The sequence below is a fragment of the Lactuca serriola genome, chromosome 5 (genome assembly GCF_051521515.1).
Source record: "Lactuca serriola cultivar US96UC23 chromosome 5, Lser_US96UC23_V15, whole genome shotgun sequence".
NCBI lineage: Eukaryota > Viridiplantae > Streptophyta > Magnoliopsida > Asterales > Asteraceae > Lactuca > Lactuca serriola.
Genome location: NC_136412.1, coordinates 284,574,814 through 284,646,620, shown reverse-complemented (window position 1 = coordinate 284,646,620; position 71,807 = coordinate 284,574,814). Strand labels below are relative to the sequence as shown.

General features: G+C 35.6%; 1 protein-coding gene and 1 long non-coding RNA gene across 2 annotated transcripts; both read right to left on the bottom strand.

Moving 5' to 3' along the window:
- Nucleotides 1–17,150: 17,150 nt before the first annotated feature.
- Nucleotides 17,151–17,534, bottom strand: LOC145050576 (uncharacterized). The gene has a single exon (XM_078998803.1). The coding sequence runs from the start codon at nucleotides 17,532–17,534 to the stop codon at nucleotides 17,151–17,153; it is 384 nt and encodes a 127-aa protein (XP_078854929.1).
- A 21,512-nt stretch (nucleotides 17,535–39,046) lies between these two features.
- LOC145051682 (uncharacterized) lies at nucleotides 39,047–42,617 on the bottom strand. The gene is made up of 2 exons (XR_013683769.1): nucleotides 41,998–42,617; nucleotides 39,047–39,805 (listed from the first exon to the last, which is right to left on the bottom strand). It is a non-coding gene; the product is annotated as an uncharacterized LOC145051682 (long non-coding RNA).
- Nucleotides 42,618–71,807: the final 29,190 nt, after the last annotated feature.

Here is a 71,807-nt window from a genome sequence, read left to right as displayed (position 1 = left end):
AATGTTGAATGCTTAACTGAGAAATTGAAACTAAAACGATATAATTAACATTAAAATAAAAGTCTAACCCTATAATTTTAAAACATAAACGACAATAGCAGTGAAAAATGTATTTTCTATTTCTTGCAAATACCATTAAGTTCTAGACACCCCACATTCCTTTAATAATGGCAAGACCCTTCAAGTCATAGCATACATGATTGAGCCAACAACGGAAGCATATGGTAATCGACTCATCTCATCTACCTCAGCCTTTGTACTCGGACTCTGAGTCTTACTCAGTTTGGCATTGCTTTGGATCGGTAAGTCACCTTTCTTGGAATTTTGCATGTTGAACCTCTTCAACACCTTGTCCAAGTAGATACATTGACTAAGTCCAATTAGTCTCTTACTCCTGTCTCTCAATATCCTTATCCCTAGGATATAAGCAGCTTCTCCAAGGTCCTTCATAGCGAAACACTTCCGAAGCCAGGACTTAACCTCCTGCAAGGTTGGGATGCCATTTCCTATGAGTAGTATGCCATCCACATACAGTACCAAAAAGCTAACTATACTCCCATTAGCTTTGACATATACACAAGACTCATCCTCGCTTCTCAAAAATCCAAACTCTTTGACTTTCTCCTCGAAACAAAGATTCCATCTACGAGATGCTTGTTTCAATCCATATATGGATTTCTCAAGCTTACACACTCTATTAGAGTACTCTGCATTGACAAAACCCTCTAGATGATTCATGTTAACATCCTCAGCCAACTTTCCATTAAGGAAAGCGGTTTTGACATCCATTTGCCATATTTCATAATCATGAAATGCAGCTATGGCTAGCATAAACCTAATAGACTTAATTTTAGCTACTAGTGAGAAGGTCTCATCATAGTTAACTCCTGGAGTTTGAGTAAAGCCCTTCGCAACCAGTCGCGCTTTATAAGTGTGTACTTTCCCATCCATGTCGGTCTTCTTCTTGAAGATCCATTTGCACCCGACTGTCTTATAACCCGGTACATTGTCAACCTAGTTCCAAACTTGATTTTCTTACATGGATTGAATCTTGCTGTCCATAGCCTCTTTCCACTTTGTAGAATCATGGCCTACCATGGCTTCCTTGTAGCTGTTAGGCTCATATAAATTTACCAGTGTGCTATCACTGATAAATGTATCACCTTCTGTAGTAATATGGAAACCATAAAACTCAAGTGTATTCCTAACTCTTGTGGAACGCCTCAGAGGTACATATTCGTCAATTGGCTCAACAGGAGTTTCCTCCTCAGGTTGATCGCTAGTGTTTGAGGTTCCTTCACCGCTTAACTTTTGAATCTCTTCAAGGTCAATTTGCCTCCCACTGTTTCCTTGGCTTATGAGTTCTCTCTCACGAAAGACTCCTTTCCTTGCAATGAAGACAACATTGTCACTCGGTCTGTAGAAGAGATAACCAAAGGATTTTTGTGGGTAGCCGACGAAAATTTACTGCTCACTCCGAGGTTCAATCTTGTCATGAGTCTCGCGTCTCAAGAAATCCTCGCAACCCCAAACCTTGATGTGTGCCAACAAGGGAACCTTCCTTGTCCACATCTCGTGAGGTGTATTGGCAACCTTCTTGGTAGGGACTAGATTAAGGATATGGGAAGCAGTCTCTAAGGCATACCCCCCAAAATGAGATAGGTAATGAAGCTCGACTCATCATGGAATGAACCATGTCCAACAAGGTTCGATTGCGCCTCTCAACCACACCATTAAGTTGTGTTGTGCTAGGAGGTGTCAATTGTGAAACAATTCCACATTCCTTAAGATAGTCTAGGAACTCGATACTAAGATACTCGCCACCTCGATCAGATCAGAGCATATTTATCTTCCTACCCAGCTGATTCTCCACTTCTTGCTTAAATTCTTTGAATATTTCAAAGGTTTCTGACTTAAGCTTGACTAAGTTGACATAGCCATATCTACTATAATCATCAGTAAAAGTCACATAAAAGCGGTTAACATCCCTTGTGTCGGTTCTGAAGGGTCCACACACATCTGTGTGTATGAGGTCCAACAAACCTTCACCCCTCTCACAAGAACCAGTGAATGGTGATTTAGTCATCTTACCAAGCAAACAAGATTCGCAACTTTCATCTGACTTTAAGTCAAATGATTCCAAGACTCCAACCTTTTGGAGTTGGCCTATGCGCTTCTTGTTGACATGTCCAAGATGACAATGCCACAAGGATGCTTTATCCAAACCAGTGGAAGAATCAATATGCAATACATTATTCCCTAAGTTGTCTACAACCATGACAATTTCATATACACCATTGCAAGGTAACGCTTTAAAATAAAAAACAACATTATAATAAGCATTTATTGCACCAATTTCATTATCAAACAAAAATGTGAAACCTTGTTTGTACAAACCATGAAAATAAATAATATTTCTCGTCATTTCAGATGAGTAACAACAATTATTCAAATCTAACTATAACCCTCTACAAAGCAATAAAGAATAAACTCAAATCTTGGTGACAGGTGAAACTTTCCTATTCCTCATGATTAAGTTTATCTTCCCGTGCTCCACATCCTCACTTCTTTTTAGTCCTAGCAAATCAGAACAAATGTGAATACCACAACCTGTATCAAGGACCCAAGAATTAGTATGCGGTGAATTATTAGACAATATAGTGTAAATACCTACATGAGTGGGTTTTACTTTCCTATCCTTAACATCTTGCAAGTACTTTGGGCAGCTTCGCTTCCAGTGCCCCTTATCATGACAATAGAAGCACTCTGCTTCTTTTGGGTTAGAGGAGGGGGTAGCAGGACCGACTTTAGTCCTGCTAGAAGAGGACCCATCAAGAGACATTCCCTTGTGACCCTTGGAAGGGGTCTTCCTCTTCTTTCCCTTGCCTTGCCCGATTGCCAGGATTGGGGCAATAGTAGTAGAAGTGGTTACAACATTTTTACCTTTGAGACCACTTTCAGCAATCCTCAAAAGGCCCTGAAGCTTGCTCAAAGTGACTTCCTCCTTGTTCATATGATAAGTCATGCAAAACTGATCATAACATAGAGGTAAGGAGTGTAGAATTATATGTATATCCAACTCCTCATCAAAGTTCACATTTAATTTGAGCAGACGGTCCACAAACCTTTGCATTTTCTGCAATTGGCCCGTGATGGGTTCACCATCCTTCATCTTTGTTATAATCATGGAGCAGATGATTTCATACCGCTCTTGACGAGCACTTTGATGGTATCTTTCCATCAGGTTGTGGTGCATCTCAAAAGGGTAGAAGTCCTCATAGGACTTTTGGAGTTCAGGAGACATGGTGGCAAGCATGATACAAGCTACCTTGGTGGCATCTTTCTCATGTGCCCTAAAATCCACAAACTCCTATGGAGTGGCAGCAGACTCATCTATTTCCTTCAGCTCCTTGTCGAGGACATATTCCTTTTCCTCATAACGAGTGACCATCCTTATGTTCCTAATCCAATCATTGAAATTATTTCCATCAAATATGACTCTCCTACAAAGGTTTATGAGAGAGAAGGAGCTGGTATGGTTTGAGCCATAAGCAGCATTGTTGGAAGACATCTAAAAAAGAAGAAAAACAAATTTTAGATTAGATATAGAGTCCTTAATATAATACCCAAAATGAAAATATTAACTCTATGACCCAACACAATATTTTACAATTTGGAAGACGGATGTCGTAATCCAAGTTGCAAAGTATTTGATGGTAGGTAATTGACGATTTACCAATTTCCACCATGAAAAACGAAATTGATTATTAAGTTTTTGATGAATTGAAATTCCTAGATTCTTTTGAGATTCATTGAACTTTTCAATGACAGGTTTAAATCTCGATTATGCCCTTCAAGTTTATGACTGGGATACCGTGGATCTCAAACAAGGGGTGAATAACCATGTAAATATATTTGGTACTCTTAATGTCATTTATCACCTAATCGATGTGACAGTTAACCACACACGCTCCATCGATCTATGACAAACATTAAGCTACCCTTTTCCACCCTTACTAGTCCATGTTAATGTGTTGGTTAACCAAACACACTCCACTAACGACTTGGTAAGGTGCAAAGTGTAATTTCATAGGTTAGCATCAATTTCACATTTTCCTAAAGTAACTAAGATTGGGAATTTATAAAGGTTTAGTTACTTCATATTTATCATTATACTTTTAATGAGAATTATAGTCTTTGTCCTACCCGTTCGGCTAACAGCCCGCCACCAGTCCAGGAAGCGGTGGGTGAGAGTGGACACCCATTAAACCATCATTTTATAGGCAGTAACCTTATACCCCCTTATAGACCAGCTTCGTGAATGAGTCCTAGTAACGGTAAGACTGACTTGTTCTTATATATATATATATATATATATATATATATATATATATATATATATATATATATATATATATATATATATATATATATATATAGAGAGAGAGAGAGAGAGAGAGAGAGATAGGTTCAAATGTTTTTAGCAAGTATTGTGTGCCTAAATGCACCAATGAGAATTCAAGAAATAGTAAATCATTAAATAAATCATTAAAGGGTATTTTGGACATTTTGTACTTTTAATTAAGGAAATCATTTAATTTAAATCTTGCAATTAAGGAAATAAAATAATATATTTGACCTAGTCATTTGTGTTCTCGTTTATAGGCGTGCATATTGTTCCGTTCCAACCCTAGCACATTTATTTCTTTTTTGAGGCCTTCTTTAGCAACCAACGAGAAGAGAGGGCAAGATCGGGAAACTCGCAGGAGCTACCTGTCGGAGTTGTAGAAGACAACCGGAGAGAAGAAAGGCTGGAAGGTCTAAGGCAGATTACTCGTTTGGTAAGTCTAGTATGTCCTTGTTTCTTATTCTGTCTTCTACCTGTCGGAGTTCTAGAAGACAACCAGCGAGAAGAGAGGTCCACTCCTTTTTTGCAACAACTCTTCTGCTTCATTTTCCCTCCACGAATCGTAAATGGCATCTCAGGTATCATGTTATCTTCTTTATTCAGGTATCATGTTTATTGTGGGTATTTAGAAGAAAGTAGAGTGACAAGGATAGCCCCATAAATTGTCAATTCTCGATTCCAATCAGCTGAGATTTTTATATGGTTCGATTTTTCTCTAAATTCTCAGTTCTTGATTTTAGGTTCGAAGATATAGAAGAATATCATAAACAATGGCATCTCTGTTGGTGGAATTGAAAATATTCCGATTTGCACACCAATTGTTTGTTAATATGTCTTAGTGAATTTCAGTTACTTATTCCAAAATTGGTTCTTTCTTGCTTAATGAGTCACTTTCAGTTAGAAGGAAGCATAGAAAAAGATGTAAGTTCGTATGGTTCCAGCTCTTGTATCAGAGCCTTATAATGTAAGTAACATTCTTTATTCATGTGTTCAAGTTGATGAGTTTCAATTTCTCTTATGTGGATGCTCTTCTTTCTTACAAAATAATGTTTTCAAATCTTATATGAAAACCACGTTTCTATGCTTTATTGGGTCTGACATATATTTTTTTTCTTTCAGTTATGGAATACAATTCTATGTTGTTTGTGCCTTTTTATTTTTCATCAACACAAATTAATTTACTCTTTAAACTTTTTGGTATGCATTCTAAATCAAATATGTTGCTGGAAATTATGTATTCTACCAGAATAAAATGTATTCTGCCAGAATGTATTATATGTATTCTGTCATATTCTATTTATTCTACCAGAATATATTAAGTGATAGTTAATTGCAAGTAACATGTTTTTAACAATTATTAGTTTTTGTTGTATTTGTGATAGGAATGGCTGGAAGAAGGCATTGAAGACCTTGATATTCTTTTAGAATATGTATAATTATATTAAAATGTATAAGAATTTTAGTCTGTAGGAATATATATGAATTTGTATTTAAGTTCAGATGTATAAAAATTTTTTAGAATGTTTGTTATTTTTCAACATCTGATTCAAGAATTTTGTTTTTCTTCAATGATATTCTATTAGAATAAAATTATGAAAGAGCATCATTCTAAAAAAATAATATTCTATTAAAATAAAATTCTGAAAGAGCATCATTCTAACAAAAAATATTCTTACAAAATATAATCGGTAAAAATTGAAATTGAATTAATTAAAAAATTCATATTTTTTTAAATTAGGAGAATTAATCATCCCTAAAAATCTGAAAATTTCCTTTTATAGATGTAGTTAATTGTCCAAAATACCCTTTTGCTAAAAATTGTGTGATTATATGGTACATGTTACCCCATTGTAATATCATACACTCTCAAATCATGTCCATTGATTTATTTCATCCGTTGGTTTAGATTTGTGCATTCTGGCACACAATACTTAGTAAAAACAAAATAACCTAAGCCTATATATATATATATATATATATATATATATATATATATTAAACCTATAATATTATAATAGTATAAGGGTTGAATTTTAAACTTTTAAAATTATAGGGTTTGGAATTAAAGTTTTAATGTGAGACTTTAAAAATTCCAAAACTCGAGGACAAGTTTTGAAACTCTTCAAAACTTTTCAACTTCATAACATATGAGTTTAATGGTCTTTTAAAATAAGACTCTTCATTTTTCTATAACCTATGACTTTTGATGATTCATTTAAATGAAAAACTTTTGAAATTCCATAACTTGAGGACAAGTTATGGAGTCCATTAAAATCATCAAGATCATCAATTAAACTAACAAGCATGTTCAAGTTCTTGATTAAACTAATATGAACAAGGTAATTCAAATCAAACAAATTCCATGTAATTAAACTAATCATATAAACTAATACAAAACATGAAATTTTGACAATCACCTTTCAAATGGATGAGCATGATCATTACCATATCTTAAAAAAACATATTTTTATGATTCAAAACAGTTTGGGGGTAATGATCCTATCCATTTGTGGCCAAAAAATTGATTTTATGCACTCTGTCCAGCCAACTCGACGAGTCCATGAACTGGACTCGTCGAGTAGCTCATTTTGAACATGTACTCGTCGAGTCCATCAGTGGAATCGGTGAGTTCATCAGTCAGAATGCATAAAACTTGATTTTTTTCAACTTCAAACAACAAGTAGCATCAAGTATAATTGAAACCAAGCCTAGGTTCTGATACCACTGATGGGTTTTGAGAATTCAACACTCTTAAGGTATACATGCCACCCTAAATACCTTGGATCTATGTTTTCTATATTATACATGCAAACTTTCATTTTCCAAGGTATTACCCTAACTAGCATACAAAGCTTTGATACTTGAGTAATAAAACAAGTTAGATAACATACCTTTTGTTGTAGCATGTTGCTTGGAGCTTTAAGAGCCTAGCACCAATAATGTGAATGCCTCACAGGGAATCACAAATCACCACTAACACTTGAAAACTTGGAAGAGGACTCTCTAGCTCTCAAAATCGGCCACACTCTTGTATAGACACTAGGTGCCAATTTCTTGAACCAAAGGGCTTCTTATATAGTGTGGTTACATTAGGGTTACACCATGTAAACCCTAATGTGCATGACTTTCCACATTCCTCATGATCCATGGGTTTTAACCTCCATGGAGTATCCATGGGTCACTACATGGGTTAAGCCCAACATAAGGAATCATGGATCATTAGCCCACATTATAAGAATGAATGATTTACAAAATCAATCCCTATATATTTAATTAGTCTCTTTTAACCACAAAATTAATTCCAAATTATATCTTGATCAATACTAATTAAATAATATGATTTCATATTAATATATTATAACTTATAATATATTAATAAATCATAAATATCCACTTCACAAAAGTCCAAATTATTCTCGTGAAATGCAACCTAAATGGACCATGCCAACCGGTTCAAGTACATACAAAATATAGTTATGGACTTAGACACCTTATCCAACAATACCCAGGTTTCCGACCTACCCCTTGTCCATATCGACCGGATATGGGGACTATTCCCCCTTACTACCACTATCATAAAACATCATAGCATGAACATACTGCTAGGCATGCATGTGTACAGACTACCCTTTCAGTATCTTTCAACCGGTATCTGGGGGCTATTTCACCCCTACTACTACTAGAACATATATCAGAGCATCTTAGCACATAAAGTATATCAGATAGACACAAACCAAACAATTATCACAAAGACAATCATCTCATACATAATGACTTATTGGTCGGCCGACATTGGTGCCTTAGACCTACCTCTACTGGAAGGTAACTCACCTGACACTGCTGAAGTCCCATAGACAAAACTCTAGCTGTTGGATGACAGGTTCTCGAACTGTCAATCATCAAAATAACACCCAATCAGAAATTGGGTCCCAACATATACACATAAGTCCATGCTTGGGGTAAAAGACTGCTTTACCCCTACCTTAGCTTGATTCAAGCCCAAGGCCCAACACAAAGCCAAAGTGAAATTAGGGTTTCACATAAATTGACAATTAGGGTTAAGTGTTTCTCACTTAACCCATTAAGGACTTAATCCATTAAGTCCACCACTCTACAAGATAAATCATATGGTGTGATTGGGCTTAATACATGGTCCAATTCCAATGGCCCAAAATGCGGGTCAAGATAAGTCTAAGCCCATGATTCCAAAATTAGGGTTTTCTAAACCCTAAGTAGGGTTTCCGACCCAAGCACAACCCAATAGGCCCAAAAGCTAAATCCTTAGATCCATTAGGGTTTCATTAGGCACATTAGGGTTTCGCTAGTTATGCACCACCCACTACCATCTCGGGTAGTGGTGGTTAGAATTCCGGTGTCAACTATGTGGATCAGTGGATCTGAGATCGAATCCACTAAGCATCTCCTTGTGGATAGTACGTTCTCTAATACAATTTGGGTTGTTAACAGCGACATGTCAAGCGTCTTGGGCTGAGGTGTCACCCTCTCCCACACGTGAACACCGCCCCAAAGCCGGTGGGGTGCGCGTGACGTGGCTCCGAAGACGTGAGAAGACGACCAATGGAATTGCTTCATGACTATAACGTTCAGCTTTTTTTATAAACAGCTATATGACCGTTTAAAAATAATTTTTTTTTTTACTTTTTACAATTTAACCACAACAATCTACACCTATAAATTATCCACTATTATACTTTACAATTTACACATCAAAAAACACTCTCTATATATTATTACCTTCTACAAAAAAAACATCATCTCTCATATTTTTTTTTCTCTCTACATGGATTCAAGTCCAAACACCCCAAACACTCCAAATGCAAATGTTACCTACATGCAATTGTTAACCTCCCCAATCCAACAACAACCTCTATTCACCACTTCATACCCCCAAAACTTCTACCAACAACAACCACAACAATTCAATCAACCCCAATTCCAAGCCTTTCAACAACAACCTTCTCAACAATTTCAATAAACTTCTTTTACACCTCAACAATTTCAACCATCTCAATCTCAACCTATAAATCTCGACAATGACAACGACGACGAACGGGTCCAAGAAACACAACACACCAACTCGTCGAAGGCAAAAAAAAAAAAACAAAGATCCAAGAAAAAAAAACTACCCTATGGAACGAAGAAAAGGAGGAAGCTTTAGCGAAAGCTTGGATTTTCATATCCCAAGACAGGGATGTCGCCAACGCACAATCGGTTCAAAGTTTTTGGTGTCGTATTTTAGATCATTTTCACGCGTTATTAGGAAAGAAAACGGAGCGGACGTACGACTCGATCAACGCAAAATGGCGTGACTTACGAGCGGCTTGCACCAAATTCAATGACATATTTGACAAACTTAAATATATGCATAGAAGTGATAGAAACGACTTCAACATTTTAGCGGCCGCGTCCTACGAATACAAAGTTACCACCAACGGTAAACCGTTCAACCACCAAAAAGCGTGGGAAGTTTGTCGTAATGGTCCAAAATGGGTTCTATATCCGGAAATGGCGCATTCGGGATCTACAACCGGTTCCAACAAAAGGGCAAGAACGTCCGATTCGGACGTGGGTTTTGGACTCGGACTCAACGATGACTTCGATTCCACCGAGGGGGAGGGCCCACCGGACGCCCAACTTCGTCGACCACCGGGACGGGACAAAACGAGAAAATGAGCGTCTTCAAGCGGAAAAGCACCGACAACTAGCGACAGCGAGCTTGCGACATCCATAGATAAAGCTCTAGTTTCTCTAGAAAAAAAGTACGAATCGTCAGAGGCCGCTAACCACCAAAAAATAACTCTTACTGATCTTCAAATCATAAACACAAAGCCCTAACCGGATCTCGACTCGGAAAATCTTGCGACATTTCTTAAAATTCAACGACAAGTCCGGGAGAAATATGGAATTTAGGTTCTAATCTTAATAGTTTTAAGAAATTTAGGATTTTATTTATGGTTTCAAGTAATTTAGGATTTTAATTTTTTTATGTTTTTTTAAGAATTTAAGAATTTTAATTTGTGTTTTTTATATTAATGTAATGTGTTTTTAATTTTAATGTAATGTGTGTTTTTGTTTTTTAATTTGTGTTTTTTATATTAATTATGGTTTTATTTTAAATTATGGTTTGTATTTTGTTTTGTATTTAATATAATGTTAAAAAAATAAAAAAAATAAAAAAAGGAATTTGTGGAGTGGTAACTATTTCCAATGTTTAGTGGGTTGGTGGTGGGTTGGGTGTGAATCTGACGTGGCGCATATGTGGCAACACTTTTCCGGTGGGGTGGGTGGGACCACTCCCCATAGCCTAAGGTTGGAGGGAGTGGTGTCATCGAAACCGCACAACCTTTATTGCCACAATTGCGACACATCACTTTTTACCATACAAGTGTGGTTTTTGCCACACCTAAAGAGTGATGCCATACATTTCTTTATTGTTTTTGTTTTCTTTAATAAAACTTCTTTTTTAATAAAAAAACATAATTTTTCATTACTTCAAAATAAAAAAACATTACATTGCATTACTAAAAAAAACACAGGACATTAAAAAAATTCTACAAACTTAAGAAAACACACATCAAATGATTAAAATAAGTTAAAAAAACACTAATAAAATAACTAAATCATACTTACATAAAGTCGTTCTCTGAGAACTCGTCTTCCGAGTCATCTGGTGGATCCAAAGTAAGGTTAATGTGTTGAATCTTGTAAATGTGTTCCACTAAGTCCGTGCAAAAATTGTGAAATGTTTCAGTGCAACGTATCTCTGCTCTCCAGTTCATATACCCGTCGCCACCAATTTCTATTGGTTGTGTCTTGGGTGTGGTTTCTTCCTCGTCATACGCATATATCGTTCTTCCTTCGTCTTCAATAATCATATTATGCAATATGAGACATGTATACATGATTTCTTAAAGTTTTTCCTTGCCGAAATAAATTGTTGGTTTTTTCAATATGAACCAACGTTTCTTAAGAGCTCCAAAAAACACGCTCAACATCCTTCCTAGCTCTTTCTTGAGCTCTCTTGATTTTTTTCGTTTAGAACCATGTGGACACGTAAACGATTTAACAAACACAACATACTCATGATAGATCCCATCAACAAGATAATAATGTAACATCCCAAAATTCAAGGCTGAAAATTTCATTTTTAAATAAGTTATTATAAAACCAAAAGTATAAAAACATCAATAATAACATCCCATGTCAAAACCAAAGTAGAAATAATCAAAACATGTTATCATAAAACAATATCAGAGTGTAATCCCCAAGATCTCATGTGCGGAAATATAGTGTGACGCATTGCGATCGAGCCGGGTCATTTCCTTTGAAAACGAAGTACCTGAAACTAAAACTGAAAATCGTAAGCACAAAGCTTAGTGAGTTCCCCCATCATACCAAATACCATACATAACACATACTGCCAGGCATATCTGGGTGTCGGCCTCCCCTTCGGTCTATTTCAACCGGATATCTGCCTAGCATATTTGGGTGCTAGCCCCCCCCCCCCTTCAGTCTATTTCAACCTGATAAGTGTCTAGCATATCTGGGTGTTGGCCTCCCCTTCGGTCTATTTCAACCGGATAACTGCCTAGCATATCTGGGTGTTGGCCTCCCCTTCGGTCTGTTTCAACCGGATAACGGGGACTATTTCACCCCTACCACTACTACATAATAACATTACATAAACATACTACTAGGAATGCATGGGTTCAGACGACCCCTTCATTATCTTTCAACCGATATCTAGGGACTATTTCACCCCTACTGCTACTAACATGTATCACATAGCATCCTAGCACACAAACATAACATATAAGAGCATACCGGATAATTATCACAAAGACAATTATCTAACAAACAACTCTTACTAGTGGGCCGACATTGTGGCCTTAGACCCACTTCTACTGGAAGGTAACTGACCTCACACTGTTGTAGTCCCGAAGACACAATCCCAGCTGCTGGTTGACAGATTCTCGAACTGTCAATACCAAACATCACCCAATTAATAATTGGGTTCCAACTCATAATCATAAGTCCATGCTTAGGCGTAAAAGACTACTCTACCCCTAACTTGCCTTGATTCAATCCCAAGGCCCAATCCAAAGGCCCAAAAGTCCAACTATGGCTCAAAACCCAACACATGGCCTGATTTTCCAAATTGGGCCCAAACTTTTACATGGACTTATTCTAAAGCCCAACCAAAAATAGAGTCCAACATTTGGTATTTCTAATTGCCCAATATCTCATAATCATAAAGGCCCAACTATGGACCATCTATGGCCCAATTTTCCAAATTGGGCCCAAACCCCTTACATGGGCCTTACCCTAGGCCCATTAAATTATTTTAGCCCATTTTCTTGTTCTTGGATGGCCCATTATTATCCCAATCACCAAAGCCCAAAAGAAAGGCCCAACATAAAGCCCGAGTGAAATTAGGGTTTCACATGAAATGACAATTAGGGTTAAGTGTTTCTCACTTAACCCATTAAGGACTTAATCCATTAAGTCCCTCACTCTGCTAAATAAGTCATATGGTGTGATTGGGCTTAATACACAATTCCATTCTAATGGCCCAATTGTGGGTCCCGATAAATCCAAGCCCAAAATTCCAAAATTAGGGTTTTCTAAACCCTAATTAGGGTTTTCAACCCATCATAGCCCAATAGGCCCAAAATCAAGTCCTTAAGCACCTTAGGGTTTCCCTAGGTCAATTAGGGTTTCAATCCCTTGTCCAAACATCCCAAACGAATCACAATACAAACGAGGCACACCGCCACCCGACACGGAGGCCAATGACGGCAGCCACCATCTCACGGTGGTGGTTAGGGTTTCTTACCATTATTCATATTTCTAATTACATTTTACAATGCTAATCTCTAAAATAACACACACAATTAAGCTAAACACACACACACACAACCACCTTGTGGTGGCCGACAGGGGCGAGTGGCGGCAGCCACCACCTCACGGTGGTGATGGTGGCCTCCAAGGTTTTCCAACCACATAAAACTCACACGCACTCACTTCATAATACACTCCAGCAAAAAATAACATGTACACACACATTCTTTTTTCTCGGAAATAAACCCAACACCCATCTATGGTGGGTGGCGACGACAGTAGCGGCAACCACCATGACAGGAGACCATGGTGGTTATTTTCCTTGATTTCCGACAGCAACACTCACATAGAACTCCTCGTGATCAAACAACATCATATATCCATAACCGACGCAAGACCACCGCTCCAATCCGTCGACTAAGCAACGGCGGCGCTGGAACGAGTTGAGGTGGCGACCAAAAGCTGTTGCTGGCAGCACCAAAGATTGTGACGTCGAACCCGAAAGGAAGAACGAAAAAATGAGGTGCTTTTGGCAAACCGAGAGCTTCCTAATCAATCCTGGCCCGCGCGACGATGTCCTCCGCTTCACTCTTCGGTTTTCGTCGGCTCCTCCGGTTGCACATAGCGTCATCTGCAGCAGGGGCTGTTGGGTGGCGTCCGACGGTGAGGTTGCAGGTGGAGGGATGGTAGTCAAACTCGACACCGACAATGGCGGCTAGAAAGGGTTCACATGGTCTGGCGACTGTTGCATCTTAGGTTTAGGGTTTGAATGACAAGGGTGGCAGGTTATAAATCCCGACCACTCAAAATCTTTTGCAAAATTACACTTCTGGTCCCTACCCCAAAGGATCTTTTCAAATGTAATCCATTAGTTACCCTTTCTACCCTGGCTTTGGAAATCTTCTTCAAATTAAATCCGATAATTACCATTTAAACCCTCAGCATTAAAATCCTTTACATCTTAGGTACAAAATTTACCAAACATGCCCCTAATATCTTAATTATGACATATTCAGCCCTTCCACCTCATTTCCTTTTAAATTAAATCCAAATAATTACCACGGGGCCCATGTCTTCATAAATATTTATAAACTAAGTCCGGAACTTACACTTTTAACCCCTCTGACTTCTAAAATTGTGGCAATTAGCTCTTCGAGACCATCATTTTATATATAATTATTTATTTTAGGGCTACTATTCGTTCATTAATTTATTTATTTATCTAATAAATATACGAGGTGTTACCAATAACCATACTTATATGACGGTTCATTCACTTCAAAAGAAGAATCTGGTGCAGATCTGTCATTTATGTTGTTAAATACAGCTGAACGATAAGAACGTTGATGTCGTTAATCGAACCAGAATAACAAAAAAAAAACAATGTCAAATCCACAGATCATGTGATGCAACTGCTTCAAGTATGACCGTTGGGTGACAATGATCACCTGGGGTAAATTGCCCATGGTGTGAGGTAGGGCAATTTTCCCCTGCCCAATGGAGACAATCTAAACTTCCAAACATTCCAGGAAACCCATGCAAACTAGCATGATGAGCATGTAATTGTAAGATGTCATTACGTGTAGGCTTACGTAAATATTTTGGACCATAAAATCGAATCACAGTTTTGCAAAAGTAGTGGAGACTATCTCGTGCAATCTTAGCAGACATCCTAAAACTCTAGTCCAACGCACCAGGCGTAATGCCATATGCTAATTCATGAAGTGTGGCCCTGCATTTTTGTAAGGGATTGAAACCAGGTGTACCTCTAGCATCAGAACGTTTTGGAAAAAACTGCACTCCCTCGTTACATCTTCAACTATACGTTCGTATAAACGTTTGAACATTCTGAAGCGCCTACAAAAAAGTACCTTTGATAAGTGACATTCTCTTGAAAGTAATATTGTATCAAGCTTTGGTTGGCTTCTTCACGATTTCTGCAAATATATCTTCATGTTCTCCATTGAGTACTTTCGACTGCGTTATTGCATAAAACGTCATACGTTTGTTCCGCCATTTGAACACAAACAATAGCAGCATCAAAAATAACTTGAAATTCTTCAGAAGATGAAAAAGATGACATTTTCTATTAATTTTGAGAGAGAAAGCAATAGAGAAATAAAAAAAATTCTGTTTTGGTTTGAACAAAATAAATAGATGGTTTAATTTATAAGAAAGAAAAAAAAAATTAAATCTATACATTTTTGACCATTCAACGGTCACTTTTTCCATTAGCTAATCAAAACACACGACCACAAAGGGGTGAGGTGCGGCTTAACCGCAATCAAGACCGCATAGGGGGTGGTGTTCCCCCGCCTATGTGGCAAAAAGTAAGGTAGAAACCGCACCACTCCCTTGAGTCTATGGTGGTGCGGGATACAACAAAATCATTTTGTAAATGTGAGAGAATTGGTTGACTTTGCTACATATTGGGGAACTGTTCCAGAAAGAAGAAAAAAAAACCCCTTAAATGTTATCTTCTTCTCTAGAATCTCGAATCTATGGTTGGCTAGAAATGATAAAATGATCAACGGGATCAAAGTCCCTTCAACAGAAACGCCAGATCTCATCATATCTCAATCATTGGAATGGTGCAAATATAAGGGTAATTTAAGTAGAAACGGTGGAATGGATCTGCTCCCCTTTTTAATTATTTTCATGTTTTATCTCTTTTCTTGTTGCATCTAAAAACTATTTTTACTTTCTGGATATCCCTGTTTTTCCCTCCTTAGCCACTTGCTAATGGTTGGGCTCTTTTTCTTTATATTATACTAATTTATAACCTATGGGAACCATGATTATAAAATTAATTACATTTTTTAATAAAAATTTATAATTATTAATCAATTATTTTAAAAAAGTTATTTTAAATAAATCATTAATTAAGAGATATATCAAAATTTTAAAGTTATTATAACTTCAAATTTAACATATAATTAGAAAATATAAATTTGAATTTTGAAATAAGTTGTTTAATATATCTACATGATATATGGTATAATATTAATAAGAAGTTGTATTAGAATGACATTTGATAAAAATCGATTAAAACTATTTATTTATTAAAACAGAGATATATCAGATGTTTCATGTTTCCAAAAAAAAAAAAAAAAAGTAAAAAGTCTTTCTCATAATTGGTTTTTGTTAAATAAGAACTATGAAAAAAATAATAAGTTATAATATTCTAAAAATAATATAAAATTATGACAATAATATAAAATTATGACAGTGGGAAATGTGCCATCTCTTAAATATGTACGTCAATTTTTCGTGCAGGTATCTCATATACTAGTTAATTACGCAGAAGTATTCTCTTGCAGCATATGAAATAATTAAATAACGCATGACACAAACAGATTTGATATCTTATAAAAAAATGCCTTCTTAATTAGAGTTTAGGTATAGAGACAAAGAGATTATTTGTAGATTGTGGACCTTATCTAATTAGTATTACCTGAGCTAGTATTTTAAATTTGTAATTACAGAGCATGAGTACTGATAACTGTTAATAAGATCAACATATATACATAGACAATGCATGGACACTCAAACCTACATCGAGAAACCATCAATTAAGTCCCGATTTGAACGTTTTTTTTTATGATATTCTTTGATAAAAAGAATGAATTGTTTGCAACAAAACACGTTAACGTTATGAAGTTAATGAAAACAAAATAATCAATAAACCATTTCGTATTGTATTCTTGAAAGCCTTGATACAAAATTTATGTAATCATCATCAATATTTGCTTTATTAAAATGCTAATTACATGTGCGGTTTTCATTCGAGGAATATTAAACCAAATTTAAATATCCCCTCGAATTCTATCAGGATCAAATCATCAATATCGCAGATCTCCATGAAAACCAGATGAAGATGTTAATTATATGCGTTGAAGGTAATGCCCATAACAGGGATTCCAAACGAAGACTCCATAAGAAGCAGCTGCTGACGTTTCTCGAAACTTCCATTATCGTTTTCGGTCAGTTCCTTGAGAACACATAAATAATATTCTTTCAACTTCTTCAGAGCGCACGCCTTCTTCAGCTTCATCCATCTAACGCGTATTCTCCGAATCATTCCCGCCATGAGAGATCCAGATCCTCCTCCCTGCAACGGACTCCGCGACTGTCCTCCTCCCAGTCTCACCGTCGGCAGCTTCTTCTTCCTTCGTAACCGCCAGATTCTGGGCCGGCTGGTTGCGCATCGGAGTATGGTGGGAGGTTGCTTCTCTAATGGGTTGGTCATGTTGATTGAAGCCATGATTCCGATGGAGAGTGGAGGTCTGGAGGAGAAGGGTTGACTAGTTAACGTATGAGAGAGGAACGTATTATAACTCCACCATTGTTAATTTATTATCACTCCCACCTATTTGAGATCTCAATATTGTTTGCTTATATTTATAACGCTTGCACATGCGTCTACTTCGTTTGCTTCCTGATTTGTCTTACCTCTTACGTCCTCGAATTCAAGGGTCCCACTTTCCATCAGTTTCGTAAATTAAAAGAACCCAAATTTTGTTTCATTACCACGCCCGGCCCTAACATGTCGAGGCCTGGTACGAAAATCAAAAGTGAGACCCATAATTTTTTTTATAAAATATTAAGTAAATTTGATGCCACTACTTCAAAATTCAAAATTGGTAACAAACATGTCATAAATTTATTATCACAATATCTTTTCTTCACTTTTTAGATGTTATATTTTCTAGAATCATAGATATTTTCAATTCTTTGTCATGATCATTACCATTAAAAATGATTATGTCTTCATCTACACAAGGCATATGTCTACATTTTACTTTCATCTTCTCTATGTTTTTCTATAACATCATCAATTTTTTCTATAAGTTTCTACACAACTTCATCCATGTTTTTTGGCACAAACAATTCAACTTCTTCTATTTTATGTACTTCCACAACTGATTCTTCATTACGATGGTATTTCAACATTTGTTTTACCATAAATCGATTGATATATCCTTTTTTACAATGAATAAATTTTTATTCTTTTGGTTTTCTTTTACGTTTAGAATAACCCAGTTCATATTTTATAATCAATGGTAATAACTTAACAAAATTATATATATATATATATATATATATATATATATATATATATCAAAAAGTTAATGTTTAAAACACTTAGAACATCAAACAAAAATATTGTTTTCTAATCTTTATAAGTATTAGACTATATTATATTAATATTAGAATTCAAAAACTCACCCTAAAATTTGTCAATGCACTACTTTGACCCCTATATATCAAACATTCAAAAGCTAAAGCATTAAAGTATAGTGATAAAGTGATAAAAAGACATTATGCTATATGGCATCTCTATACCAAAATATTGAAAAGTTAAAGCTATAAAACATACTGATAGAATGATAAATATAATTCACAAGACACTATATTATACAAAATGACAAACCAATAACAATGTTTTTATTTTATTTTTTACTCTCTATTTCATTATGAATGCATAAATAAATCATTCAAATAAAAATGAACATTTAGCATGAGAGAGAAAGAAGTTGATCACGATTGGGATTTGGGAAATTTAAAGATATAAGAGATAGTAACATGTAGTTAGGGAGTCAGTTAGAGGACTTAAAGGATGAAAATGTGACTGCCAACAACTTAACAAGATATCAAGATTCAAGACAGGAAACGACAATTTTCGACATGAGACGAACAACACCAATGATCTATAGACACCGTTGTCAGGTTCGCTAGGGTTTAATCTTTTGGTGAATTTATTAAAATTATAATGTTTTCTTGAACTTATATCAGAAAAATATATGTATTTTTTATATAGATATTTTCCTTAAATTGTTGATAAATTTTAGAATTTATGATAACATTTTGATTTTTTTTTTTTCATAATTAAAATTACTCAACATTGCAACCAAATGTTACATTAGGTATATAGCTAACTACGGATTTTCTTTGATAATAATACATAAAAATATATTTTATGAAAATACCAACACCGTTACTATATATTATCCCTAAATTCAGATGCTCCTTAAAATCGGAGGCCGCGTGCCACCACACCACTCGCATACCCCAGGGCCGCCACTGTTCATTACTTATTTATTTACAACAAAATTTGATTTAATTATGGAAAAATATATTTATATTTTGTTTGTATATGTAAACAAAATGTTATGTACTTGAGGTGTAACTATGAAACCACACATGGGGGCATCTGGGGGGAGGGGGGGCAAAGTGGGCAGCTTCACAGGGTCCAATTTTATTCATTATATATTTTTATTTAAAAATAAAAATTTTAATAATGATAAGGGTTATTTTTTTCTTGTTCGTTCTGGGCCTTTGAGAATATTTAATTTTTCAGGACCGGCAAACCACATAATGAAATACATAGTGCAAAAGAGAAATGACGAACTTTGATGGTAAACAAAAACACCCAAAATAGTTGTGGCACTATGATTGATGGTTTACGCACGATATACAATATATATTGAGTGTACGTGAATGGTTATTGATTATATGTTGCCATGTTGGTAATTGTTGATGATAGATAATGGCTCATATGTACATGAAATTTACACTTTGAGTTTAAGTTTTAAAAATTTGGCATAGTCAAATCTTATGGTTTAATTTTCTTGTAGTTTTGTTGGCTATTAAATCCATGTAAAATGGCCAATTTAACCCAATTTTAGTTTATACTTATTTTATCATTGTGTTCTTAGTAGTTATTTACGAGAATAAGCGTATTGAACTAGTGTCCACCATAACCTTTACTTTCTTCATAGAAGTTCCAACCACCACCCCTACCACCAAAAAAAACTATAGTGCACCGCTATGTTCAAACATCTATCTAAAACTTAAAACCAAATTGAATTCAAACATCTAACTAAAAATTAAAACTAGAACTAAATCATTAACATAAAAATGGAAACATAAATTAAGATTTGATAATTAAAACCCATACATGAATAATGGTGGATGAAGTTCTCAAAACCAAATCAAAAACCCATATCATCACCCACACTATTGTTGTTGCAATTTCAAAGCAACAAAGGCCACCCAAAACAACAGATTTCAATCATGTTATTTTCACTTGCTCATGCGTACTTCCCTTCCTCGCCACTTCCCCCACCCACCCTGAATCTTCTTATAATTAGGCCATAGGATACCATACAACACTATTGAAGTGTCACGTCAGTGTTGGAATAACTAAATGTAATCAAGGTAAAAACAAGGGAAGAAAAGAGCAAAAACGGATATCTGGAACTTTTCTTGATTTCAAGATTTATTAATAATTGAAGGGAAAATTCCTAATAAAAACGTCTAACATATGTGTCTATTTATACTAGTTCAAAGGACTCCTTATACTAATAATTTAAAACCTAATTATATTCTAAAACATGAATGAATAAAATTAAAAAGAATAATAAAAAAGGAAACTTTCTTACTGCCAAAAACCGATTAACCCAACAATCACTTCCTTAATCGGTTTGGTTATATCGTAGTGTTTAATCACCTTCTTTTCGAACTGTCTCGATTCTCGACCTTTCCCGGACACCCGACATCCACATTGGTCATACTCTTTTGATTGTTCACAACACACGTAACATGTAACATGTAACATGACATCGCGTTAGACACGTTCATTACCATCTAGTCTTTTTTCTGGATTCACAACCTCTCCCTGGCCAGATCCAAAGCCATTTGATTTGAACTTCCACCGCCATAATGTTGACATTGTGTTGTTTTTCAATTCATGTTTTGTATTGACAACCATATCTTTGTCAGTTGCTCCTAATCTGAGAGATTCTTCCACCGAACACCCTCGGTTCAACCATCTCTCATATGTCGTGTGCACCCATAATCGCCTTAACTTTGATTACTCACACCGGATAATTCAGAATGATGAATGAGAATGATTCAAAACTTCTTACACATTAGTTGGAGGCTCATTTTCAAATTGAGATTGATGATATCGTGTCTTGGAATGTGAGCCATATATTCATTTTTATCTGGATAACCTTGTTGGGTTTTTATTCAAAAATTAGTTTCAAAAACATAAAATTCAGCAACTGAAGACTTGATCATTTTGAATAACATAAAACAAGTTTAAACCCACCAAGGATCATCTTGCAGAGTTTAGAAAGAAAACAAGACCAACCAAAGAAGAAGATGGAGAAATCGCGACCTTTGTAGTTCTTTGGATCCTCTTGGGAGGCTTGGAAGTTGATGAAGAATGATGAATTTTAGAGACACCAACAAGTTGTCAACTTGATTTAAGATGCTAGTCCTGTAAGAAAACTCTTAAACTCTTAAGTTTGAAGTTCATAACCAATATGAAATTCAAGAGAGCATAAATGCAAGTAAGCTTCATTCATGAACAAAAGATGACATAAAATACATACACATATGCATGTTTCAGATTTTGCATTATACAAGAGGAAGTGGTGAAAGCCTTCTTAAAGTAAAGACATTACACAAGAGTTCTTAATGCACTATACCTCTAGCCCTATTGTTTATTATTATCTTAAGACATGCTTATAAAGCATGTCTCCCATAATAAACTAATGCAAAAGAGATATTGTCTCTTGTCACTCCATGCTTTAATATATGTCATACTTTTGATTAAATAAATCAAATAACCATGCCTTATTTCTTCTTCCTCAATTTCGAAATTAAGAAGTCAAAAGAGGAAAAAAAAACTTTATATTTTATAAACCAAGTTTATAAAATATAAACTTTAACTTTTTGGTAAAAGACAAAAGAGTTTATCTAGTCCAAAATGTTATGCATGACTTATTAATTTATACCATATTAATTATGTAATATTACCTGCTAATGAAAATTATTATTTCCTAGAAATAAATAATTTCCAATTTAATTATAAAAGTATATTGAATATTTATTAAAATCAATTTCTAATAAATAATCAATTATATCAAGTTGTTGTTAGTGTGACCATTTAGTATCATATGTTAGTTAGCAATATCACTTTATTAAGATTCTTGAGCATACTGGATCTTTCAATCTCCTACTTGCCCACGATTCATATTAGATTGATATAAATAGTGGTGAACGTCTAACAACATTTCAATGCCCCCATCAACATACGAATTTGTGTCATTCTATCAACGCCCTATTCCGAAAGAGCTCCAAGCTACAATTGGTGTATATAACGTAAGTTTATCAGGTATCCTTTTGTTACAGACATCATGTTGAACATGAGACATGGATCACGGTCAATCTCATTAGGTGTTCAACTTTTGGTAAGGCACCTTATATGTCTAACTCTCAACACATAAGAGGAAAAAATCTCATCATAACTACATAAGTCTCTTACATAACTCACACCATACCTGAAAATGGCTTTTATATCTGCCAGGTTAAGGACCAACGTTTGACCATATCTAAACACAACATTCCCTACACTTAAGTCTCACTATGTATCTCAAGTGTCAAGGATACAAAGATAGTACCTTTTAATCAAGTATCATTTATGATAGTGATCCATGAGATGATCTTGATGTAGGTCAGTTCTATACCAACTCTCCGACAAGTACCTATGAAACTTGGTTACAACCCATTGCATACCTTCATCTAGTGATAGTCAACCAATCCAATTCATATTAGTCTTACTTTATAATTTCTCTCATAATTATAACCGACTATGAACTTTTAGAATAATAACATTATTCATGGATTAAACATGTTAATATAGAACACAAGTATTGATGTTATGATCAAATTCCAGTATATCAAAACATTATATAATAGTTGTTGTCATAATGTTCCAATATCCAAATACTAAATCCAAATCAAAATCCCATCTATAGAATAATAAAGTCTTATAGCAGAAGTGTGATCATTCATACTTAGTTTTAGAAGAAAGGCTTAATTAATGGGTTCGACTAAAATTAATTTGTGTGAATTCTAGGAATACTATCATCTCCATATTTGACTTTACTCTAGGTATAGTTAAATATCTTGGAGTATATGATTGGTGTTCTTTCATGACATAGAGTTTCTTAGCTTGATTATGTATACTCACGAAGTCATAAAGATTTATATGTGATTCTTGAATGGAATAAATCAACATAGTTTGTTAATGAACTCATTCACCCAATCATATTAGATTTCAACTTATAAAGCAGTGTATTCTTATTTTTTAGTATATTGTGTCACTTTGTTTTGGTTGGACCTCATTCCAACATAACTTACTCTTCATCCCACAATGAAGTCATAATCCAATTATAATTCATAATTACCTATATTTACTTAGAAATCATAATCTTATGTAGCTCTTTACATGAAGATTTTATTCCAAACTAATTGTATCATATACATTCTCTTAGTTCTTCTAAAGTACTCATAGAATGCTCATATAGTCATCCGGTGACTTAACATTCATTTTATCTATCTCTGTAGATTTTACACTCCAAGAATGTATCATGTCCTTCCTAAGTCTTTTATTTTAGAAACACATTCCGAGTCAAGGTGAAAAAGCCTGACATGGTCAGAGTGTAATTTCTTATTGTTAAATATGTCTCATTAATGCAAGATTAGGAATGTCCCTATGCTCCCATTAGTTCTTAGTAAACACACATGTTCTATTCATTTTTATATAAAAACATACCTTGTGTTTTTTTTATTAAAATGATGATTGCAACATTAAGATGTTTGCTTTATATCCACAAGTGGATCTCAAGCTTTACACATTTTGTTAGGATAACATGGATTAAGAAAACCTCCAGGCTAATCTATATATATATATATATATATATATATATATATATATATATATATATATATGTTCTAGTAGATGTCCATTAAGAAAAACTATAACGTCCTAAAAATATGACTCAAAAATTTCATTTTAAAATTTTATAAAACAGTAATCCAAATGTTGTCATACAACAAAGAAAGACCAAAGTGTATTACTACATCACAAATATCAGAGCCAATCTCAAAATGTGCAATAAAATGGTGTGTGCTCTGCAATCACCCCGGGCTCTTCCCTTTCGATCCTAAAGTACCCGAAACATAAACTGAAAACCGTAAGTTCAAATCTTAGTGAGTTCCCAAAATTACCACATACCATCCATAATAATCACATACTAGGCCCCCGCCCCACATTAGGCCTGCCCCGACATCGAGTCCCACTCGACCTCGGGCCTCGCCTGACTTCGAGCCCCGCTCGGGTTACAAATATGTCATTCATTAGGCCACGACTGACATCGGGCCCCGCCCGGTACACATATGAACATATAAACTTATAATCATGCTAACATGTATGATAATCACAAAGTCAATGACATACAATTCAGTCATCGGGCCTCGCCCGACATCGAGCCCCGCTTGGTATACATATCAGCACATAACACATGCAAGAGTCACACAGACATCTAGCATCCTAACATAATAATCATGGGTAGGCGTTGGTGCCTTCGACCCACTAAACCCAGTGAGGAAACTCACATCAGACTACTGAATCTCAAAAATAATCCTCTGGTAGATGGTCCGCTAAAATCTTCGTGATATCAACATAAGATATCATCCAATTAATAATTGGATCTCGACTCACACTCAAAGTTCAAACTAGGGTAAAAACCCTTTTTACCCTTTACCTAACTTGGTCCAAGCCAACTATCCAAAAGGCCCACATTCCAAAATGATCACCAAGGCCCAAATATGGCCTAAATTTCCAAATGGGGCCTAAATCCCTTCATGGGCCTTCAACCAAAAGATTCCAATAAAATAGCATCAGCACAAAAATAGAATTTTGATAGCCCAAAAAATTTGTAGAATCCTAAGGTCCAACATGGGCCCAATAACAAAAAGCCCAAAACTCTGAAGCCCACTGCTGAGTATGCGGAGCGTACTCAGCTCGTACACTTAGCATACATGCTTTGGGGCTTTTATGTGCAACGTACCAGCTTGTAAGCCCATCATACTCCCCAATTGGCCAACTTTCATCATTAAGCTCTTATTTGGTTAAGACTTCAACCCTGCTCTCAGATCTGACTTCCTTAAGCTGGCTTATCATGTAAAGTTGGCAACTTTACGTGCATGCATGGCTTAATGGGGTTTTGTAGCTCAAAAGAACATAACAAAGGGTCATAACACATGCATGATTTCATAAACACCCCAAAAACTTGCATTTTTATGGACAAAGGGACCAAAAGAACCCTAGATCTACCATCAATTACTTCTGGAGTGAATCAAGAGGCTCAACAATAACTCCAAGGACTCAAAAAGCACAAAATAGCACATAACTAGATCTAGCGTCAAAGATTAGCAAGATGGGAGATTTTTACCTCAAAAGGTAGCAAATGATGAACTAATCATGGATCCTCAAGCTCCAAATACAAGTCCAAATGTTCCACTTCTTCTCCTTCACAAAACACCAACAAACACACTAATTGGCTCAAAACTCTCAAGAACTTATAGGGTTTCGATTTCTGGACAAGGGAGGGTGGAGGCTGTCTAAACATGAACAAATTAGGCTATCATAAGGTTTATATAGGGTGCAAGCCCTAAAAATTAGGGTTTCATAATTGCTCGCATACGCCATGCGTACTCAACGTACACCCAACGTACATGGATGAGCTCCGCGATCATAATCAGGCTAGTACGCTATGCGTACTACCCAGTACGCCCCGCATACTAGCTTAAGGACATACTTTGCAAACTTTTTAGAATAGATATTAAATATGAAACTTTCCAAATTCAAGTGTTACAAAAGTGGTCTACCTTGAAATCTATTTGCTATATTTCATATTAAGAATATGATAAGGACCATAGTAAATGACATGAGTATGAGAAAATTCTTTTATAACAAGCCTTGCTTTAAATGTGTGTGATTATCCATGTAATGCATTCTTTCAATAAAAATAACTTACTCTTTCTAGCCTTGGTATAGAGAGAAAGTTCAATCAAGACCACACTTGATTATCATATGTTCATGACTCTAAGTCATTAATCATATTCAAGATCTAGCATAGCATCTTGGTATTTGATGGATTTGCTAGAAACCATCAATAAAAGATCCTCAATGGGAGATTCCACATTTCTCAAGTCATAGATGATTTCTACCACTAATGCGAATAATTTATGTTTATGAATAACTATTATTCAAGTTTAACAATCCTTGTTAAAAACTAGTACCAATTGTAACTACATCAGGTTATGGTTCTTGAGCTGCTTCAAGTTCCATGTATCTTGTACTTGTTTTGTCGTTAGAAACTTGCTTTCTGCTAACTCGTCTATCAGAGGAATAAGAAAAACTTATTCTTGGTGGGTTTGCTTATAATAATCTAAGCCACATTTAGATTATTATATACAAATATGTATTCAGTAGATTTTGGGTTTAGAAGCTTTAGTCCAACATAGGATTCAATAAGATATTGTAACATCCTGGAATATCAAGAGTAGAGTTGAAGGGCTAAAAGTGTAAATGGGAAAGGGCAAATCGGCGAGTCCACGAGTGGACTCGGCAAGTAGGGTCGCGACTCTAGTCGCGTGTTAAGTGACCAACTCGGCGAGTAGCATGGATGGACTCGGCGAGTTGGTGCTGAGTGGAGAAAACCCTAATTTCGAGGGTTGAGCCCTATATAAAGAACATCATATCTTCTCCCCAGCCTCTTTACCATTCCTTGAGTTCCAGAAGCCCTAAATTCGTGAGGAGACCCCATTGTTGAGTGAATTAAAGCTTGGAGAAGGATCTTTGGTGCTTTAAGCTTGAAGATTGGAGGCTTGTATCAAGAAGCTTGGGGAGATCAGGAATCTACAGTTGGTCGGGATCATTCCAGGGGTAAGGAACCATTTCTTTAAGCTATTTTCTTCATGGGTTCATGTGTGGTGGTTCTTATGACATCTAAATTGAGATAGAAGCTTGGATATGAGGATGCTACTTCAGATCTAAGCTTATGATGGTCCTATATGTCATAAAGTCCCGATTCTTGAGTGTTTGGTGAAACTCTTTTGTCCCAAACCCTAGCCCTAGAGTGTAAAATGCCTAGATCTCTTTGGATCCACGTAAAGTTTGTCACTTTACGTGATGGATGGCTTGTAAAAGAGTAGATCTATGGTTTAGAGCTTTTGCATGGCTTGGAAAGCCTCTATATGGTTTCAGATATAGGGGTACTCGGCGAGTCACAAGGGTGTACTCGGCGAGCTGCTTGAAGATAGGCTGGAACTCGACGAGTTGGAAGAACAACTCGGCGAGTTGGTTGAATATGGTCAGGAACTCGGCGAGTTGGAAGAACAACTCGGCGAGTTGGTTGCAGATAGACTTGGACTCGGCGAGTCTGTTCTTGGACTCGGCGAGTCTGGTCGTGAGGTCCTAACCTTTCTTCTGGTTGAGCTGTGAATCGGTGAGTCAAGGGATGACTCGGTGAGTCGAGTGTGAAAGGACTCAGAGTTGTTGGACTCGGCGAGTCTCGGGGTGACTCGGTGAGTTGAGTCGCGGATTGGGGAAGTTATGTGCATGGGGACTAGGCGAGTCATCGGGTTGACTCGGCGAGTAGAGTCAGTCAGGGTTTGACTTCGACTTTAACTTTGACCAAGGGTTGACCAGTTGATTTCCAGGGGCATTTTGGTAATTGTTGGCTTTTGTTTTGAGTTCAGAGTTTTGGTGTTGGCCAGTGTTGGAGATCGTATCAGTGGTCGGAGCAGCCTGGGTTTATCTGTTCAGTCGGCAGTTGCGAGGTGAGTTATCCTCACTATATCGACAGGGTCTACGGCACCAAGGCCGGCCCTTTTATCGGATTGTGATCCAGGTATCGTTGTTATGTTTTGTTTGTTGTGTTGCATCCTGGTAGTTAGGATGGTATATGTTAGAGACCTGGTTAAGGTCGGTATCCTGGTATACAGGATAATGCTATGCTAGTGACCGGTTAGGTCGGTATCCTGGTTAGGATGATGTTATGATATGTGATCTGTTAGATCGGTTTGATTGGATGTGATATGTTATATGATTGAATGTTTATGTGCACATGGTTGTTAGACTGGGGTTGGGTTGAGGCGGGACCTGATTTGTGTTGTAGGCCAACATACCCAGGGCGGACCGGTTATCCCAAAGGCCCAACGAGCGATCCGGATAGGCTGTAGGCCCCAAGAGGGCGGACCAGACGTGCCGAGGATCGGAGAGTGGACCAGGCTGACTGAAGGCCCGGTGCGGGCGGACCAGTCATACTGTAGACTCAGAGAGTGGACCAGGTGGATTGAAGGCCCGGTGCGGGCGGACCAATCACACTGTAGACTCGATGTATGTGGTTAGACTCGGAGGGTGGACTAGGTGGACTGAAGGCCGGTGCGGCGGACCAGTCACAGTAGACCCGAAGTGCATGGTTGTTCTGTGTTCTGTTATGATATGGCATGTTATGCATGTATGGTACATGTGGTTGGTATTTTGGGGATATCTCACTAAGCTTTCGGGCTTACAGTTGTGGTTTAATGTTTTTCAGGTTCTTCGGGAGACTGTGGCAAGGCAAAGGCGTGATCGTACCACTCCTCATGATTATGTTTTGTGATGTGATTCTAGGAATACTCTGAGATAATTGTATTGAAAACCTTTTTGTAATAATTTTATGAAATCGGGTTGTTTTTGAAAAGTTTAAATCGGTTGGAATTTTATGGTCGTTACAGATATGGATGAAACCTTTCCATACAAAATCTTATGAAGGAAGTGTTATATGTACTAGTTAGTTGGTGTTTGTACTCAAGATACAATTGATAGTGTTCTAGGTGTTATCTCAAGGAAATAAAAGCAGGACATTTCTAGCGATTAGAAAGCAAATCATACCAAGTATGATTTAATTCATCATTTATTATCATTAAGGCCTTTGATGGTTCTTACCGGTTTGTACTTCAACTTTATATTCCAAAACTTAAAAAAATAATTCATGATTATGTTTTACCATGTGAAATATAATTTATAACTACTATAGTTGTTAATAAAGTTGATTTGGTATCGTATGATAAATCTTAGACATTCATTAGAAAGGAAGTCATACACCATAGTGTATATATAGTTCCTTAATAATTATTTTCTCTACTACTTAGTGAAAATATCATTAGGAATCTTTATATATAAATAAGATTTACATATGTCAAATAAAATACATTATTTGCCTTCAATGATCCCTTTCTTGAAGTTGGAGTATGTGAATGTCATTTATATAATAAAGATAACAATGTCAAAGATGAGTTTGATTTAAAACAAGTTTAAGTCAAAAGTATTTTGCATATACAACTTATTATTTATAAAATATTGATATTTACTTTATAATTCTTATTAAGAGATCTAGTCTCATAAACAAAATTTTAATCATTTCCGAATATGAAGGTGATCGTTATGAAAACTGATTTAAGTAAATAGTTAATCATTTATAAATTAAACTGAGTCATATATTTAGGTAAGATAAATTAAAACATACACTGTTCCAAAACAAAAAAAATGTTTCCTAATACAAGTGAATTATATTCCTAGCATAATTAATAAACTAAACTCCGAGAGTGTAGTTCCAACTTGATTGTGCTCAGTTGGTTTCTCTTTTGTAAATATCTGCAAGCCATTTACAAATATTAGATTATCATTTAGGTACCAAGTACCTAAGTTTTATATGAAAAGTATGAGTTCTATTTAGTAGATACCTGAAGTACTAGACTCTTCCAGACTTTATTTCCAGATAAGAGGAGCAGATCCTCTTCCAATGTCTAGTTTCTCTACAAAAGAAACAAGATCCATCTATATGGGCCTTTGTTAGGCGTGTCAAACCCAACAAATAAAGGGGTACAATAGACTCCAAATACACTGCTTTAAGGCACTAAAAAGTAGTATAAGGAAAGCAGGGTCGAACCACAGAGACACAGGACAAAAGTCTATATCTCTTTGCGCAAGGTACTTTGATCACAAGAAGGGGGATTTGTTTGCAAAAGTGAAATAATAAAATAACAATCAACTTGGGAACATGCAAAAAAATGAAATAGATTTGTAAACAACTTGTAAAAGTGCTTCTAGTTCCAGTTCTCAATGTTGTTTTTCAATTTGATTATGACTTGATGTAATTCAAGATTGCTATTTTAAGTTGGTAGTAAAAGATTTTAACACGCTCTAATACCTCTCGCTTGCCAAATTATCTAACCAAAATACGCTCTTTGACTAGACCTAGCTTCACTAATTCAACCTAAACACGCTCTTAGATTGTATTGAAAAACTGCATTAAGTTTTGTATAAGCTTCCCAACGATGTTCATTTCTTCTCATACGCTCGGAAGTGAGGAAACATGTGATATATGTTTTACAATAAGAAAACTTATTGCTTGTTACCAATTATTAACTTAATAGAACGATTAGGTGCCCTAAAAGTTAACTAACTGCACAAAAATTCAATTCATGAAAGTGGTCAATCAAACACAAATCAAATTTAGGGTTCTAGTTCAAACAAAAACATAATCATAAGAATAGAATCACAAATCAAACATCAAATCATATGCTTCAAGTCAAGCAATCAACATGTTCTGAACAAGAACTAGAAACTAGGGTTTCTTAGCCACACATGGCTTAGAACAAATCAAACAAGAAATAAGATGGAAAAATATGCAATTACAACTTACAAATACTAGAAATAATGTTTCCAAAAGATTAATGATTAATCCCTTGCAATAACCTTCGAAATCCCCTCTCAAAATGTACTTTGGTATGTTGTGTGCGTGTAAAAATGGCCCTCAACCCGTAATATGGAAGATAGGAAAAACTGTCAAAAGTTGGTTTCTGGGTCGAACACGGCCCGTGTTGGACATAGAGTAAATTTGACACGGACCTTATTCAGCAAGGTCAACAACTCCTCTTTTTGGTCAACACAGCCCGTGTTGATTTTGCAGTGTAAATCCAACACGGCCCGTGTACCCCTCTAACTCTGAATTCAAACTTGATTTTTCCAACTTTTTCGTTCTTCGCCCAATCATCCTGAAATCTTCACCAATGCTTCCCGGCACCTCCTAAAGCGCGTTCCAACCTCCGTTTACCTTAAAAAGACATGATAATGTGCAGATAAGGTTGTTCTAGAGACTAACATGAAATATGATGAAATGCAAGACAAATAAAGGACAATTACGCTAAATAGATACATGAAATGGGACTAAAAGGTGTGCAAAAAGGGGCACAAATTGTACCTAACAGCCTTATAGAATTTCTTGGGTTTAAAGGTGTTCGGTTCGTAAGACATTGGCCTCCTAGATCACATAATGTGACTCTTTTGGGCCTTGAACTATTCCTAGTTTGATGTTTGAATCATCTTTAGCATCACAATGATGCCTTTACTAGGTATCATGTTTAAGCTTATTGCTCAAAGCAAATAGTTTAGGACTAGGACATTTAAGTGTATACAATTTCATATCTCTCACGAGATTGTCTCTTAAGACATGAACTCATTCATTGAAGTTGTATCTAGTGAATATTATTGTTTCATTAAGTCATTAAAGAAAATGACAATTTCATGGTAATGAGAATGGATTATTTAACTACAAAATTTTAACCAAATTCATTTAGTATTTTTTAATATTTAAATTTTTTAATAATTAATACCCTTTTAGTTTCCGAAAACATTAATTATTAAAGTCTAAGATCCAAGTTACAAAACAAATAAATGGTTATGTGTCCTTTATCCCATCTATTTGAATTCAACCCGGTAGATATCGATTATCAATTATATCTTACTATATAATTCCTAGATTTATGAGTTTGCTAATAATTCCTACCGGGTTGAATTCAAATAGATGGGATAAAGGATTTTGCAAAGTTATAGGCCGATTACACAAGTTTCTCAAATTGGACAATTTGATCGGAAATCTTTTGTGATAAATGATACCTAAGCAAGAGAGTTTTGAGGTTTGTAAAAAGGGTCTTTTATATGTTTTATAACTCTAGTTTTAAAAACATATGATATCATGGTTATTACATGCATATAATAAGCCATTATACCAATTTTCAAAAGAAAATCATTTTTAAAGGTTCTATATAAAAAGTTAGTTTTTGTATAATTCGAAATGATTCAATTTTAATAACTGGTATTAAGTTTGAGCGCATTTAAACCTTTTATACATTTAATAAAACTTCTTTTTATTACTTATACATTTAGAGATTGTATAAGTTACAAAATCACCATTTTAAAATTTATATTTGAGGATTTCAAAATTTGACATTATTAACGTTTTTATAAACCCGAATTTTTTTAAGACAATAACTTGTTACATCTTATATCCACATTACAAATTTCGAAAACCAAACTCAATGTGATGTTTATTTTGTCCAAAAATTATTTTAGCATATGAAAAACTAATTTATTGACCACACAAAATAATTGCATAAAATAAACAACACAAACATGCATAAAATATATGTGCATAAACATAACCAACTAATGACATTTTTTTTGTGAGACAACACAAAAAATGTCAAGTCAATTCCTAAATGAACATTTAAGGGACGAAAAATCTTCTTATAATGTTGTTCTAGAAGCTCCCACTTGAGAAAACACTATTTGCTTGCAAGAGATTGGAAATGCTTCTTTATATCTATATTTCAATAATTGTCGCTAAAAGTCCAACAACTCTTTGTAAACAGCTTTAGCGACAGTTTTAAGTTGTCACTGAAAATCATGCACACCTTTTAAACTCGAAAATTGCTCTTTGGTTTTCAAAAAATGGTTCCAACTTCATTCTTTGTTACGTTTTTGTACAAATCAATTATTTCTAACAACTAATCTATTACTTACAAAAATAAACCAAGAAACTAATTTATTTAATTTATTACATATCATATGAATAAATAAATTATTACAACCATTTTTATAAAACATCCAACAAAACAAAACAACAAACACAATGGTCATTAGCTAGTTTATGCACATCATACATATCAACATATACATTAAACAACCTTTATTTTTGTAAGACAACTTTAAAGGACAAAAGATGCATGAAACTTTTGTCACGTAATAAAAGACATTTCGACATAAAAGTCCTTAAGTTTTGCGATTTTTGTCAGTTTTGTCCCTACAACGATTTTAGGTGCGTTAAAGTCCAATATTTTCAAACTTTTTTTCATTTTCGCCATTTAGCTGGTTAGGCTCTCCCCAGCAAGTAACCAAAGGCTATGTGGTGGTAGCAGAATCCCTGGTTGACGTGGCTCCATCTCAGCGTGTTAATTTCTTAACTAAAAATTTAATTTAAAAAATTAGTTTGCAATAGGAAGGAAATGCAAAAGGGGGGGGGGTGTGGGGATTCGATCCCCAGCCTTCAAAGTCAGAAGCCAGCGCCATCGCCAACAAGACAAACCATTTTTAGGTTAAATATAACTATACATTAGTATATATCCATTATCACACTATTAATATTATTAGTATTAATATTATGTATATTATTCTTATATAAAACGTATATATTAATACCACCGTCCCAAATTAATTATCCACATTTGATTTTTAAAGTCTTTATTCTTCATCTTTGATTTTAAATATTTTTTTATAGATAATACTTGATGCAAAATATATGAAAGAATTGTAATTTAAATGTCTTTTCATTGTTATAAGTTCATCAAGTAATATATAACACCAATAAAAATATTTAAAGTCAAAGTTGAAGAAAAAAACTTCAAAAGTCAAAAGTGGATAATTAATTTGGGACGGATGAAGTAATATTTAAACATAAAAACTGTATTTTTTTGACGTTTAAAAATGATTATATATCTTTTTACGAATTATTATTATTATTATTATTATTATTGTTATTATTATTATTATTATAAATATAAATATTATTAATATTACTATTATTAATATTTTTTATCTTACGAATTAAAACACTTATTTTTAAATACATTTTTATACAAATAAATACTATTTTTTTGATAGTATTTTTTAAATATGATTTGTAGATACAATCTTTTAAATACGATTTTATACGTGTAATTATGCTTTTTAACATATAAATATGATTTTTAACATTTATGAATTTCAACATTTATTTTAAATAAAATTGTATACGTATAAATACAATTTTTAAGTTTTTATACATATTCAAAATTATGATTTTTGTTTGTGAATGTATATATTAAAATAATAAAATACATACGTGTATATATATATATATATATATATATATATATATATATATATATATATATATATATATATATATATATATAAGGGATGGTTCAAATAAAAACACTAAATAAAGTGAGGACGTAAAAATGTTTCTCAACCAATTTTTCTTTAGTTAAATTATTTTTGGTAATTAATAAAAATTATTATTAAAAACTGGATTAATAATGTGAAAGGGTAAAATAGTAATTGTATTTTTAGATAATCATAGAAATAAGAGAAATTTAAAGGATTCTTAAATTTTCCAAATTTAAAATTTAAAACTTTTAAATTTCAAAATTTTTAAAACTCTGAATATTTAAATTTCATGTTATAACTAAAAATTTCAAGTTAATATTCATCATGGAATATATTATATGCTTGCTAAATTCTAGCCGATAATGCATATTCGTAATAGAATGTATATACAAAAATATTAACAATATAACGAATTTTTTATTGAATAATAATATAAACAAAAATTTATATTGAGAAAAGTCATAATAAAACATTAACATACATAAAAATATGAACTTATACAAAAATAAAGTATACACACAAATTCAAGACAAAACAAGTTAATTAATTTATATGTATTTTACTAAATTTTTTTATTTTGGTCTTTGTTTCTTTCTTGGCCTTCATCATTTTTTCTTTTTTCGAGTTCCTTTTAACCTGAAAATATAAAAACCAAAAACATAAAGAATTGGTTATATGCAAAAATTCATAAAGAATAGCAATAAAAATACTAAGATTTATATAGAAATTCAAAACAAAGTAACACAAACACTAAGTTGTATAATAGAATAACATCAGAAGCATTAAGTTGATCTTAAATAAAATGTTCATCATCAATCTTTTTCTTTGATTGTTTATTGGATCCGCTGTAAGATTATTATATAAGACTGATATTCATATAAAAGTATCATCATAATCAATAAAGTAATAAAACATAACCAACTATCAACTAATATTCTGGATAAAATATCATAAATTCATTGCAGAACAAACATAGATTAATTAATTTATAAATAATAACCAAGTGTCAAAACAATATTCAAGATAGAATATCACAAATTCCATACAGAATAACAACTTTGAATGAAAATAACATACACAAACAATGACATTTGCATTAAAAAAATGCATATAATTCAATATACACAATAGAGAATTCCGAACAAAAAATATGTAAAAAAACAAACGCAAAAACCTTTTAAATCAAACAAGTACAAAAGATTAATTCCTTCCGATTGTTTCCAAATTGAAAATTACATATATCTTTATCTCCTTATTAATTAATAGAAAAAATATAAAGAAATCGTCGATGCAAAGTTAAAACTATTTAAAATCAAACGCAATGTCCTCTTTATTTGATGTAAGGCTGGAGGGAGTGGTGCCACCGAAACCGCACTCCCTCCCTCGCCACGTAAGCGCCACATCATATTTTACCATTTAAGTGTGGTTTCTTGCCACACCAAGGGTGTGGTGCCACAGTTTTAGTTTTTTTTTTTTTTTTTTTTTGTTAACTATTTTAATTTAATAAAACTTATTTTTTAATAAAAAAAACATAATAATTCATTAATTAAAAATACAAATATCATACATTACTTAATTTAAAAAATAAAAAAAAAACCTAAAAATTTAGAAAAACAAAGTAGAAACAAAAAACCAACAACTTTAAAAAAAAACACACAAGAAACCATTAAAAACTTGAAAAAAAAAAACTAGAAATTAGCCACGATTCACGTAACGGTTTTTCACTTCCTCTTTCATCGCCAAAACCACTTCAAGCTCGGCCCCGGTCATATTCGACGTGTCCATTGCTAGTATTCGCATGTCGCTCTCCCTTTGTTTTCGAAGCTCTCTTTCAGAAGCAATTTTCAAAATCTGGTCCATTCTCTCTTTTATATCCTTCATGTCGGTTCCCATTTCTTTCAAATCATCTGAATCCGACGATTTGCCTTTGCCTTTGCTTTTTGATTTGTCTCTTCCCAATGGTCGGGAAGGTGGTGAAACTGGAACAGGTTCATCTTCGTTCAGATCAAACTGAACACGAGCATCTGATGTAGTGTGGTCGGACTCAGATGTTCTGCTGCGTTTTGACCCACTGTCGATATGTTGGTCAAATGTTTTGCTACTCAGCCGTTTCCTGTTATCTTTCAAAAAATGCCAAACTTCCAGAAACTTGAAAGCCTTCAGATTTTCTTTTTGATACACTTTCAACGCTTTCTTCAAAATGACTTCATCGCTTTCTCCACTTTTCCATTGACGTTTCATGTTGTTCCACAAGTCATTAAACAACATGATTTCCTTGTTCATCTTCCCCCATTTGGAGTACACTTGATGTTTTGAACGGTATTCTCCACGGTTCATTCCTTTATGGAACCTGTGTAAAACGCGAATCCAAAAGCGGTCATGCTTTTGGTCTTTTCCAACCGACGCGTCTTCTGAAATATCGATCCAAGATTGTGCCAACACCAACGCTTCCAAAGGTTCCCAACATTTAGCCTCCGCCTTCTCTTTTCTTTTAGTCGCTGCTCGAGTGGGCTGAGTTTCTGTAACGAATTCCGGTTCAGAATCAGAAACGACCGTTTCTGGTTGTGTTTGTGTTTGTTGCACAAACTCGGGTTGGGACAAAAAATCAAATGGATTAAAATCCGGGTCGGGTTGTGGTAGTGGTGGTGTTTGTGGTTGTGGTTGCCCTGGCCGTTGTGGAAAATACGGATACATACCGCCGTAGTGATAACACGGAAGTGAGAATATCGGTTGATCAAACGAAGGTACTGGGGTGTTGGTATTTCTGACTGGTGTTTTTTCTTTGTTAGATCGTTTGGAAGATGACATTTTTCAAAGAAAATTGGATGAAATGGTTGTATTTATATATGTTTAAAGGTTGTGTAAATGTAAAAGTAATAACATATGTATATATAGATGGAGTAAAAGGTTAAAAAAAAAAAAAAAAAAAAAAAAAAAAAAAAAAAAAAAACAAAACAAAAAAAAAAAAAATCCGTTCGCAAGAATCTTTGAACGGTCAAAAAGTGGCAGCCAATCAGCGAACGCGGTCCTCAAAGGCCGCAGTGCGGTCTCGACCGCCCAAAACCGCACCCTAGGGGCGGTGTTTCTGTCCCACGTGACGCGGCCGCGGTCTAGAACCGCATACCACACCGATGAGTCTAATTGTCTTTTAAAATAAATAAAGAATAGAGCCTATAATCATTGACGAAATCTATATAGCAGTGTAAAAAAATCTATTAGACAACTTTTATCTATTAACAAAACCAAATATTCAAACAACAAAAGAAAATTGAATTTGAAACGACTGAAACGAATTAATTTAGAAAGAGAAAACCTTGCCGATTTTCCGATTTCTATGCCCGCATGGCTCTTTATGTGGATTGGTGGTGCGACTTAGTGAGTAAGAGAGAACGGAGGATGCCGACTTGAAGAAAACAAATCTCCATGAAACAGTCAATGATGATTTCTGTTGTGATGATGATTTCTTTTGTTTATAACATTTCTCAAATAGGTGTAGTTTGTCGGATGAAGAAGATGACGGTGGTGTGTGAATTGGTTGTTACAAGAGAGATACAATAACAATTTATATAATGGAAATAATCAATCAGTAAAACTACTTCCATAATAATAAGGATTTATTTAATGCTGATATTTAATTCAATATCAAAATACCACAAATACCTTTAGTGATTAATTTAATCAATTAATTTTATAAAATAAATCAAATAAAATGATTGGTTAAAAATCGTTCTCACTTTATTTAATGTTTTTATTTGAACCTACGGCTCGGTAGAAAGCGGTTTTTCAGTGTTTACGTGCACCACATGCTCAAGATTTTTCTTCTGGCTATCCCTATAGATGGGCTTGGCTAACACATGTCTCCCGTGGAGTATCGTACTATTCTCAAATATCGACTCATGATTCCCATTTTCCCAGCTGACAAAATATGTCATGTGTGTCGCAAGGCATGTTTGGACTATTTTGGAGAGCATGCAGTTCACTGTAAAGAACTCCCGGGATTCAAATATAGGCACGATATGGTTAGGGTTGTTTTGTTTGACATATTTAAGTGTGCCAGGGTTTCCGCTAAGAAAGAGACACCTATTAATTTCTTGACTGACTCGACAGAAGGAAGGTCAACCCTCAGACCGGCTGACATTTTGATTTTTGGATGGGTCGGAGGGAAACACGCATGTGTGGATCTTATAGGGGTATCCCTTCTTGTGGGCCTGAGGGCTGGGGGTTTCACAGCGGGACATGCTGCTTTAAAAGCAGCCAAAGGAGAAGTCACCAAACATGAGAGATCGTGCCTGGAAAATCAACACGTGTTCATACCATTTGCATTTGATACGTTTGGTTTCCTCGCACCGGATGTGGTAGAGCTTCTTAAAAGAGTACAACGAATCATGCATAGTAATGTTATATCCCCTAGATCTTCGAATGTAGTCTTTAAAAGAATTAGCTTTACCATTCAAAAATGCTTCTCACTCATTGTACGATGACAATTAAAAAGATGTCAAATAAAATGAAATTTTTTCCTTAAAATATTATATATATATATATATATATATATATATATATATATATATATATATATATATATATATATATATATATATATGTGACAACGTTCAATCAATGACATTTCTTATTGCGAAAATATTTGTGAACAAATTTAGACAACATAATTTTTTTTAAATAATATTAACATAAATAAAAAATAAGTAAACCACCCGTAACCATCACTCCCACAACACACCCACATATCACTACCATCCACCATTATGACCACCACCTGCCACTACCACCACCCACCACCCATCACCACCACCCACCCACCAAAACCACCATCACTACCTTTCACCACCACCAACCTACCACCCACCTCCACCACCCATCACCACAAAAACCACCATAAACCACCACCACCCATCACCATCGCTCGCCACCACCACCACCACTAACCACTAACCATCATCATCCATCACCACCACCCGTCATCATTATCACCACCCACCAACACTATCTTTACCACCTACATTATCACCACCTACAACCATCACTACTCACCGCCTTCCACAACCACCACCACCAACACCAGACATCACCACATGCCACCACCACCCGCCATCACTTACCCATCAATACCACCACCAACAACCCATCATAGCCACCACTCCCACCCCCACACACCATCCTTCACCACCGCCACCCACTACCTATTACCATCACAACCACCACCCATCACTACAAACCAATTATTACCCACAACCCCCATCATTCACCATCAACCACCACCACCCATTACTACTACCTACCACCCCCCACTTCCACCATAATGACAACCCGCCAGGCACCACCACAAGACTGTCACCCACTACCTACAACCACCAACACCTTATGTGCTTAAATGCATATAATGGCATAAAGCATATGTAATTATATGTATTTAATCACATAAATCACATGTGATTAAATCCATATAATCACATGTCATTATATGTATCTAATCACATATGATTTATATAAAAAAATATTTGTTTTTATGTTTTTCATTCAGTAATTTTTATCATGTATTTAATCATATCCGAATATATGTATTTAATAACGTATGATTAATGTGAACAAAGATTTGTTTGTGCGTTTTTGATTCAATGGTTGTTCACTTCTATATAATCACATATGATTATATGTATCTAATCACATATGATTTATATGGACAAAATTCTTTTTGTCCATATAAATCATATGTGATTAGATACATATAATCACATGTGATTATATGTATTTAATCACATATGATTTATGTGATTATATATATTTAAATACACGAGAACAACTATTGAATCACATGTGATTTATGTGGACAAGATTCATTATCGTATTCTCGATTCAATAATTGTTATGTGATAATATATATTTAAATACACGAGAACAACTATTGAATCACATATGATTTATGTAGACAAGATTCATTATCGCGTTCTCGATTCTGTAATTGTTCTTCGTCAACGTTAATCATATGTGATTCGATACATATAATCACAAGTGATTATATGTATTGAATCACATATTATTTATGTGATTAAATACATATAATCACTTATGATTATATGTATCGAATCACATATTATTTATGTAGACAATATTTGTTTTCTATTTTTCAATTCAATTATTTTCTCATGTATTTAATAACGTGTGATTATATGTATTTAATCACGTGTGATTATATGTATTTAATCACATATGATTAATATGGACAAAGAACAACTTTTGAATCAAAAATGCAAAAACAAATCTTGCACATATAAATCATATGTAATTTGATACATATAATCACATGTGATTAAATACACGAGAACAAATATCGAATCAAAAACGCAAAATGAATATTGTTCATCTAAATCATATGTGATTAGATACATATAATCTAATCATATGTGATTAAATACACGAGAACAAATATTGATTTGTATTCCCGTTTTCGATTCAATACGTGTCTCATGTATTTAATCACATGTGATTATATGTATTAATCACATATGATTATATGTATTTTTAAAAAAAATTATATGCTATCTCTTTTATAGATACAAAATGTTGTAGAAACGTTGTTTTCCATTTATATAAAAAAATCATATGAACTAATATCCTCTGTAATGTATATAATTTTATTTGACTTATTTATTTTCAAAAATTTAAACAAGTTTAACAATTGATTTCATTAATAATTCACTATAAAAATATGAATATCAATAAATAGTTTCTCTCATGATTGATATTTAAATAGTAAACTTATACCTATCTACTTTATATAAGTTCATATCATAACAAAAAAACAACAATTATACTAATATAAATATGAAAACAAAGATTACGTTACGGTAAAATAAAATATTACATATCAATGATATAGGTTTTTATTGTAACTCTAATTAAAACAAACAAAAAATGATAATAGTTAAGACTCAACATGTTGTTGACAACACATTAGAAAGAGAGAAAATGACAGTACACTAGAAGTCTAGGAGAAATAGTTAAAAACAGTTGTTGTGACTAGCTAGCAAGTTTTTGTAGAAGCAATCCTCAAATACATTTTAATAACAAATTAATCACGTTTTTAATTAATATATGATTCATATGATTAAATAATTTTATGTATTTGGAATTTATGGGATACGTCTTGTATGTTTATTTATTAGTTTTGCTTCTTTTATACAATTTATTTATTTCTTAATCAGTCAAAATGGTGCATTGCCAATTATTTAAATTAATGACCCATATATTTAACTTATAAATTCTATCTGCAGTCTAGTAGAATATTAAAATTTGAGTAATATTATATTTTATTTAAACGGTTTGTCTTTATTTTTTAATGATATAGGAATAATGATATACAAAGATGGATTTTGTAAGCCCATAATATATTTGATACACCTTTTAAATATTTATTTCTTCAAAAGCAGCCCACTAGAACTAAACTCATATTCTCGCTTCTCAATTATAAGTGTGACCTAATTGTCTCAACTTAAATTATGATTTAACCGCCAAAAAAAGAAGTTTAGGAAGGGACCTGATTGTAGAAATTTAAACAAACGCGACCGATGATTTGCTTTTATCCGAAGGTCAACAGCTAAGTCTTCCGATGCCTTGTTCCTCTCCAGTGTCTCCCTCCTCCGGCGAGTCTTTTTTCTCCGACGAAGCTGGAGACTCATATCACAGGCTATGATTTCGATCTCGAAGTTGCAGTTAGGGATAAGGTTCTCGAGCAACGCTCTGACTAACAATAGATGACGAAAAAACAAATCTGAAGAGAGTTAAGCGACGTCGGTCTGATTTTCGATGGTGGGAGGCGAGGGAGATGACGATAAGTGAAGAGGTAGAGAAGGTCAATTCTGAAGGAAGGAGAAGACAATAAGCAGATTTGGAGATATGGAAATGACATCGGGAAACCAAATAGATCCAGAGAGTGAAGAAGCAGCTCGATGATTCCGACAAAATTGGGGTGGTTCCGGCGTCATTACCGTGATTTCGACGTCATTATGGTCGTTCTGATGGAGGTCCGTTAATGGTGACGGTGGTTCAGATTACTTGAGAGATATGGAGAGAGAGAGAGAGAAAGATGATAGAGATATGTAGAGAGACAAAGATGATAGAGATATGTAGGGAGAGAAATATAAGAAAGATGTGTACCGAAAGATAGCCTAAAAATTGTTCTCAATTATTCTCAATATAAGAAATGTTCTCATTTGAATATATATATATATATATATATATATATATATATATATATATATATATATATTTAAAATCGTATGTAAAAATTATATATAAAGACGTTTTTCTACGTGTGTGAGTATATATATATATATATATATATATATATATATATATATATATATATATATATATATATATATATATATATATGTATGATGTAAAAAGATGTTTTTATAGGGATTTATATGTAAAAATTATGTATAAATACGTTTTTGTATGTATTTATATGTAAAAACTATGTATAAAGACATTTTAGGATATTATATGTATACTTTATGTATAAAAACGTTTTAAGGCATATATACGAGTAGTAATAATAATAATAATAATAATAATAAAGGATTCGAGGAATTTACCTATTATGTGCAAACTTTCAACAAAGAGAACAAGTAATTTTCCCATAGTCTGGTGGAAGTAGTGCCTCACATTTATTTGAGAGGTCAAGAGTTCGATTCTTTGCAACCTTGTTTTTTTCTTTATGTGCCAATGTTTTTCTTAACCTCTTAATAAGCTGATGTGACAGCCTTGTCACTAGTCAAAGTCAGCGCCACATAAGCGCCCGATCAGTAGGTTGACCTGTTGTGTACCGCGAAACCGGTTAAATGACAAAAATGGAAAAAAAAATGAAAATATTAGACATAAATAAACATTGTCATAGTGATATAATCTTTGCAACCTTGTTTTTTTCTTTATGTGCCAATGTTTTTCTTAACCTCTTAATAAGCTGATGTGACAACCTTGTCACTAGTCAAAGTCAACGCCACATAGGCGCCCGATCAGTAGGTTGACCTGTTGTGTACCGCGAAACCGGTTACATGACAAAAATGGAAAAAAAAATGAAAATATTAGACATAAATAAACATTGTCATAGTGATATAACCGCACAAAATTGAAAGTATGTATGAACTTGTTTTTATACAAAACCAAGTTATCAATTTTCTGCAAAAACTAAGATTTCCAAAAATCAAAAAATCTAACCAAACTTGCAATGTGACTCTGATACCAATTGATGGTTTTTATTCAAAAATTAGTTTCAAAAACATAAAATTTAGCAACGGAAGACGTGATCATTTTGAATAATATAAAACAAGTTTAAACCAACCAAATATCATCTTGCAAAGTTTGGAAAGAAAACAAGACCAACCAAAGAAGAAGATGAAGAAATCACAACCTTTGTAGTTCTTTGGATCCTCTAGGGAGGCTTGAAAGTTGACGAAGAATGTTGAACTTTATAGACATCAACAAGTTGTCAACTAGATTTAAGATGATAATCTTGTAAGAAAACTCTTAAGCTTGAAGTTCATAACTAATATGAACTTCAAGAGAACATAAATGCAAGTAAGCTTCATTCATGAACAAAAGATGAGAGAAAATATATACACATATGTGTGTTTCGGATATTGCGTTATATAAGAGGAAGTGGTAAAAGCCTTCTTAAAGTAAAGACATTACCCAAGAGTTCTTAATTCCCCATACCTCTAGCCATATTGTTTATTATTATCTTAAGACATGCTTCTAAAGCATGTCTTCTATAATAAACCGTAATGCTCGTAGATGCGAACTTGTCAATTTAGAGACAATAATAATCAAAAAAATGTCTTTTTGATAGAAGATTATTTTGTGTAAATAATCTTAGCCAAGTTATAGTATATGTCACAAGGATTTTGTGCATATAAAGAACACTGAAATCCGACTTATAACGAAAAAGTTATGACTCGTCTAAGTTTTACGACTAAATCGGCACAACGCCGCATAACGTAAAAAGTGAATGTTTGATAAACTACTTTTTAGCCTTACAGATCTAAACAAAAGTCGTAGTGTACATTAAACCGAGAGCGTACATATAGAGAACGTCCAAATCTGACTTCGTATGAGAAAGTTATGATATTTCTAAGATTTAGCATAACAGTACACAACCCGGAAATCGAATTTTAGATCGATCAATTTTTAGTCGACACAACCTTAACAAGAATTGAAGATCTCATTAATAGGAGCTCAACGGTATAAAGACAGACGAAAACGGACATCGGATGTCAAAATTATGAATTTTTAACGGACTTTAACGATCTAAGCCTGTTAAAATATAAATTTAAAAATAAATCAAAGTTAGCCGACAGAGTATAAATAAAAGTTGTAGATCACGTCGCTACCTACGTGTGGATATAAAGAACATCAAAAACGAAGCTCGTATGCGAAAGTTACGGAGTTTAGAAAATAATTAATTTTCTTAATTAACTTCGGAGGTAACACGTGGCTAAATCCTGACCGTTTCTGTCTCCCCATGCCTTGCCACCGGATGCTGACATGTGGCAGCGTATGGCCTGTGTAATTGTTGGTACGCCCCGTGTACTTAGTACGCCCAACATACAACTCTAGTACGCTCCGCGTATGCTCGTTTCTTCTCATTTTTCCACACCAGTACGCTCCGCGTACTTATTACGCCCAACATACAACTCTCAAGGTTTTTACCTAGCACCTCTTAGGTGTTAGAGGCGAGTCCCAGAGCGCCAGAAGGCTCCGAGAAGAAGAGATTTTGGCTCAGAAGTTCTGCCCGCGCAGAGCTCGATTCCTCGCTAAACCCCCTTGTAAGTGAGTTATGCTTACCATACTTTAAGTATAACTTATGCTTAAATTCATTATCGTTATTATAAACTTATAAACAAGATTTATCAGTGATTCCAGGTCGATATACTGATTGATCTACTTACAGGGATGATGTGTAGGCTGTGATTTAGTGAGGTGTTTAAAGTGGGATTTCCAAAAAGTATACTTCGTATACCAAACGAACCCTACCTCCGATATGATCTTACCTGGTTGTTCCTTACTTGATAGATCATGAAATTAGACTTTGAGTTAATGATGAATGTAAACTAGTGATTAGTCGTAATAAATATTAGACTAAAACTTAGCGATAATAATATTAGGTTTCGTCGAAGGAAAGACGATTGAAAAAAACAAAGCGCTGCCCGAATTTTGAGTCAACACTTTAACAAGTGAGTGCATAGTTTGTAACGCCCTGATCCTCAGGTATGGTTTAAATAAGATTTCTTGGATTAAGGCCTACACGTCGAGTAGCATCGGGTGGGATCGTGTGATAAGTGACCTACTCGACGAGTCCATATTAGGACTCGGCGAGTAGGAGCTGGCAGATAAAACCCTAAATCTCGGGGTTTTACACCCTATTTAAAGGAACCTCAGCCCCCTTTGTGCCTCTTTATAGTTCTAGAGAGCTCTGTGAGACCCTAATCCGTGTGTGTGTGCCCATTTGTGTGTTGAAGCTTGAAAAGAGGATCTTTGGAGGGAAAAGGCTTAGAGGAGAAGGAGATTGGAGCAAGTAGAGTGTGGGAATCAGCATTTACCTCTGCTATCATCTTCTAGAGGTACCCAAATCACCATTTCCTTGTAGATCTCTTATATTGGTTGAGTTCTAGGGTTTATTTATAATTTGTTAAGTTTGTAAGATGAGTTATGGGCTAGATCTGAAGTTGTAACTTCAGATCTGGACCCTCCTTGGGTTCTAGAAGCATAAAGTTGCAGCCTTGGTCTTGATTGAGGTCCCTATTGAGCATGAAGCTCCATGAAGAACTTAAAATAGGCATTTAGAGCCTTAATAGCTATGCATGCACGTAAAGTTTGCAACTTTACGTGAAAAGCATGCCCTATAAGCTTGGATCTGTGATTTGGAACCGCTGCCTGGCTCAAATCAAGTATGTATGGAAAAAGGACTGATTGGACTCGGCGAGTAGCAAGGTTGACTTGACGAGTCATATGAAGATAGTCGTGGACTCGATGAGTTGGTTGAGCAACTCGGCGAGTCCGATGAAGATTGCCATAGACTCGACGAGTTGTATGAACAACTCGGCGAGTCAGATGAGTTTTCCCCAAGTTATGAATGCACGTGTATCCGTCGTGTTGCTAGAAGGAAACCCGACGAGTAACCTTAAGGTTTCGATCGAGAATCATCATAACTCGGCGAGTCACACCTGTGACTCGGCGAGTGGGAAGGAGTTTCAAGGAACTCGACGAGTAGCCTCGGGTACTCGGCGAGTTAAGGTCAACATGGACTGCTGACCTTAATTAAGGACTTTGACTTTAATCAGGGGTAAAATGGTCATTATACCCTCAGTTCAGTTATCGGTATCTAATTGAGTGTTTATGGAAATTGTAGCCGGAGAATTCCAGAGCAGCAATCATCCAGTTTCGGATTTAGCATCTCAGCAGTTAGAGTTACGAGGTGAGTTTTCCTTCCAGTAGGAACGGGTCTACGACCACAATGCTGACCCGTCTAGTTAGCAGTAGATCCAGACTTTGGTCTGATGCAGTAGTTCAGTGTGCTTGATGTCTTTGTGATTCAAGCATGTTTTTGTGCTATGTGTTCCAGACTTCGGTCGGATGCAGTATGTAGTATATATGCTTATGCTAGTTGATATGTTTATGCTATGCTATGTTCAGACAGTTCCGAGCTTTGGTCCGATGCAGTTAGTTCCGAACTTCGGTCCGATGTAGGGGACGGGGTCCCAGTCAGTTCCGAACTTCGGTCTGATGCAGTTAGTTCCGGACTTCGGTCCGATGCAGGGGACGAGGTCCCAGTCAGTTCCGGACTTCCGTCTGATGCAGTTTTCGGACTTCGGTCTGATGCAGAGGGCAAGGCCTGGTTAGTTCCGGACTTCGATCCGATGTAGTGGGCAAGGCCCAATAGTTGTTTATGTCTTATTGTATGGTATGTGGTAGTTTGGGGAGCTCACTAAGCTTCGTGCTTACAGTTTCAGTTTTTGGTTTCAGGTACTTCCGCTAGTAAGGGGAAGAGCTCGGGATGATAGCATCGCACACACCACAGCTTTAGTTTTCTTATCCTGGGAGTTTTCATTAGAAACTGTGATGTGTTTGGATACAGTTGTTGTGTTACATTTGTTATGATATTTTGGGATACTTGTTCCACAGTTTTGTTGGTATGTCATTGATGATGTGATTTTTAGTATTATTCAAACAAAAAAATTTTGGTCGTATTTTTGGATTTTACAGGTTGGTATCAGAGACTTGGTTTGAGGGATTCAGGCATACTTTCAAGCATGTCTGAACTCAAACTAAGGAAATGGTGAAAGTTTTTTAAAAGAGAAACGTTTTCGAAAAGAAATTTTGAAGAGAACTTAGAAAGAAAGAGTTTTGAAAAGAGAAAAAGGGTGTGGTGCATGCGATCAGCCGAGCTCAAGTTAGTACTCCCAAATTACCCATACAAGCTTATGTTATGATTATCAGTTTCAGTTTCATTAGAACAACATGCTAGAATAGGACTGAGGATCTAGGAGGATGCCTTATGTGCCTGCTATATGTGTTTCAACTTTATGAGAATTGCATGCTAGTATTGAGTAGACAGCAGTAGGATAGCCTGGTTAGGTTATGCCTGATAGTATGAGCTTAGTATTGTATGCTAGTGCAGATTAGTCAGTATGATAGCCAGAGTGGTATATGCTTGATTATGTACTCGATGCCCGAATGTTGCTTGCTTTGTGCTTTTAGGAGTTCTAGTTGTCTTTCACTAACTAGTAAACGAGTATGTTAAGTTACATATTGCCAGGACTAAATAATTTCAGAAGGTTAGGTCTAGCTCTATTTCGCAGCTCTCGTTTGAGTCCAACTGTTATAGGGTAGGAACTCTCATTCGAAGAATTATCTAGTCTGAGTGGTATGTAATAGTATTCGCGAGCTAGTTAGGGGAAGGAAATGGGGATTTCTTATGCAACTGATGGCAGAGAGTGGGTTGGCGATTACCCTAGGGAAAGCCTAGGATGAGATTAGCATGAGATCAGCAGTGGTAGTAGAAGGGACTTGGTGGAGTCGAGGCAGTTCTTAAGGAAGGTACATATAGATGTGGAAGGTAGTAGGGGCCCATACTACTGAAATCAAAGGATCTGTACTTGAATCAAGAAATGCCAAGGCGAAAGCAGGAAACTTGTGGTAATAGTGATCCATCAAGATATATTAGTATTTCTGACGTTGTCGTTATGTGTTTCAGAATGGTGGTGTTGCACCCGAGACCAGCAGTCGGCAGTTCAGGTGCCGGTGAGGGATCAGGACCAGGCTCGGGAGCCGAGCATTTGGATGATAAGACTAGGGAGTTTCTCTCTTCAGAGTTTACTCGCATCATACTCGAGCAGACTCCTGTGATCTTTGGTTCGATCAAGTAGGGTATTTTGGAGCTGATGAATGAGAGGTTGAGCACCTTTCATGCTGAGGTGGCGACCATGATAGGGTTGCGCACGATCACTTTTAGGGAGTTCAGAGCCTGTGGAGCTCCTGATTACTATGGGGCGTGGGACCCCATAGCGAGCACTAGGTGGTTGGTGGATGTCGCCAATGCTTTTCGCACCAGCAGATGTACCGAGGGGGACAAGGTCAGAGTAGCATCCTGTCTTCTGAAGGACAGGGCACAAGATTGGTGGGAGGAGATTGGACATGTCATTGGGGATGACACAGCACTTGATGCGATGACTTGGGCTGATTTTACTACCAGGTTCAGAGCCGAGTTTGCACCGGTTATTGAGGCGCAACAGTTAGCCAGAGAGTTTCAGGATCTTACTCAGACTACAGAGACGGTGGCGGAGATTATCGCCAAGTTCAGGGATAGAGCTCTTCTTGTTCCTCAGTATGCAGCTGATGAGGAAATGAAGAAAGCTCGTTACCATGAGATGTTGCGGAGTGATATCTGCCAGTTTGTGAGCCAGTCCAGCTGTAAGACGCTGGATGACATGATTGTTAGGGCTCGTGAGAGGGAGATTGATCTAGAGATGGAGAAGAAGAGGAAGCCAGAGGCAGTATCTGGCACAGGGAGTTCGGGCAAAAAGCCCAAGGTATCAGATCACAGACCTAGAGGACAGCAGAGCCACAGTCGGTGTGGCAAGTGTGGGAGATTGCACGATGGGGCGTGCAAGGCAGGGAGTCCCAGTTGCTACAAGTGCGGCCGGACCGGGCATATGAGCAGAGATTGTACAGCTACTCCCACCGTTACCACAACATCTGATCCAATTTGCTTCCATTGCAATCAGAGGGGACATAAAAAGTCCCAGTGTCCGAGTTTGCCAGCAGCAGCAGGGAAGGTGGCAACACCTACCCCTGCAGCATTGAGGATTACAGACGGCCGTCAGGGCCGAAGTGAGGCGCTAGTGGCGAAGAATGGAGCTTTTCAGATGACAACAGAGGAGGCGCGAGCTACTCCTGATGTGGTGACGGGTACGTATCTTCCCTTCATCTCTTTATTAATTTTGATTGTTTTTTATGGTTATATGTTTTTATATAGGGTCGTTCTTAGTGAACGACATATCAGCTACAGTATTGTTTGATTCGGGGGCTACCCGATCTTTTGTTTCACTTGCGCTTAGCAAGAGGTTCAGCAGAGCTCCGAGGGAGCTGGATTGTCCACTTGAGGTTGAGATAGCTGATGATAGGACCGTCAGGGTCGCGAGAGTACATAGGGCTTGTTCGTTGCAGTTATTTGATGAGCAGTTTTCAGTGGACTTGGTTCCCATTCCCCTGCGAGGGAATAAGGTTATAGTAGGTATGGATTGGCTGAGCTCCAATGGGGCAGTGATTGATTGTGAGCTTCAGTTAGTGAGAGTCTGCACCCCTGGTGGGGGAGAGTTAGTGGTTCAGGGCGATAGGCCACAGCGCGGACCGATTCTTTGCTCGGCAGCGAGAGATCGACGCTACTTCCAGCAGAGTTGTGTGGGGTACGTCGCCTATGTTTTGGATGCCCGGGAAAAGGGCAAGGCGACTGTTGACGATGTACCAATTATGCGAGACTACCTGGACGTATTCCCGGAGGATTTTCCTAGGATACCTCCAGAGAGACAGGTTGAGTTTCGGATTGACCTGGTTCCTGGTGCGGCTCCGATAGCCAAGGCACCGTATCGGTTGGATCCTCCAGAGATGCAAGAGTTGTCTATGCAGCTGCAAGAGCTGCTAGACAAGGGTTTCATCAGACCGAGTAGTTCACCATAGGGAGCTCCGATCCTGTTTGTGAAGAAGAAGGATGGGTCGCACCGTATGTGCATCGATTACCGGGAGTTGAATAAGGTAATGGTGAAGAACCGTTACCCACTCTCGAGGATTGATGACTTGTTCGATCAGCTTTAGGGAGCATCTTGGTTTTCCAAGATTGATCTGCGCTCCGGTTATCATCAGATGCGGGTCAGAGGTGAGGATGTTCAGAAGACAACTTTTAGGACCCGTTATGGTCATTATGAGTTTGTGGTGATGCCGTTTGGGCTCACCAATGCTCTAGCCGCGTTCATGGACCTCATGAACCGCGTATGCAGGCCGATATTGGATCAGTCTGTGATAGTGTTCATTGACGATATCTTGGTTTATTCCAAGACTCATGAGCAGCATGAAGAGCACCTGAGGGAGGTGCTAGAGACTTTGAGGAGAGAGAGATTTTTCGCAAAGTTCTCCAAGTGCGAGTTCTGGTTGCACGAGGTGCAGTTCCTTGGACACCTCGTCAACCAGAAGGAGATATTGGTGGACCCGGCCAAGATAGAGGTCGTGATGCAGTGGGAGGTCTCGAGGTCTCCATCTGAGATTCAGAGCTTCCTAGGGTTGGCAGGGTACTATTGGAGATTCATCCAGGACTTCTCCAAGATAGCAGTTCCACTCACCCGACTGACTAGGAAGTCGGTGGTGTTTTGCTGGGGGACTGAGCAGCAGACAACATTTGAGACCCTCAGACAGCGACTGTACGAGGCACCAATTCTCACCCTGCCAGAGGGAGTGGATGACTTCGTAGTCTATTGTGATGCTTCGATCACAGGGATGGGAGCAGTGTTGATGCAGCGAAGGCATGTGATAGCTTATGTCTCTAGACAGTTGAAGCCTCACGAGGCTAACTATCCGACGCTTAGAGTTGGGGGAAGTGGTATTTGCCCTCAAGATTTGGAGACATTAATTACCTCTATGGGGTCCGCTGTACCATTTACATGGATCACAAGAGTCTGAGGTACCTCATGGACCATCCGAATTTGAACATGAGGCAGCGTCGATGGTTAGATGTGGTAAAGGACTACGATTGTGAGATCCTTTATCATCCGGGCAAGGCCAATGTTGTGGCCGACGCCGTGAGCCGCAAGGCGATGGCGGCGCCGATTAGAGATATATGTCTAAGGATGATGGTGATTACTCCATTGTTGGAGCAGATTAGAGAGGCACAGGTCGAGGGCCTAAAAGAGGAGAGGCAGAAGTGTGATAGGATTGTGGGCCGAGTAGCTTCTTTCGACTATGACAGTCGAGGATTGTTGACCCTTCATGGGAGAGTCTGGGTGTCGTATTGGAGTGGAGTACGGCAGGTGTTGATGGACGAGGCCCATAAGTCTCGATTTTCCATCCACCCAGGGGCGACGAAGATGTATAGAGATCTTCGACCCGACTATTGGTGGCCTCACATGAAGCGGGATGTCGCCTGATATGCGGAGAGGTGCCTGACCTGCAGGAAGGTCAAGGCAGAGCACCAGAGACCCCACGGCAAGATGCAGGCGTTAGACATTCCCGTATGGAAATAGGAGGACATCACTATGGATTTTATCACTAAGCTTCCCAGGACTGCACGTGGGGTGGATTCGATTTGGGTTATTGTGGATCGGTTGACGAAGGGTGCCCATTTTATACCGATCCAGGAGAGCATATCGGCTGAGAAGCTAGCCGATATCTATGTGCGCGAGGTAGTAGCACGACATGGAGTGCCGGTATTAGTAGTGTCAGATCGAGACATCCGGTTCACTTCCAGGTTTTGGAAGCGGTTTCATGAGGAGATGAGACTCGTCTTCATTTTAACATCGCTTTCCACCCTCAGACGGACGGACAGAGTGAGCGGACGATTCAGACTCTCGAGGACATGCTTCGGGCATGTGTTTTAGATTTCGGGGGCTGTTGGGATACGTATCTTCTGTTAGTGGAATTTTCGTATAACAACAGTTACCACGCTAGTATTGACCGCCATCCTTTCGAGATGCTCTACAGGAAAAAGTGTAGGACCCCGATTTGTTGGGGCAAGGTCGGTCAGCGAGTCATCGGGAGCACCGAGGTGGTTCTCAAGACCATAAAGTTGATCCAGCAGTTTCGTAGCAGACTGCAGACTGTGTAGAGTAGGCAGAAGAGATACACCGATAGGAGGCGTTCGGACTTGGAGTTTCAGGTGGGCGATATGGTCCTCCTGAAGGTATCACCCTGGAAGGGAGTTATCAGGTTTCGGAAGAGGGGCAAGCTAGGCCCCAGGTTCATAGGTCCTTTTAGGTTTTTGGCCCGGGTGGGTCGAGTTGCTTACCGGTTGGATCTTCCGGAAGAGCTTAGCCAGATCCATAACACTTTCCATGTTTCCTAGTTGAGGAAGTGTTTAGTGGACGAGTCAGCATTTGTACCCTTGGAGGATATCCAGGTTGATAGCAGCCTGGATTATATCGAGAGACCATTTGCGATCTTAGATCGGAAGACGAAGACCTTGAGGAACAAGGTGGTTCAGTTGGTGAAGGTGTAGTGGCAACACCGGAAGGGTTCCAAGTGGACGTGGGAGACCGAAGAAGAGATGAGGGAGCACTATCTAGAGTTTTTTTTTCAGTCCCAGCAGCAGCAGACTTTGAGGACGAAGTCTAAGATAATTGGGGGAGAGTTGTAACGCCCCGATCCTCAGGTATGGTTTAAATAAGATTTCTTGGATTAAGGCCTACTCGACGAGTTGGTTGCCCTACTCGTCGAGTAGCATCAGGGTGGGATCGCATGATAAGTGACCTACTCGACGAGTCCATATTGGGACTCGGCAAGTAGAAACTGGTAGATGAAACTCTAAATCTTGCGGTTTTACACCCTATTTAAAGGAACCTCAGCCCCCTTTGTGCCTCTTTACAGTTTTAGAGAGCTCTGTGAGACCCCAATCCGTATGTGTGTGTGCCCCTTTGTGTGTTGAAGCTTGAAAAGAGGATCTTTGGATGGAGAAGGCTTGGAGGAGAAGGAGATTGGAGCAAGTAGAGTGTGGGAATCAGCATTTACCTCAGCTATCATCTTCTAGAGGTACCCAAATCGCCATTTCCTTGTAGATCTCTTATATTGGTTGAGTTCTAGGGTTTCTTTATGAGATGTTAAGTTGGTAAGATGAGCTATGGGCTAGATCTGAAGTTGTAACTTTAGATCTGGACCCTCCTTGGGTTCTAGAAGCATAAAGTTGCAGTCTTGGTCTTGATTGAGGTCCCTCTTGAGCATGAAGCTCCATGAAGAACTTAAAATAGGCATTTAGAGCCTTAATAGCTATGCATGCACGTAAAGTGTGCAGCTTTATGTGAAAAGCATGCCCTAGAAGCTTGGATCTGTGATTTGGAGCCGCTGCATGGCTCAAATCAAGTCTGTATGGAAAAATGACTGATTAGACTCGGCGGGTCGTAAGGTTGACTCGACTAGTCATATGAAGATAGTCGTGGACTCGACGAGTTGGTTGAGCAACTCGGCGAGTCCGATGAAGATTGCCATAGACTCGACGAGTTGTATGAACAACTCAGCGAGTCGGATGAGTTTTCCCCAAGTTATGAATGTGTGTGTATCCTTCGTGTTGCTAGAAGGAAACCCAGCGAGTAGCCTTAAGGTTTCGATCGAGAATCGTGAAAACTCGGCGAGTCACCCCGGTGACTCGGCGAGTGGGAAGGAGTTTCAAGGAACTCGGCGAGTAGCCTCAGGTACTCGGTGAGTTAAGGTCAACATGGACTATTGACCTTGATTAAGGACTTTGACTTTAATCAGGGGTAAAATGGTCATTATACCCTCAGTTCAGTTATCGGTATATGATTGAGTGTTTATGGAAATTTTAGCCGGAGAATTCCGGAGCAGCAGTCATCCAGTTTTGAATTTAGCATCTCAGCAGTTAGAGTTACGAGGTGAGTTTTCCTTCCAGTAGGAACGGGTGTACGGCCACAATGCCGACCCGTCTAGTTAGCAGTAGATCCGGACTTTGGTCTGATGCAGTAGTTCAGTGTGCTTGATGTCTTTGTGATTCAAGCATGTTTTTGTGCTATGTGTTCCGGACTTCGGTCCGATGCGGTATATAGTATATGTGCTTATGCTAGTTGATATGTTTATGCCATGCTATATTCAGACAGTTCCAAACTTCAGTCCGATGCAATTAGTTCCGGTCTTTGGTTCGATGTAGGGGACGGGGTCCCATTCAATTCCGAACTTCGGTCCGATGCTGTTAGTTCTGGACTTCGGTCCAATGCAGGGGATGGGGTCCCAGTCAGTTCCGTACTTCGGTCCGATGCAGTTTTCGGACTTCGGTCCGATGCAGAGGGCAAGGCCCTGGTTAGTTCCGGACTTCGGTCTTATGCAGTGGGCAAGGCCCAATAATTGTTTATGTGTTATTGTATGGTATGTGGTAGTTTGGGGAGCTCACTAAGCTTCGTGCTTACAGTTTTAGTTTTTGGTTTCAGGTACTTCTGCTAGTAAGGGGAAGAGCTCGGGATGATAGCATCGCACACACCACAGCTTCAGTTTTCTTATCCTGGGAGTTTTCATTAGAAACTATGATATGTTTTGTTACAGTTGTTATGTTACATTTGTTATGATCTTTTGGGATACTTGTTCCACAGTTTTGTTGGTATGTCATCGATGATGTGATTTTTAGTATTATTTAAGCAAAAAAATTTGGGTCGTATTTTTGGATTTTACTTAGTTACTTTAATCTTACACATAGGTATGAAGTATTTAATCTTACTACATGCTATATGTGCATATTATATGTGTTCCTGATATCTATGCTAGACGAACAATTTAACCATGTTTTACGTGATTTAAATTGTATATGTATTTTATACCTATAAATATATTGGGTAAAGATGAGTAGATGAGTGATGAGAGATATGTGATGATAACTAGGTGATGATAGATATGTGATGATGAATAGGTGATGCGAGATTAGAGATGATTATAAGATGTCATAACCTTGACCTGCGATGTTGCAATGCTGCGATGTAGTCATCTACCAGAATATACATGGCGACCACTGACTAATATAAACAAGTCATTTGGAAACATCTGCAGGATCATAACCTGTAGGTGATGAATTATGAGTTCAGGCGATGTAGTAACTACGTATTCATGCGATGATGCTCTAACCCTTACTGGAGACGTATTGGGGGAGTAATCCACGAATCAGTACTGACTATGTGATGTAGGCGATGATCCTTAGGAAAAGTCCTTAGGAACTAACATATAAGGAAATGTGATTAGTGGTAAATACGATGTAGGAGATGACCCTTAGGGTAAATCTTTAGGGAAGAATAAATAAAGATAATGGGGATGGGTAATCGGGTTAATTGTTGGACATGAAGTATGTGAAGAAACAAATTAACTATATTATTGTGGGTTGAAAACCCTATGTACTCACCACGTTTCCCAACCTGACCCACTCAGTTTATTTGAATCACAGGTATCGATGCGAAGATACATTACACTGAGAGATTAAAGGAGATGTAAATCATTAGTGTAAATGAATGTAAGGTCTGTTTACGCTTATGTTTTTGTATTGACGATTACATCCCAATGTTTTAATATAAATAAAATATATTTCTTTGAAAATGCTTTGATAATATATTTATCATATTTTCGGGGACAAATTCCGCAATAATATTCTTCAAAAGGGATACTCTGCTTTTAAAATAAGCATAAATAATTTTTTTTAAATGACCATGAATTTGGGGATGTCATGGTTGGTATAAGAGCATAGTTTATGCGAACTAGGAGTAAGGATTTATTTCTAGACTTAAACTTAGAATGCTAAGCGATGATCGTGAGGAGTGTGTCTAATATATTTTAGGTAGTACACCTAAATAGACACACACACTAGCTTATTTAGGGATGATTCCTAAAATGATTTGATGTGCTAAATGATTTGTGATGCTTTATGATGCCATTATTTGATTGGATCTATGGTTTGTTTTCGACCGGATCTGAAAATTTTATGTGTTCAGGTTTCTAAACGTTTAATTACGAAATTAGAACTGTCATGTAACTTTTCAGAGTGATAAGGAGATTTATATATCTATCATAAATAAAGATTTCCCCATATTAATTCTCTTCACTGCACACCGAACGTCTAATTTTGCATATAGATCGACATGGTGAGAACCGTCAGTGGTTAGAAAAAATAACTAAGATGAAGGAAAATGGATGCAAGTATAAAGACTTCACAACTTGCAAGCCATCAACTTTTACTAGTAAAGAAGGTCCAATCGGAATTATGGACTGGATCTACGAAATAGAGCTAGCTTTCATAACATGTGGTTGCAAGGGCAAGCTACAAACCACTTTGCTGTGCAGGGCTGTTCATTGGTGGAACACTTTAGGAAAGATCATAATCCCCAATGAGCCACTACAACTGACATGGGAAAAATTCTTGGTACACTTTAAACGCAAGTTCTGCCCAGCCCAAAACATGCTAGAGCTAGAGAACCAGTTCCTGACATTGAAAAAGGGTAACATGCCCATTACTGAGTATACCAACTCCTTCACAGACAAGATGGAGTTTGCTTTGCACATCGTCCCTGGCGATCTAACAAAAATCGATAAGTATACAAATAGACTACCATGGGAGTACACTAGGCTATTATGCCAGACACCTACTCTTGAGGCAGCCATCTGGGCTGCTAAGTCTGTTGAAGAAATGATCAAAGGCAGAACCGCCAAAAGGTTGTAGTTGGCGAGAAAAGGAAGATTGAGGTATCCTCAAGATATGATAAGAAAGGAAGATTCAGTAAGCCCAACCTGGACGACCAAATGTATGGAGGTAGTGGTGAAACCAAATGGTGTGAGAAGTGCAAGAATAAGCACTTCAGAAAATGTGATGGAGAAGTGACTTTCTATAAGTGTGGTAGGACCGGTTACTATTCCAGAGATTGTACATTTGACAACAAGAAGTGTTACGAATGTGGAGATGGTGGGCATATTTAGAGGAACTTCCCAAAGAAAAATGATGTTGCAAGGAAAAATGTGCCGCCGAAGCCAAAGGCAAGAGCATTTCAGATGATCCTTGATGAAGCAGGTGACGATGCAAGGAAATTGGTGTAAGTAAGGATCTATAATGTAGCCACATAAATAGTTTCATGTGGTATAGCCTAATATAAGAGGCATAGTGTAGGGTGAACTTGAATATTATGAAATCATTAGAACATGACCCATCGGTCTGTTACGATAATCAAAGTAAAGAACTCATCTTAAGTTAAGTTTATTTAAGAAGGAGTGGGAGTCTCTAATAAGGATCGACTTTGTAACTCGAAGGTTATTATTGAAAGACCAACATAGGATAAAGAGTGGGTGCAAGATTGAGCAACGCGAACAGTCAAGAAGTCCAAGAGTTAGAAACTCATTAGTAAAGACATAAGAGTTATGGTTATTAACTAGGATGAAAAGATAATGTATGGAGTCATTATACAAGCCTTGTTTCGTTGATGATTCTGGGACGTAATCATCCTAAGGGGGAGATAATTGTAATAAACCCGCAGATTCGGGCTAGTCAATTTAGAGGCAATAAGCATCAAAAAATGACTTTTTGATAGAAGATTATTTAGAGTAAATAATCTTAACCAAGTTATAGTATATGTCAGTAGGATTTTGTGCATTTAAAGAAAGCTGAAATCCGACTTATAACGAAGAAGTTATGATGTGTCGAAGTTTTACAACTAAACCGACACGACGTCGCGTAAAGTAAAAAGTTAATTTTTGATAAACTACTTTTTACCCTTAGAGATCTCAATGAAAGTCACAGTATACGTTAAACAGAGAGCATGCATATAGAAAATGTCCAAATCTGACTGTGTAAGAGGAAGTTATGCTTTTTCTAAGATTTAACATAGCAGTGCGCAACCCAGAAATCGAATTTTAGATCAATGGATTTTTAGTCGACACAACCTAAGTGAGAATTGAAGATCTCGTTAATAGGAGCTCAACGGTATAAATACATATGAAAACGGACGTTGGATGACAAAGTTATGCATTTTTAACGGACTTTAACTATTTAAGATTGTTAAACTATAACTTTAAAAATAATGTCAAAATTAGCCGACAGAGTCTAAACGAAAGTTGTAGATCACGTCAGTACCTACGCGTGGATATAAATAACGTCAAAAACGGAGCCCGTATGCCAAAGTTACAGATTTAGAAAATAATTACTTTTCTTAATTAACTTCGGAAGTAACACATGGCTAAATCCTGACCGCTGCTTTCTCCCCACGCCTTGCCACTGGATGCTGACATGTGGCAGCGTACACCCTGCATAACTGTTGGTACACCCCACATACTGAGTACGCCCAACGTACAGCTCTAGTACACCATGCGTATGAACTTCGCACAACCTATAAATAGTGCTCGTTTCTTCTCATATTTTTACACCAATTCACTCCAATTCTCTCCCAAACACCCCCAAACCCTCAAAGTTTTCCCTAGCACCTCTTAGGTGTTAGAGGCGAGTCTTAGAGCGCCAGAAGGATCTAAGAAGAAGAGATTTTGGCTCAGAAGTTCTACCCCCATAGAGTCCGGTTCCTCGCTAAACCCCCTCGTAAGTGAGTTATGTTTACCCTACTTTAAGTATAACTTATGTTTAAGTTCATTATCGTTATTATGAACCTATAAACAGCATTTATTAGTGTTTCCAAGTCGTTATACTAATTGATCTACTTACGGGGATGATGTCTAGGCTGTGATTTAGTGAGGTGTTTAAAGTGGAATTTCCAAACAGTATACTTCGCATACCAAACAGACCCTACCTCTGATATAATCCTACCTGGTTTTTCCTTACTTAATAGATCATGAAAGTAGACTTTGAGTTAATGATGAATGTAGAATAATAATTATCTGCGATAAATATTAGACTAAAACTTAGCGATAATAATGCTAGGTTTCGTCGAAGGAAAAGACGATTGTTAGTACATAGTTACTTTCATCTTACACATAGGTATGAAGTATTTAATATTAATACATGTTATATGTGCATATTATTTGTGTTCATGATATCTATGCTAGATGGACAATTTATACATGTTTTATGTGATTCAAATTGTATATGTATTTTATACCTATAAATATGTTGGGTAAAGATGGATAGATGAGTGATGAGAGATAGGTGATGATAGAAAGGTGATGATAAATAGGTGATGATAGATATGCGATGATGAATAGGTGATGCGAGATAAAAGATGATTATGAGATGTCATAACCTTGACATGCGATGTTGCGATGTAGTCATCTACCAGAGTATAGATGACGACCACTGACTAATCTAAACAAGTCATGTGGAAACACCGACAAGATCATAACCTATAGGTGATGAATTACGAGTTCATGTGATGTAGTAACTACGTATTCATGCGATGATACTCTAACCCTTACTGGACACGTATTGGGGGAGTAATCCCCGAATCAGTATTGTCTATGCGATGTAGGCGATGATCCTTAGGAACTAACATATAAGGAAATGTGATTAGTGGTAAATACGATGTAGGAGATGACCCTTAGGGTAAATCTTTAGGGAAGAATAAATAAAGATAATGGGGATGGGTAATCGGGTTAATTGTTGGACATGAAGTATGTGAAGAAACAAATTAACTATATTATTGTGGGTTGAAAACCCTATGTACTCACCAGGTTTCCCAACATGACTCACTCAGTTTATTTAAATCATAGGTATCGATGCGAAGATACATTACACTGAGAGATTAAAGGAGATGTAAATCATTAATGTAAATGAATGTAAGGTCTGTTTATGCTTATGTTTCTATATTGACGATGACATCCTAATGTTTTAATATTAATAAAATACATTTCTTCGTAAATGCTTTGATAATATATTTACCATATTTTCGGTGACAAATTCCGCAATAATATTCTTCAAAAAAGATACTCTGATTTTAAAATAAGCATAAATAATTTTTTAAAAATGACCGTCAATTTGGGGATGTCACATAAACTAATGCAAAAGAGATCTTGTCTCTTATCACTCAATGCTTTAAGACATGCCATACTTTTGATTAAATAAATCAAATAACAAGGCCTTCTTTCTTCTTCCTCAATTTCAAAATTATGAAGTCAAAAGAGGACAAAAACTTTATATTTTATAAACCAAGTTTATAAAATATAAACTTTAACTTTTTGATAAAAGACAAAAGAATTTATCTAGTCCAACAATGTTGTGCATGACTTATTAAATCATACCATATGAATTATGTAATGTTACTTGCTAATGAAAATTATTATTTCCTAGAAATAAATAATTTCCAATTTAATTATAAGAGTTTATTGAATATGTATTAAAATCAATTTCTAATAAATAATCAATTATATCAAGTCGTTGTTAGTGTGACCCTTTAATATCATATTTAATTAGCAATATCACATTAATATGATTCTTGAGCATACTAGATCTTTCAAATCTTTATCAACTAAATAATAGTTAGATGTTAAATGGTGAAAAAAGGAATTTTGAATGTCATTTATATTATAGTAACCAAATAATGAGGATAGTTATGATAATTTATGTTCAGGTGGCAAGTTCAGTGATGACATGTTAACTATATGATAGAATCTGTGTGTCATGTGCAGACCGTAACATCGAACATATGTAAAGGTAAAATACATAGAACACATATCAAAAAACAAAGTTTTCATTACATTAAATGTCAGTACCTTTTTTATACCAATAGAGCACAACTGTTGTGTTTTAGGGATGCATGTCATTCTATGTGTACCATCAATACATTCAACGTAATGTCTAAAAAAGTAATAAGAATGAAGTATTTTTTTTATTAGGAAATTCGAAAATCATATAAATAAAATACCTTAAAATGAGATATACCTTTTGTCTGTCTTGATTTGTTATGATATACATTGAAATGTTGGCTCTTCCGATTATATAGTGTCATGTGCTAGACCCTTAAAACGCTTGCCTCTAGAAGTTATTGCCTCTAGAACTTCATGAAATTATCTACTAATCGTATCTCTCGATCATTAAAAATTCACTCCCAACATCAGTATTGGACACAACTAACTCAAGAGTTTACACAAAAATCCCAAAATTTTCAACAACTGACATTTAACACTTGCCTTCAATCCATATTTTAATTCAAGTTCTTCATATAGTTTCATGAAAATGTGTTATATTAAATAAATTAACATAAGAATATTTCGATGTGATGATCATTTAAAATTTCATTTATCAAAGACTCTCAAGGTAATGCCATACAAGGTTTATTGTATATATACTTGAAAAAGAATACAAAAGTTAGAACACTTGCATATAATCCAAAAACATTTTTTAAAATTAAAGTTTCTTTCTCTATTTCTTTCTTTCAATATCCATCAAGAGCATAAATCTATTCAATATTATTATTGTAAGCATAAAATATGTAGGAGCCATATTAGCTTCTCTAAATTAACTAGACCATAAGGCATATTTTATATATATATATATATATATATATATATATATATATATATATATATATATATATATATTAATGGGTGGAGTTAGGAACAATACCTAGCTCCACCATTTTTCATCTAGTCACTGTCTTTTCCTCGAGTGCCTATCTCTCGGTTACTTACTCTACATTCACTGATCCTTTCACCACCGGCCACTCTGTTTATCTCAATGCTTCCCACCGCCTCTCCAAAACCCTCCATCTCTCTCTGAACTCATCGACATCCCTTCTATCACTAATTGACATAGCGGTACCAAATCGAATAATTATCTATTTGTTTAGGGTTGTTATTTGGCTTCCGATGGTTTTCTTGGGCAAAATCATAGAGGTGCTTCCATGGAGAAGGGTGGTATTTTGGATGCGACCCCTCTTCATCTGCATTTGGTCTTCTTCAATGCACTGCAAAATCTTGTTCATCTTCGTTGGCCGGGTAAACAAATTCAGTTGCACAAGTCAAACATGGTGGATGATCTCCACCTGTTGTAACCTTTTTCAAAACTTAACCCTATTAGTATCAGATTATTTTCATTTGGCGAACCCTTTAAGAAAACAATCACTAGGTACGAGTTTCGATTCTTCTTCTCTTGTGACATCAGTCTTCCGGTTACTTACGGAATCAACAAGTTAGAAGGGCATTTACCTTTGAATAATTCATGTAATCCAGGTGAATATCTTTGCAAGTCCTGTCATTTAATTTGGATTAACATTTAGGAAACCCTAATACCACTTTTGATATCTACAGAGTTCATTGTTTATTCAATTTCGTATGAATTCAAGGACCAATAATTTATGGGAGACATATTTTATAAAGAATTCACTCCTGAATTTTTCATTTTTGATGATAATAGGATGAATACAGATTATATATTTTTTAATCATCAGTAAGTTTTATTTTTGTCAAGGAAGGAAATAAATTATGACTAATTCAGTAAACTTACTTCATGTGCTTGAATGTGAACATCAAAATCTATCCATACCCCACCAAGAAAGTATTTATATGTAAGATTTATAAGTAAATTTGGTTGAATATGCAGCCGATACGGGTAACATCGTTGAAGATAAAACACCAGAGCTATATGTTAAATATGCATTGTACATCGATACACCTCCATTTGGGCTTCCCATGAAAACAATGTTTCAGTAGATTTCTGAGATTATCATACTAACTGGTATCCATATCTCCATTATACTTGATTCCTATGTAACATCCATAAAATTTAAACTTTTCAAAATAACCCTTTTTCTATAGAAGTGTTTACAAAAATCGTTATTCCTAAAACATTATTTAAAAATCAGAATCTCTTTCAACATAATTTCAAAACATTCACATTATCAGAGTTTCCTAGAAATCATACGTCCAAAACATGAGGATGTGTATGGTCATGCCTTCACCTTTCCAAGATCCATTGAAGTACCTGAAACCATAAACCAAATCTGTAAGCACGAAGCTTAGTGAGTTCCCCCAAGGTACCAACACCCAAACAAATAACATATACAAATAACAACATGTATACAAAGCCTTCAACATGTCTGGACCGCCTCCCCATGCCTACAACATGTTTGGACCGCTCATAGAACCTTCAGCATGTCTTGACCACCTTACCGGGCCTACAGCCTATGTAGACCGTTCTCCGGGCTTTCGACCTGACTGGTCCGCCTCGCATTCCTTCAATCTATCCTGACCGCCCTGGGTCTGTTGGCCTTTAGCACAAAGTAGGACCGCCTCAACCCAAACACACACACACATGTCGACATATACATAACTCATAAGCACATGATCAAACAATAGGCAAGCATAGATCATACTGATCATTAAGAATAACAACATCCTATCTACCAAGATATCGATCTAACATATCATAACAACATAGCAACATCCTATCTATCAGGATATCGATCTAACAGATCATAACAACACTCAATCAAAAGATAAAAAATAGGATAACAATCCAAAAGGGTCGACATTGGTGCCTTCGACCCATAAGTACAATGAGGAAAACGCCCCACAAATGCGGAAGCTCCTTGAAAGAAAGTCCTTAGTTGTTACCCTGTCGGCTTCTGAGCTATCAAAACCAATAACACACCCAATTAGAAATTGAGTCCCACGCTATAATCTATAATCCAAACTTGGGGTAAAATGACCATTTTACCCCTACCCAACATGCACCAAAACTGAGGCCCAAAACCAAAAGATCCACAAAGGTCCACTAATGGCCTAATTTTCCAAATTGGGCCCAACCCCATATGGATCTTATCCTAAGCCCATATTTTCCTTAAATATAAATTAGGTTATCACAAACACCCCTCGGGATAAACTTGGTCAAAGACATACATCAAAAGTCAAATTCAACGGTCCAAGTTGACCCAACTCGTCGAGTTTCTCCATCAATCTGCACAGATCGTAAAAAACTAGGTCAAATCACTAAGTTGACCCACCAACTCGCCGAGTTCCTCTTATCAATCCAAAAATGTCGGGGAAAACCAAGCCAACTCGCCAAGTTTATCCAACAAACTCGCCGAGTTCGCCAGAAACCACCTCTTAATACATTAAGCACTTAATCCATTTGGACATGACTCCAAAACATAGATATGACATTCTTTGAGATGGAAAACCACATAAAGTTGCCAACTTTACGTTCATGCATGTCTAAATGAAGCACTTAAGCTTATAATGGACTTAATAATTGACTAATGCATGCATGACACCAAAATCCTCATAAAGTTTGCACCTTTAATCTCAAGGGTACCAAAACCAACCCAGATCTAAAAGAACAACCCCTAAAAGACTTTACTCCATCATCATCCCCAAAAATAGGCCAAAACACAACAAAACCCAAAATAAGGAGATCTAATCAAATATTAAGCAAGGTTAGGACTTTATACTTGAAATGTGTTGGAAATTGAGCAAAGAACCCATATATGAAAGCTCCTACTCAAACTAGCACTTTGCACCAAGCTTTTCTTTCTTCAATGATCTTCAAACACACCTGCAATGAGCTCACAACACTCAAGCAGGCTCTAGGGTTTCGAGATTAGGGTTAGGGGCTATGGAGGCTGGAAATGAGGCCAACACCTTGGACTTAAGGTGTTTAAATAGGGTGCAACACCCTAAAATTAGGGTTTCCTTCTGAGTGGCCAACTCGCCGAGTTGAGGCTCCTCAACTCGTCGAGTAAACCCATTAAATTCCCACAATTTCATCTTCAACTCGCCGAGTTCAACTTGAAATTGGCATAATTTCACAATTAACCTTCTAGATTTCAGGTGTTACATCATAGGATTATGAAGTTCAATTTGAAGGATTACTCAGGTAAAGAAGTTGCGTCGGGAACCAGAAGATATGAGTGCTTAAGTTCTGGTTATGCTGACATAGAGTCATATTTTGGCGTTTAATTAATTATGCATTTGGTTTCTCTTACCAAGTAGCTTTGGGTTTTCAGCAAAGAATACGTTATTAATTGGTAAAAAATATCTTCTCAGTACCACTTCAGACTAGAAACAAGCAACACTTGATTTGTCTAAGTCTGCATATTAACTCAGAGGTTGAGCGCTTATAGAATTCAACATCAACAAACAAAATTTCAACATCTTTGGGCACTAAATCTGCTACTGGCTCGAATAAGATGAAATTACATGATTTAAACTCCAAAAGAACCAATACTTTTTACACTAGGAAATCTCCTATTTACACTTTGTACACGAAGTCAAGGCACCTTCTGTTCCTAAGTCTATCTTTCAGTCACAACAATTCAGGTCTCTCAACAAGGTATGTGTTGATATTTGGGCTAAAAAGTTGTGTAATAGAAAGAAATGCACATGCAATGTTTTTTTTATGATTTTGTTTTAATTGGGTTCCGCTTACCAGTCCAGGGGTCTTCAAAAAGGATATCAACAATCTAAAAACTTTTTATCATTTTCTTACCCAAATCATGGCCCATTTTCAAACTACTTTATGAACTATTCTTCTAGTGGAAGACTTTGGAAGCCAATTAAATTCTAGAATGAGAAGCCATAAGGGATTTATAACCAAAGATTCAGAATAACATGGTCAAATTTTTAAGAATCAGTGATGTAGTATTGATACCATGTGTGTTTTGTTTTTATATTTAATAGATTCCAATTACCTTCTATGATCATTTAAGCTCATCAACATCTTATCCTATCTCATGTTCAGACCAAAGATGTTCTCAACTTGCTCGGTGTTCTGATTCCAGCTTTTTAAATAATTAATATACTTATACATTCCATTATGGAGATGGAAGTGGAACATCACGTTACCTAGATGATAGCTAATTTTAAGGTAATATGGTTGTTGTTTAAGATATAAGGGGAGATTTGGGAAATACAAATCATCCGTACTAATTAGTTTCACTTATATGTTATTCAGGTTTTGTAACAAAAGAAAAGATGTATCAAGACAAGTAGATAGTTTGGAAGGCGGTGTGGACCCACATCTAGGTAAAACGTATTTTGTATAATCGGATGAATGGCTTAAGCATGATTTTTTTGCCAATTAAGATCTTATTTATTATTATTATTATTTTGTAGATTTAGACAGGAAATGATAGGTTTTGGAAAGCTTTGTTGGAAGAGATTTAATAACAAAAGATTCACTAATTTGGAGTATGCTTTGGTTTTATTATGGATGTTTTTTATTTTTATTTTTTTCGGTTTAATAAGGTTATTTTCTTGAAGCTGCTTACCGGAGTTTTTCATCCTACATCTGGAGCATGAAAGGTCACATATTGGACATGAAAGGTCACACATTAGACTCCTGTACTTACAAAATCATAACTGGTATAATCGTTTTACCATACATGATTTAGATGACCATGAGGTTTTTTTGATTGGAATAAAGGCTAAATAAAATAGGGAAATCTCGGGAAAAGTCCTAATATTTCACCATAATTTACGAAAAAGTCTCAAACTAAAATTTGTTTATGAAAAAGTCTCAATTACCCGTAAAAATGACAATTTGACACTTTTTTCCTGGTTTACCGGTTTCATTACTTACCTAGTTCTATTAAAATCTCATTATTTTATCCTAATTTACGAATAAGTTCCAAACTAAATATAAGTGCTGATTTAGCCCTTTTCTCACTGTAACATACATATTACCGATTTCATTACTGACCTAAACGCATATACATTAAATGAGCTAATGATATGGATATGTTGGGTTATATAGTGTTATGTTTACCATAAAAAATGATATCATGATCTACTGTATATTTTTTGAAATATAAAATGCATCCAACGAAAACTGCAATATTTACATAAACTAGCAACAAATTCGTCATTTTTAAGTTTATAAGAAATTTCAAATTGCCTATCCAATCATATGTAACCCAATATATCTATTTTATGAGCTCATTTCCTGCCTTCTTTCCCCAAAAACATACATTTTACCGGTTTCATTGCTGATCTGGATAGATAATCATAAATGAGCTGGTGAGATGGATAATAAATTTTACGGTAAACGTAGCATTATATAACCCATTATATCCATCTTATCAGCTAATTTAATGACTAGTCGTCCAGATCAACAATGAACCCGGTAAAATGTATGTTAAATGGAGAAAATGGCCAAATCATTCCTTAATTTTATTTTGGGACTTATTCGTAAATTAAAGTAAAATAGTGAGATTTTAATGAAACCGAGTAAGTAATGAAACCGGTAAACCAGGAAAAATGGATCAAATCGTCATTTTTACCGGTAATTGAGACTTTTTCGTAAACAAAATTTAGTTTGAGACTTTTTTGTAAATTATGGTAAAATATTAGGATTTTTCTGAAGATTTCCCAATAAAATATAGATATTTTTAAATCTTTTGAGTATAAATGTTGTAGCAGTATCTGATTTTGGCAGTAAAAGTTGTAGAAAAAATTGTTTTTGGTTTGATTTATTAGATTACTGGATTAATGAATTTTGATCGGTAAAAGTTATAACGGTATCGGTTCAAATTTTTTAATCAAAATGAGTTTACTTTCATTTTTCATATTTTCTTTTTCGCTTTAAATCAATTTGTTTTGAAGCCTAAATCATAGCAAACTTTTTTAGTCTTTCATAACTTCAATAATTTCATCACGAATCTTAATATAAACTTTTTTTTTGGTTTCTTGGTTTTAAGTTACAGGTGACGTGTGCAACTTAGACAAGATCTTGTATGCAGTACACACAAGTTGTATAGTCTTGACGGCGTTCTTTTACCTGAACTAGCAAACTCTCCTTTCCTCTGGTCCTTGTAAGTCCTCTTTTACACAGTTAGAAGAAATGTCAAATCTCTTTTTTACCCTTTAATTTCATAATCTTTTAAAGTTATCCAGATTTAACGAAAATGATGAATAGTGTGTTTTATTTGCAGTGATGTTGCCTACAATTTCTTACAACCTAAATGGGGTTTAACACAATTAGAAGGAATGTCAAATCTCTTTTTTACCCTTCAATTTCATAATCTAATTTTAAGAGAACTACAAAGTTTCTAACCTTAAGCTTATTCTTTCGTATATAGTTCGCTTCTTGGCAACCAGAAATCCCACCAGAACTTGGCAATAACAAGACTGTAAGTTCATTTTGTTTTGTGGGCAATTTGGACATTTTACCATAAGGATCAAATTATTTTTTTGTTTATATACTCATCAAAACAAACTTTCAGGAACCATTCCACTCGAGTTAGGGAGATTAATCAATTTGCAATCTTTGTAAGAATGATCAAGTCTTTTGATTTCTGTAAACGTAATTATTATTCAATAAAAAGTTATTTATTCAATTAAATTTCAGGATCTTGTCTTCAAACAGTTGACTTGGAGGCTGCCGATTACGCTTGGTCAACTAGGAAATCTACAAAATTTGTAAAATCTTTGACTTTCTTCGATTTTGCCATTATTTGAAGGCTAAAACTAAGAAAATTTTTCTTTATAATGCATTAGGATAAACGAAAACTACTTCACCTGATTTTATACAAATTTGGAGACTACTTTCTAGATTGTAAGAGGTTCTATCTTTTCTTTTCGAGCTAAATGCAGGAAATAGCAACACACTTTCATTTATTTGTCATATACTCTATTAATTATAACATTCTATTTTAATTTCTTTCTGTTAAAGCATTATACTTTGAAAACTCTGCAATTACAATATTGTACTTTATTTTTTTTTTATTACCGACATTGTACTTTGAAAAATATAGGGAAAATAACTATAAAGGGTAATTACTTTTTCGTCTTGTTCACGTTTAGGCAACTTCACTTTTTTTTTGTATACATTTGACCATTTAACTTGTTAAATGTGTTTACATATTACCATTGTCACCTGCTATAGCAGGTGACAATAGTAATATGTGAACAAATTAACAAGTTAAATGGTTAAATATATACAGAAAAAAAAATTGTCCAAATATGAACAATTTTTTTACAAATTTCTTAAAATTTTTTATAACTTCTTACAATATTTTTATGATATTTTTTTCTATAGGTTTTTCTAATACAATGTTTTAAACTTTGCTTATAATTTGTTTTTATACTTTCATATAATTTTAATACAATTACTTTTAAACCAAATATTTTATAAACGTTTTAAATTTTTCTTACAAGTTTTTAACTTTTTTTTTTTTTTTAAATTTCATACAATTTTTTTTGTAACTTTCATACATTTATTTCTAAACTTTCTTTTACAACATTTTAAAAGTGTTTCACAGATTTTATATGACAATTTAATATTTCTTTATAACACTTTAAAATACTTTCGTTAAATACAAGCTTAAAACATTGTATTAAAAAAATTAAAAGTTTATTAACTTCTAATTAAAAAGTGGTAAAAACATAGAATAAATTTAAAACATTTACATTATATAGATTTTTTTTTGTTTTTTATTTGCTAAATAATATGTTCTTTTTATTTTTTTAAAAGGTCCTCCATACATTGTTACATATTTAATTTATTTAATTTTATTGTTACATATTATTTACTTTTAAAATATTGTATATCCATAAAAACATATATATATATATATATATATATATATATATATATATATATATATATAAAGAGGCTATATGAAATATTTCACAAAATAAAAACATATTTATTAATTAAAAAGTAAAGTATAAAATTGATCAATATTTAATTAATATTTAGGAAATTATGGATATTTTAAAAATAACGTTTGAAAAAAATAAAACAAATAAATATGAAAAATAAAATTGCTATTAAAAGTGTGGAAAATGACTTATCAGGGTAATTAACTTTTCGTTTTGTTCACATTTAGACAATTTTCTTATTTATGTACACATTTAAGCATTTAACTTGTTAATTTGTTCATATATTACCATTGTCACCTGCTATAGCCAATGGCAATGACAATATGTGAACACATATAACAAGTTAAATGGTCAAATGTGTACAAAAATAAAGAAGTTACCTAAATATGAACAAAACGACAAAGATGATGACCCTCGTAAGTTATTATCCCAAAAATATATCCATTTAAAACAATGAAAATTGTTTTGTATTTAGGTGACATTGCTATAAGTAGGTATATTTGTCAAAGTTCACTAATGTAATAGGAGAAATGAAAAAATAATATTGTAATAAATAATAAATCAAGGAAAGTATATTGCTATTTTTTGCATTTGTGTTTTTAAAGACCCGTTGTTATTAAACACATAGATTGCTGTTTTGTTTACCTCTCTAGAAAATACGTTCCCATAAAATGTACATACTGCAGGAAATAATTTGTTAATTAACCACTAACGCGGTCAATTTTTAACCTTTAAAGTGACATTTTCAAACTTTAATCACACTTGATTCTGATTCATTATTTTTTTTACCTTTCTTTTGAGTTTTATTGAAGTTCATTTTAACCATGGACTGACTTTTGTTTTGCTTTGTATAAGGTGCCACAATTTGAATCCGCTACCATCACAGTTGATCCTGATTTGAAAGGTAACCAATGACTGTATTTTATGTTTTTGTCAATGTTTGTTTTTGTTACAGTGGTTGTACATAATATATTTATGTTTTTGTTAGCTTACCCTTCATTGGAAACAGACACCCACCCACTACACACACGGAAACATGTTTGCAATTTCTTATTTTTTAATGTAACAGGATTCAAATAAAACTACAAAGCCATTGTTGCTTATATATGTAGCTACTTGGATGTTTGCATTTTACAGTGATTACGTCTGATCAATAGACCACAAAAAAACAAACAGAACTCAACACCTTCCGGGGGAAACCTACTAGTTGTAAATAAAAAAAATGTAGCATTAAAATTTGAAATAGAAAAACATCTAAATGAAAAGGAACCAATCAAATAAAAAATACAATTAGATCAATAATAAATCCTCAATGACTTTACACAAATAAGTTTGGAACTTATTTTCACTGCATCTTTGAATGAAGTCATTAGAAAACACCACATTTTTCGGTTTGATATGTACATGTTTAAGTTTGGAACTTTCTTTGAAACTCTATATGTATTTATATATAAATTTGCCTTTGTCTATCGCTATCATGTATTTAAATATGTATTAAAAATCAATGATGCATATAAAGATTTGGCCAATTAAGATGATTGTTTAAATAAGGCATCAGAAGTGCATCGGTCCACTCCT

Excerpts from the sequence above, each read along its gene's own strand:
- LOC145050576 (XM_078998803.1), bottom strand. The coding sequence starts at position 17,534 with ATGGCTTCAATCAACATGACCAACCCATTAGAGAAGCAACCTCCCACC.